Here is a 72,089-nt window from a genome sequence, read left to right as displayed (position 1 = left end):
GGACCCCCCAAATGTAACTCAGTATAAAGCAATAGTAATAATACATATGATGCTCAGAAAGATAGATAAACAGATAGATAGATAGATAGATAGATAGATGATAGATAGATGATAGATAGATAGATAGATAGATAGATAGATAGATAGATAGATGGACACCGGCTCATGTTTTTGTGTTGGTTAGCAGCTGCTTGCTAAAGTGTAAAGCATTTAAATTAGATCTCTCTGGTACTAGCAGGGTTAACTTGACAAAAACATGAATAGTCTCTTACGCTGCCTGTAGTCTCAGATGGTGTGGTATCTAGTGCCAAGTTCCTTCTTGCCTCAGGCCGCATCTTGCAACTGTAAGAAGCTTTGTACATAATCTGCAGAGAAAAAAATGCATGAACATTTCAAAAGAATATTGAAAACATTGAATATAAGAACTGATACACTAACGAGCCAATGGGCAGTCATGTGCTGTATGCTGGTTAGAATACAGAGCTTGTAAGGCTGTTAGTTTATAAATATACAGGGCTGGACACCAGGAGATATCCCAGGGGCTGCAACAGCTGGGCCAGCATCACAAAGTATTTGCTTGCAAGTTTGTTTTCTCAACCATTTTAGTAGCCTCCTTTTGATGATTTCTAACATCGTCAAGTCACCCTGTGAGACAGTGACCACTATTGAATGTCTTCTCCAGAAAACAGTTTGGAGAATCATTTTCACACTGTGAAAGGGAGTCATGGATAATATTGGGTTGTAGGGTGCGTATATAACAACAATCAATCTCGCATTTTATTTTATAACAAACTAATATGATTTAAATATGAAAAACTCTGGGGGATAGAGTATCCCAGTAATCCCCTTGAGAAAAACAGTGTGTGTGTATTCTACTGACTTAATGAGAAAAAGACTGGTCTTCAATTTTTTCCAGGGCTGCTTTTTATTCCCAGTAGGGTCCTTTACAAATATAAACCAAAGCTTATATATTGATATTTCCTCTTTCTCTCACTCTCCTTTCTCTCCTCTCTTCTCTCCTCTTTCTCTCTGTCTCTTTTCTTTCTTTCACCTTTTTATATGATATGACAAACATCTCTATGATTTAGTCATGCTGTGATAAATGTATCTTTTTTTTCTCTGATGTTTCAGATGTTTCAGTCTGAATAAGATGAATAACATAATCATATACAAGATTGTTTCCTTCTGCCGACATTAGCAATATCACATTACTCATGTCACATTATATCAATTTAACACACACACACACATATTGTGAGGTGATCAATCAAAAGGAAAAAAGTAAATGTCCCCAGTAAGCTTAGGGTGCAAAGAGGAAATTAAAGCATTGGTGTCTTCTCTCCAACATGGGGCACCTCCATTCCTCCTCATCCTAGTTTAACAGTTTTGTCTCATTAACAGTAATGATCTCAGCTCTTTCATAACCCTCAACTAATCTACACAGACATCATCAGACAAGATGTGGCACAACTTCACATCTTTTCTTTTATTTATATATATTCTTTTTAAAAACTTAAGTCTTATATATTTAATTATTATTTATTTATAAAATATTTTACCAGGAAGGATACATTGAGATTTCTCTCGTTTTCAACTATGTTTGGGTCCACAAAACATTGCATTGATACAATAGGGTACAATAAAATTCAAAAACAATAATAATACACAATATATGCAAAATTTAACATAGAACAGGTAGGAAATATATAATCAACCATGACAGGTGCATTCTGTTTTGAGATATGTAGAGAGGGATCTCTTAAAGGATATTAGGCTTTGGGAAGGTTTGAAAGTGTGCGGGAGGTCGTTCCATAATTGTGGTGCTCTGTAGGAAAAGGAGGATCGAGCTGCTTTCTTTTTGCATTGAGGCAAGTGTTAATTGTGCTAAAAGTATGGTCTTTGCCTGCGTCAGTCGCGCTCGTATTATAAGTTGAAAATAAACTGTTTTTGATTGCATGCTAACCCAACGAGCGCCAACTTACAATATCACATGCATATTCACGCATTCCCCCATAGAAGTGGAAAGAAACCTAACACCCTACTCTTGCGCAAACCTGATCGCATCTTCTCATGTGACCTAACCTGACATGGAAAAATGAATATTTCACATTCCAATCTACTTCACATACAAGAATATCTTCTATTTATTCTTATTTAAATGTTTCTACATATATCTGATGGTATTTTGGTACAACATATATCTATACATATATATATATATATATATATATATATATATATATATATATATATATATATGTTTTTTATATAGATATAGATTATCTATATAATAGATAATCTATATCTATATAATATAATAATAATAGATAATAATATATATAATAATAATAATAATAATAGATAATAATATATATAATAATAATAATAATAATAATAATAGATAATAATATATAATATATAGATTAGGTTATGCAAAACTGGGAAATGGATAATAAAGGGATTATCTATCTTTTAAAACAATAAAAATTCTGGTGTAGACTGTCCCTTTAACTGAAAAGGACTCCAATGCATGTGTCTGTATATGTATAATTATATGTGTGTATATGTCCGTAAATGCATATATACACATATAAATACATAAATACATATGAACACATACGGTATATAAGTATATATATATATATATATATATTTAACTAATAGCGAGAGAAATAATCCTACAATTTAATCCATATATTTATATAAATACTGTATTATCTTTTCAATTTCACCTTCTATGTCATCTTAGATTTACTGGTGCAGACCCTTATTATCTAATTTCATCTTAAAAAAAGAAAGAATTGGGAAAAATGAAAAATTACACCCTTTTCTAAAAGTAAGGGAATACAGCACTCTTTTAACGTTTAACAATGTATCCGTTTATTATCAATACTCATGTTCCTCTCAGGTATGGGTGAACCCCCACTTGAAGCAAACCAATGCCTCATTGTGCACAAGTTACAAAATTACTTTTAAAAAACATGAGTTTACACACATAATAAATCAATCTTAACACATATTATATCCCTTTAAAACCTTAAAACACTAATCTATAGGCATAAATCGGACAGTCCATCCTTTTTAATCATAAAATAACCTTTATGATTTGTAACCAAGGTTATCATACAGTTGGATTGTCCATCCTGAATATATTAGAACCAAAAGTAGACTGTTGATTTTTAAAGAGCCAATTTCTCATCTTCCTTATAGGCTCTTTTGAAAACCAGAGCCGTGTTTCAAACAAGCATTTTGCTCATACTGGGCCTTGCAAAGCCCAAAACTTTTCTCCTCTAACCGGATGGGTGTGTGACGTCACTGCTCACTGCTTACTTCAACCAGGTATAGTGTTTCCAAGCAGTTAATGCAATATAAACCATAGATGCTTACAGCAGTTCTTTTGCCCAGTGTAGTGACTCAAACAGAAGCTGTTGCCCTGATGAGGCCCCATTTGATCACTTCATAGGGGTGAAACATACATGGAGTTGGCGTTGTGGTAACATGATGACATACACTATCATGTAGCACAAAGGGTTCCAGCACATAGGATAAAATGCACGTCACCAAGGAACCACTGCTTCAGGTCCCAAACAATCAATGTAAAAGAAGGCAAGTAGGTAAAAGCATAAAACGATTTATTCCATACTCAGACAGAAATACAGGCAACATTTCGGGAGACAATCCCTTACTCATGCCATGCTACACACACTTATATACCGATTTACCACTAGGTGGCGCTGAAGAGTAATTAACTCCTTATTTACAAAACATCAATTATCTTTTTTATTTTACAATTTTAACATCAAAGGATATATCTGATGAATTACAACCAATTCAAAATATATACAAACTCATCCTAGGACAAAAAGGCAGAAATACAATAATCTTACAATATAATCCTGCATAATATTTAAAAAAAGAATGCGAATATTTTTATGAGCAAAGAGTAGGATTTGTTCGTTTTTCTTTAAAAGATATTCTCTTTAAACAAATATTCTTTTTTTAAATATTGTTCAGGATCAATTGTAAGATTATTGTTTTGCTGGCTTTTTGTCCTAGAATGAGTTTGTATATATTTTGAATTGGTTGTAATTCATCAGATATATCCTTTGATGTTGAAATTGTAAAACCAATAAGATGATTGATGTTTTGTAAATAAGGAGTTAATTACTCTTCAGTGCCACCTAGTGGTATATGGGTATATAAGTGTGTGTAACATGTTTGGCATGACATGAGTAAGGGATTCTCTCCCAAAACGTCGCCTGTATTTCTGTCTGAGTATGGAATAAACCGTTTTTTGCTGTCAACTCCTTGCCTTCTTACATACTATCATGGGCATGATTGGTGCACTTCATCCTCTTTCTTAGAGCCAAGTTGTACAGCTTCTGTTTGAGTCATTACACTGGGCAAAAGAACTGCTGTAAGCATCTATGGTTTATATCACATTAACTGCTTGGAAACACTACACCTGGTTGCAGTGAGCAGTGAGCGGTGACGTCACACACACAGTGAAATCCGTTAATGATCTGGAGTTACCGCTTTGAGAGAGAAGCAGGTTAAACCTCCATGGCGGTTGCGTAATGCATTTGAGGGTGATGGAACTGATGATCAAGGACTGCAAGCGATATATACAGATCCGGTTAGAGGAGAAAAGTTTACAAGTGTGGCTTGACCTGGACTGCGGTTCTGTACCACAGTCGTTTGTTCCATTTGTTTGCTCCCACAGGAGGCTTTGCAAGGCCCAGTATGAGCAAAATGCTTGATTGAAACACGGCTCTGGTTTTCAAAAGAGCCTATAAGGAAGCTGAGAAATTGGCTCTTTAAAGGGACAGTCAACACCAGAATTTTTGCTGTTTAAAAAGAAAGATAATCCCTTTATTACCCATTCCCCAGTTTTGCATAACCAACACAGTTATAATAATACATGTTTTACCTCTGTAATTATCTTGTATTTAAGCTTCTGCTGACTGCCCCCTTATTTCAGTTCTTTTGACAGACATGCATTTTAGCCAATCAGTGCTCAGTCCTAGGTCACTTTACGTGCATGAGCTCAATGTTATCTATATGAAACATGTGAACTAATGCCCTCTAGTTGTCAAAATGTATTCAGATTAGAGGCAGTCTTCAAGGTCTAAGAAATTAGCATATGAACCTCCTAGTTTTAGCTTTCAACTAAGAATACCAAGAGAGCAAAGCAAAATTGGTGATAAAAGTAAATTGGGAAGTTGTTTAAAATTGCATGCCCTATTTAAAACATGAAAGTTTTTTTTTGGACTTGACTGTCCCTTTAAAAATCAACAGAGTCTACTTTTGGTTCTAATATATTCAGGATGGACAATCCAATTGTATGATATTTCGGATGATGAACTAACCTTGTTTACAAATCATAAAGGTTATTTTGTGATTAAAAAGGATGGACTGTCCAATTTATGCCTATAGATTAGTGTTATAAGGTTTTAAAGGGATATAATATGTGTTAAGATTGATTTATTATGTGTGTAAATTCATGTTTTTCAAAAGGAATTTAGTAACTTGTGCACACTGAGGCATTGGTTTGTTTCACGTGGGGGTCCACCAATACCTAAGAGGTACATAAATATTGACAATAAAAGGATAAATAGTTAAACGTTAAAAGAGTGCTGTATTCCCTTACTTTTAGAAAAGGGTGTAATTTTTTCTTTTTCGCAATTCTTTCTATTTTTCAGATAAATATATATATATATCTATACTATAATTGCGTTTGTAACGCGTCCTTCGCCACTTACACACACATCCTCAAAGGAATGTTGGCTGCGTGAGGCAGCCAAAAGAATGTTGACTGCGCACAGAGCCAAAAGAATCCAGCTGGATGCAGCGTAGACAAACCTGAAAACATAAAAAAAAAAAACGCAACCGCCCGCACAAAATAACTAAAAAACACGTAACCACCTGCAAGAAATTAAAAAAAAATAACACGTAACTGCCTGCAGGAAGTATAACAAAAAAAAACCTAACCTCACGTACGAAGAATTAACAAACACCTAAACCGCTAACCCCCACATCGCAAAACAATGAAGGTATTAACCCCTAATCAGCAAACCGCCAAACCCCCACATTGCAATAAACCTAATTAATTTATTAACTCCTAAACCGCAAAACCCCCATATTGCAATAAACCTATTTTTTAACATATTAACCCCTAAACCGATAAAGCCCCACATCGCAATAAACCTAATTAACCTATTAACCCCTAAACAGACAAACCCCCCACATTGCAATAAACCTAATTAACCTATTAACCCCTAAACCGACAAATCCCCACATCGCAATAAACCTAATTAATATATTAGACCCTAAACCGACAAACCACCCACAACGCAAATAACTACTAAACTACAATTAAAATTAAAAAATTCTAACATTAAATTACAAAAAATAAAAAGTCTAACATTACATTAAAAAATAAACAAAATTATCAAAAATAAAAAAAAATATACTGTGAAAATATAAAGCCCCCCCCCAAAATAAAAAGACCCCCTAATCTAAACTAAACTACCAATAGCCCTTGAAAGGGCTTTTAGTAGGGCATTGCCCTAAGTTAAACAGCTCTTTTACATTTAAAAATACTGTCCCCCTAACAGTAAAAAACCCCCACCCACCAAAATAAAAAACCTAACACTAAAAAAACCTAAACTACCCATTTCCCCTAAAGGGGCATTTGTATGGGCATTGCCCTTAAAAGGGTATTCAGCTCTTTTACTGCCATTAAAAGGGCAATCAGCTCTTTTTAAACCCATTAAATCCATAATCTTAAAATACCCCCAAAAATAAAAAATAAAATGTAAAACTAAGCCCCAAATAGGTATTCATGGTTCCTGAAGTCCGGTGGAGAAGGTCTCCTTACAGGCGGCTCCATCATCTTCTATCTTCATCTGGAGCAAAGGCAGCACGGAGCGGAGGTGCAGAGCTGGCTTCCCCGATGCACGGATCCTCAGCGGCGGTCCTCAATGGCGGAGGTCCTCAATGGCGGCGGCAGTTCTCGGCGGCGTGGAGGCTCCTCTTCATGCGATCGTCCGTCGCACACTGAAGATTGAAATTTTGAAATCAGCCAATAGGATCTTAATGGCTTATTTGAACAGCCAATAGGATTTAAGTAGCTCTAATCCTATTGGCTGATTTAAAAAATTCAGCCAATAGGAATGCAAGATAACCCAAATTAAATGCGTACCTTGCATTTAATCTTCAGTGTACGATGGACATCGGATGGAGCGGAGCCTCCACGCCATCGAGGACTGCCGCTGTCGAGGACCGCCACCGCTGAGGACCTCCGCTGAGAATCCATGCATCGGGAAAGAGAGCTCCGCACCTCCCTTGCGCACCGCCTTTGTTCCGGATGAAGATAGAAGATGATGGAGCCGCATGGAAGAAGACCTTCTGCCAGACTTCAAGAATGGTGAGTACCTATTTGGGGCTTAGTCTTAGGCTTTTATTTTATTTTTTGGGGTGGCTTTTTTTTTTTTTAGATTAGTGTTTTTTGGGCTGGAAAAGAGCTGAATGCTTTTTTAAGGGTAATGTCCATACAAATGTCCCTTTAGGGGCAATGGGTAGTTTAGTTTTTTTTAGTGTTAGTTTTTTTTATTTTGGGGGGTTTGGTCGGTGGGGGGGTTTTACTGTTAGGGGGAATTTTGTAATTTTTAAATGCAATGCCCTACAAAAGGCTCTTTAAGGGATTAGAAGTTTAGTATTAGATTAGGGGGTGTTTTCATTTTGGGCGAGATTTTTTTTTTTATAGGGGTATATGTTTAGGTTTATTTTTTTTTTATTTTGGATAGCTTTGTTTATTTTTTTCTGTAATTTTACTTTTTTTATTTTTTGTAACTTTAGCTTGGAGGTTTGTATTTGTTAAACATAGACTCCCCTCTGGGCAGGCTTATTGTCTAGTATATACTGTATATATCTATATCTCTATATCTATCTATCTATCTATCTATCTATCTATATATATATATATATATATATATATATATATATAACATAATTTATGTAAGAACTTACCTGATAAATTCATTTCTTTCATATTAGCAAGAGTCCATGAGCTAGTGACGTATGGGATATACATTCCTACCAGGAGGGGCAAAGTTTCCCAAACCTCAAATGCCTACAAATACACCACTCACCACACCCACAAATCAGTTTAACGCATAGCCAAGAAGTGGGGTGATAAGACAAAAGTGCAAAAGCATAAAAAATAAGGAATTGGAATAATTGTGCTTTATACAAAAAAATCATAACCACCACAAAAAGGGTGGGCCTCATGGACTCTTGCTAATATGAAAGAAATGAATTTATCAGGTAAGTTCTTACATAAATTATGTTTTCTTTCATGTAATTAGCAAGAGTCCATGAGCTAGTGACATATGGGATAATGAATACCCAAGATGTGGATCTTCCACGCAAGAGTCACTAGAGAGGGAGGGATAAAATAAAGACAGCCAATTCCGCTGAAAATAATCCACACCCAAAATAAAGTTTAAATCTTATAATGAAAAAAACTGAAATTATAAGCAGAAGAATCAAACTGAAACAGCTGCCTGAAGAACTTTTCTACCAAAAACTGCTTCAGAAGAAGAAAACACATCAAAATGGTAGAATTTAGTAAAAGTATGCAAAGAAGACCAAGTTGCTGCTTTGCAAATCTGATCAACCGAAGCTTCATTCCTAAATGCCCAGGAAGTAGAAACTGACCTAGTAGAATGAGCTGTAATCCTTTGAGTCGGAGTTTTACCCGACTCAACATAAGCATGATGAATTAAAGATTTCAACCAAGACGCAAAAAAGAAATGGCAGAGGCCTTCTGACCTTTCCTAGAACCGGAAAAGATAACAAATAGACTAGAAGTCTTTCGGAAATTCTTGGTAACTTCAACATAATATTTCAAAGCTCTAACTATATCCAAAGAATGCAATGATCTCTCCTTAGAATTCTTAGGATTAGGACACAATGAAGGAACCACAATATCTCTACTAATGTTGTTAGAATTCACAACCTTAGGTAACCAACGAATGCATAGGTTCAAACGGAGGAGCTTGAAGAGCCCCTAGAACCAAATTCAAACTCCAAGGAGGAGAAATTGACTTAATAACAGGTTTTATACGAACCAAAGCTTGTACAAAACAATAAAAATCAGGAAGACTAGCAATCTTTCTGTGAAAAAGAACAGAAAGAGCAAAGATTTGTTATTTTAAGGAACTTGCAGACAAACCTTTATCCAAACCATCCTGAAGAAACTGTAAAATTCTAGGAATTCTAAAAGAATGCCAAGAAAAATGATGAGAAAAACACCAAAAAATGCAAGTCTTCCAGACTCGATAATATATCATCCTAGATACAGATTTACGAGCCTGCAACATAGTATTAATTACGGAGTCAGAGAAACCTCTATGACTGAGAATCAAGCGTTCAATCTCCATACCTTCAAATTTAAGGATTTGAGATCCTGATGGAAAAAAAGGACCTTGTGATAGAAAGTCTGGTCTTAACGGAAGAGTCCACGGATGGCAAGGAGCCATCCGGACAAGATCCGCATACCAAAACCTGTGAGGCCATGCTGGAGCCACCAGCAGAATAAACGAACGCTCCTTTAGAATTTTGGAAATCACTCTTGAAAGAAGAACTAGAGGCGGAAAGATATAGCAGGATGATATTTCCAAGGAAGTGACAATGCATCCACTGCTTCCGCCTGAGGATCCCTGGATCTGGACAGATACCTGGGAAGCTTCTTGTTTAGATGAGAAGCCATCAGATCTATTTCTGGAAGTCCCCATATTTGAACAATCTGAAGAAATACCTCTGGGTGAAGAGACCATTCGCCCGGATGTAGCATTTGGCGACTGAGATAATCCACTTCCCAATTGTCTATACCTGGGATATGAACCGCAGAAATTAGACAGGAGCTGGATTCCGCCCATACAAGTATTCGAGATACTTCTTTTAAAGCCAGAGGACTGTGAGTCCCTCCTTGATGATTGACATATGCCACAGTTGTGACATTGTCCGTCTGGAAACAAATGAACGACTCTATCTTTAGATAGATTGATTGAAAATCTCGCCTCCTGAGATTCCCAAACCCCTTGTGCTGTCAGAAACCCCCATACAGCTCCCCAACCTGTCAGACTTGCATCTGTTGAGATCACAGTCCAGGTTGGAAGAACAAAAGAAGCTCCCTGAACTAAACGATGGTGGTCTGTACCACGTCAGAGGGTGTCGAACAATCGGTTTTAAAGATATTAAATGAGATATCTTTGTATAATCCCTGCACCACTGGTTCAGCATACAGAGCTTAAGAGGTCGCATGAGAAAATGAGCAAAGGGGAACGCGTCCAATGCAGCAGTCATAAGAACCTAGAATTTCCATGCATAAGGCTTACCGAAGGGAATGATTGAGACTGAAGGTTTCGATAAGCTGAAACCATTTTCAGACGTCTCTTGTCTGACAGAGACAGAGTCATGGACACTGAATCTATCTGGAAACCTAAAAAGGTTACTCTTGTCTGAGGAATCAACAAACCTTTTGGTTAATTGATCCTCCAACCATGTTCTTGAAGAAACAACACTCATAAAAAGCTGGAAAGGATCCTTCCATTGAAAATGAGCAAAGGGAATTGAATCCAATGCTGTTAAAAACTTCTATGCATATATAGCAACTGATGGAAATAATAGAGACTAAAGGTACCGACAGACGGAACCCAATACAAATTGTCCCTTGTCTGATAGAGACAAAGACAGTGACATAAACCATCTGGAAACCTAAAAAAGGTGACCCTTGCGTGAGGAATCAAGAGCTTTTGAAAAAAAGATCCTCTAACTATGTCCTGAAGAGCAAAGTGAATCATATGAGATTCCACATCCTCAGGAAATAATCTGAATGAAAACAGAAAAATGAAAATATGCATTTATTGTATCTAATGAAAACAAATAATACTATCAATGACCATAAAAAGGCAGAATAGTTTGAATAAAACTCCAAAACCCAGTTCCTAAAAAAGGAACTGGAAGAAATACCCCAGAAGATTCCAGGTCTGATCAGCGCTTGAACCCCATGGGTGCCCAGCCATGCTTCAACAGTACCCAAAATATATAGGACAGAAACACACTTAAAGAAAGTGTTAGCCTTACTGGAATAAAATCAAAGAAATTTCAAAGAAATCTTAACCTGCCCCTTACCAGCCAAGCTGGAATACGGCATGTACATCGCAATATTAGGGAGCTGATTTCGAACTAAAAAAATTTCCAATTATAAACATGTTACTTGGGAAAGAACTCAGGAATTCGTTCCTTAATAAGAACAACCAAACTAGTATAAGCTTAAAGTTTTAGTCTTAGAACTCAATCTTGAAGCCCAGAGTAACAGTTAAGAATTGAATCCAATTATAAAACAAATAATTGATTATCTTAGAACAAAAGAAATATGGATTTTTTTTTTTTTAAATCACAAAATTCTTCTAGCTAAAATAGCTAAAGATATAGATTAACCCTCATTTGCGAAAATATTCAATAAAATGAAGACACAAATGTAATCATTAGCATGATAGTCCAGTTTAAAGGACCAGTCAATACAGAGGACTTGCAAAATGCAAAACAAGACAAATGCAACAGCACCTAGTCTAGTAAATGTTGTCCCTTTAAAAATGCTAAAATAAAACATAATCTGATACTTGATCTTAAAGTAAACAGAAAAAATGAAGCAATTGCAATATCACAGGACCAAGAAAAGTACCTGAAACTAAATAATTTTCCATAAATAAGATACAACTATATAAAGGAAAATAAATACTATTTTGCTATAGAAACAATAGCATAATTAGTAGGAGTAGAGATAGCCCCAATAAATTGGAGAACCCTCCAAATTGAATGTAACTGCTGGCAAAGAATATAGTTTAAAACCTTTGAAGAAGGAATAAAAGAAAATTCTCAGCCTATTCCATTCCCTAGTATGGGGAATTGGAAATAAAACCTCTGAAAACACAGAAGAATAAAAAGGCAGAAATAGTGTCAGCTAGTCTTAAAGAACTAGTTACCTTAATATCCAAAATAATCAACACCTCTTTAACAAAGAACAAATGTACTTTAATAATAAAAAAATTATAAAAAAGTAGATTTGTTAGTGTCAATATCTGATGAAGAGAATTTCTGAAAGAGAAAAAAACATCATCAGAGAAGGATAAATCAGTATGTTGTTGGTCATTTGAAGCTTCAATAATTAAAAAAGAAGTGAAAAAGACCTAAAACTTTTATTAGAAGGCACGAAGTCAGACAAAGCCTTAATCAGAAAAATATTTCTTATAAATCTTCTAAACATTTCTTGTACTTAAGAATGGAAATGTATAAAGCATAAATACTAATGGAATCTGCATGTAAAAGTATATCATAATACCTTATTACAAACCATAGCTAAAGATAAACATTTATAACATTTAAAATAAATGAACTTAGCTTTGGTAGAACTGAAACTCAGTTAAGAATTTTTCCAGAAGTGGCTTCTGACTCAGGGTCAATCGGAGACATCTTGCAATATGTAATAGAAAAAACAACATATAAAGCAAAATTGATCAAATTCCTTAAATGACAGTTTCAGAAATGGGAAAAAAATGCCAATGAACAAGCAACCAGAAGCAATAAACAATGAGACTGATATTGTGGAGACAACAATGACGCTCAAAATTTTTAGCGCCAAAAAAGCCGCCCACATTATTTGGCGCCTAAATGCTTTTGGCGCCAAAAATGACGCCACATCCGGTAACGCCGACATTTTTGGCACAAAAAAACGTAAAAAAAATGACGCAACTTCCGGCGACACGTATGACGCCGGAAATGACAAGAAAATTTTTGCGCCAAGAAAGTCCGCGCCAAGAATGACGCAATAAAATGAAGCATTTTCAGCCCCCGCGAGCCTAACAGCCCACAGGAAAAAAGTCCAATTTTAAGGTAAGAAAAAATTGATTGATTCATATGCATTATCCCAAATATGAAACTGACTGTCTGAAATAAGGAACGTTGAACATCCTGAATCAAGGCAAATAAATGTTTAAACACATATATTTAGAACTTTATATAAAAGTGCCCAACCATAGCTTAGAGTGTCACAGAAAATAAGACTTACTTACCCCAGGACACTCATCTACATATAGTAGAAAGCCAAACCAGTACTGAAACGAGAATCAGTAGAGGTAATGGTATATATAAGAGTATATCGTCGATCTGAAAAGGGAGGTAAGAGATGAATCTCTACGACTGATAACAGAGAACCTATGAAATAGACCCCGTAGAAGGAGATCATTGAATTCAAATAGGCAATACTCTCTTCACATCCCTCTGACATTCACTGCACGCTGAGAGGAAAACCGGGCTCCAACCTGCTGCGGAGCGCATATCAACGTAGAATCTAGCACAAACTTACTTCACCACCTCCACGGGAGGCAAAGTTTGTATTTGTAGGCATTTGAGGTTTGGGAAACTTTGCCCCTCCTGGTAGGAATGTATATCCCATACGTCACTAGCTCATGGACTCTTGCTAATTACATGAAAGAAATATATATATATATATACACACATACACACATATACAGTATATACATATTAAAATATATTTATACTGTATAACTATTTTAAAGCCCTTTGCCTGCCTTTTTTTCTAACACCTAAGACCTCATATCTTTAAGCCCTTATAACTTTTTTGTGCAATATTTTTGTAACTGTACTTTGTAATGTATTTTTGATGTGTTAGGTGACACTTTTTTGCTTCACAAAACAGTTAACCAGAGGTCTGACAACGCGCTAACCTGATGAGTATTAACTTAAATTGGGCTCAAGCGATCACATTTACTTTCAAGTTGTAATACGAGCAAAAAACCTGACGTGCACTAACACCTGCTAGACACACCTTTTCGCTTGCTCTCAACTGTAGCACTCCAACCATAATCTAGCAATAAGTGTTTAAAGGGGCAGTCTAGTCAAAATTAAACTTTCATGATTCAGATAGGGCATGCTATTTTAAACAACTTTCCTTTATTCTCTTGGTATTCTTTGTTGAAAGCTAAACCTACGTATATTCTAATTTGAAGGCCGCTTCTTATCTAAAGTGCATTTTGACAGTTTTTTAAAAGCTAGGCAGCGCTAGTTTATGTGTTCCATATAGATTATATTATGCTCACTCCCGTGGAGTTACTTAGCAGTCAGCATTGATTGGCTAAAATGCAAGTCTGTCAAAAGAATTGAAAAAAGGGGGCAGTCTGCAGAGGCTTAGATACAAGGTAATCACAGAGGTAAAAAGTATATTAATATAAACATAACATAAATGTTTTAGTTAAATAAAATTCAAAAAAGGTAACATGGGAATTTAAAAAAATGTGAAAAGAAACTGAGAGAAAAATAATGTATAAAATTATGTTGAATGCAGAACCCGAAAATAAAGAAAGGGGAAAATAAAGAAAAAATAACATTGTAACTGAAGAAGGTGAAAGGAGAATAAACACTGAACAGCAACAGAGTCCTTGGGGCCGATTTATGAAAGTGCGACCAGACAAGATACGATGTAGCATATTATGTCCACCGCACATCGATAAATGCAGACAGCATAAATGCACAAGCAGTTCTTGTCAACTGCCTGTGCAATGCCGTCCCCTGCAGATTCACGGCCAATCGGTTGGCCGCTAGCAGGGAGGTCAATCAGCGGACCAGTTATGGAGCAGCGGTCTTTAGACCGCTGCTTCATAATTTTTGTTTCCAGTGAGCCTGAAGGCTTCATAATTTTTGTTTCAAATGAGCCTGAAGGCTCGCTCCGAAACAGGGGCATCATTCGGAGCTTGATAATTCGGCCCCCTAGATTACAAGTGGAGCACAATTGCTACCACGAGAAGTGCAAATGCAATTGGTAACGTAGTTTTAGGTAACATGGGAATGTAGGAAAATGTGGAAAGAAACAAAGAGAAAACAAATTATATATATATATATATATATATATATATATATATATATATATATAAAAAATACAGGACAAATGGTTAATCTAAGTAAGTAAAAAAACTCAATATAATATTACTGGTACAAATACCAATAAGTGGCGCAGACCCTATTAAATATTATCAATCAAGAGACTGTAAGAAAAGAAATGGGATATATAAATTAATGAACCATGCAAAAGATTGGGAATCAAGCATTCTTTTATAAATAATCAAGCAAAATTTAGCGTACAAATGAAGAAGCTACATTTCTGATCTAAGATATCTCACAAGGTTACCATTTCAAGCCATAGATAACCAATAAATATCTATCACATTTGTAATATACCTCCAAGTCACGTGACTGAACACAGTACCCTTAAGGTGTGCACACCTTTATATCCTTATAAGGCTGTACTTATTATACAGATTGTACCCCACTCATACTACACCCATGCTGCACACAGTACCCAAGATCATACAAGGGATATTACTGGGCAGGATAACAACTGGGATCTAAGTATGGTAGAATACTAACGATGTACAGATGTACAATAAGTAATACAAATAGTTACAGCCTAGTCAGCAATACACTAGACCCTAGCATCAAGTGCTAAACATATATTGCAGCAATCCAACTGGTATGGTGACAGTTCCCAATATGCATTAAGTCTCTGTGCAAACAAAGTCAAACCAGGAGGACCCTCCACAAGAAGCGGACTTGCCAAAGTTTTTTTTTTTTTTTTTTTAATTTTTTATTGAGGTTCAAAATAGGGCATACAGACGAACTGTAACATTTAAACAATATACATAAAATTGGTTGTAAAGCATACATATAACAGGTTATGTGTAGATAAGTAGACATATAATTTGCCCATATGTAAACGTCTTTGAGACCTATATAATCACCACCTCAATTTAAAGGGTAAAAGGGGGTATATCAATCTCATACTATTAGTAAACACTTTTGGAACAAGGGTAGGAGTTTTCATATGGGGTCTGTGCCCCTAGGCTTAACCAGTAAGCTATATAGGGGGGGGGGACATATCTAGGGCTGGCCATATTAAAAATAACTATTATATAGGAAAATCTGGGCTGTAAATTCTAGTATCCTCTATCTTATACTAGGTGACAGTAAGCATTTGAATCGATGTATATATAAAATGTAACGGTGTAGCTGAAGGCCACTATAGTGATGGGCAGTAAAACTAAGTCTGGCTCTCAGAGTCCCTAGGAAGAGCGCACAAACATATAAGCCTCAAGAAAGGGCATTTATAGCTTTTAAACAAAAAGTTGTGCCAAGTTGGGCGTATAAGAACCATGTTATTAAGGGGGGTAAATACAGCTAAACTAAACGATGAAAACATAAACAACATAACTTGAACAGGGTAGAGAGACACATATACAAATAATAGGTATCTTAAATCCAACTAGCTAGTGATCCCTTGCTGTGTAAGTTGTGGGCCATTTTATGATGATGCTAAGGACCTCAAATAAAGGCAAACAAAGACCAAACAATATCAGCAATAAGATTGTATCCATACATATTTAGTTCACACTGAGGAGTAAGATATACTATATGAAGATTATGTGATGATCAATGGAACTGCCTTATTAAAACCCAGTGGTCACACTTGGTTAGTAGTAATAGAATTCTAGGTAGTTCTCATTAAACTAGAGTATAACCTCGTATTAGTTAAGGATAAGGTAGTTAAATTAAGCACTGAGGCTTTATAGTATTCTGTGCATAACTATGGATTCATATTCCCTACACAACATAGGAATACCCTGGTATGGCAAACTTGAATTATAGTTGCTAGCCTGTATAATTAGAAGATATAAGGAGAATAGATCTGCTGTGTGGGCATGGGCCCTATACCCCACAGCAGGGATATCAAAGTTACACTATTCATCAAATGTCTATCAGGTAGTAAAGTAAGGTATTATACTTTAGGGATCAACAAATATATTATATATAATCAGTCTGGCTTACAATAAGTATGAAGAAACCAGCATCATATCTACACCTATATATCACAATTTGCTCCTACTTTTTTCTAAGAGGCACATGTATGGAGATTCAGGATATTAATGCAAATAGCAACATATGGATCATAAACAGTTTAAAGCTTATAGTATTTCATGTACATAATAGAGGCAGTTTCCTCCATTAAAGATAGATATAAAACCCATTGAGCTCCCTTAAGGTATGGAACAAATCCAATCTGAGTATAACATTAAACATATTGCTAAAGCCAACGGTCCATTAACAGTAACAGATAGGTCCCTTTAAAGAGCAATAACACTATCAGAGTCTGTCCCACATCATTGCACTGTAGATAGATTTGGGAGACACTGTCAGTAAATACAGAGTGGAGGCGATTATTGCATATGGAACTAAATATAACAATGGAGTTGATAACTAAGATAATATGAACAGCGTAAAACACTTTGGTAAAAACAGTTCTAACTAGCAGGAGTTCATTCTATGTCATGCTACGTAGGAGATAGCTGAAACCTGACGTCTGGAAACAGGGAGTTTACCCTACCCCAGCTTTTTGTGCACAACTAATTAGAAGACAAAGAGGTCTCTAGCCCACTCCCATGCGTAGAACACTCAAAGTCATAAGTCTCTCTTTCTGTCTCTTGAAGGCAATATGTGTGTGTATATACTTGCCACCAGACAAACGTGACTTCCATAGACGTCTATCTAAGGGCTCAGCAGCTGTAATGGTGTTGCTCCAGGGCAAATAGAACTTGCGCCATTTAAATCTCAGTAGATTTCTTGAAAGTAAGGGCTCCCGTTGTTTTTGTGAGCAGCTGAGACTAGTTCCATCAGAGATAGGGATCACATCTCTTTCAGGTATTGCAACATGAGCCTCGTGCACACGTATCTCCCTAGGGACCCGGGAGCGAGAAACACCCGCCCTGTCAGCGGTTATAGACAATCTGACAGCACCATAAGGGATAGGTGCGTCTGTGATTTTCTGTTCTCCCGACCGAAGTCCATCTGCAGACCTTTGAGGTTCTCGCTGGTGCAGGTCTCCTTTTGGCCCCATATCCTGAAAAATTGAGCATAATAGTCTCTCTAGGCTTCGCTTCATCTCCTGGAAATGTATGTCTAGTAGAGACTGTAGGCGATTCTCCCACGCGGCCAGCGCCGCCATATTGGCACCAGTGTTAGGAAAACTCAGCAGCCCAGTAGGATCGCAGGGTAAAACTACTTAGGAGCAAAGTCACTGTTCTGACTCAAGCAATATAGAATTAAAGCTGTGTCAAACCGTAGTTTATATCCTTGAATTAAATAGCCTCATTTGCTTTAACCCAGAAGTCTGGGGGAGGTATGTGCGTCAGCCTCAGCCATGTGCTTCTCCATTCACTAGCCGCCAGGGTCCAGTCAAACAGATTTATACATGACTTGCTTGGATAACATAGGTCAGGCCTGTCTTTTTATCCGCTCCCACGTTCTAGCATAGTAGATAAAATATTTCTGACCCAGAAAGTAAGGTTATTTTAAAATAAAAGACTAGTTTAGTAGAAAATAAGCAGGAGCTTCATCCAGACACGTCCTGCCGCTCCAAGCATAGGCTCCGCCCCCCTTGCCAAAGTTTTTAAACATCGATAATGCAAAACGATTATTCAGTGTGTCAATACACTTATCTGTATCCAGAATTAGGAGCTGTAATCCAAGAATCCTGTTGTATTGCTCCTTAAGCTTCACCAACTGCTGCTAGATGCGCTGTGAACTGAAACGCCGAAAAACACATGGCGTGAATGAACAGCGTGCTTTCACTTCCGGGTACGTCACGTGCTTGAGCGATCCAATGCCAAACGCTACATGTATATACAAAATGATACAACATGAAACAAAATGTCAACATGCACAATCCTTATTATACAAATGTTATCTAGGAAAGTGTAAGAATTACTTACACAAATGTTAACTCATTAAGTAGGGCGTTCAATACTCTAATCATGAGCCAGGAAAATTGAAATATATAAACAAGGTTATATTGATTCAAAATTATTGTTATTATTTGAACAAAAACAAGAGAATAAAGAATGAGGGGAACGAACTCTCTGATCCTCTTAGGACCATAGTATATACAATCCACAAACAAAATTCTTTTTTCATTAGGGAGAATACAAATAGAAAATAATATTAGATATTTCAGATATTTTTATGATAATCTAAACACTAATTTTTAGATGAAACTGGCCATGTCTAATTTTTCCTTGAGACCCACTGAAGGTTTTTGAGATTTATTTTGAACAATAATGTATTCATGTTTGATAATAAAATCTTTAAACAATTAAGAGAATGGATGAATGCTCATAGAATGGATGAATGCTAGCTGTCTCAAAGTGAACCCGGACAAAACAGAGTTAATCTTGGTGAGGGGACCCCGGGCATCAAAAATATCCCACGATCACCCAACTGGCCTGGAGCTTGGAGGTTCTGAATTCGTTAGTTCAGCAAAGGTACGAAACCTCGGAGTGCTGATTGACGCTGGACTATCTTTTAAACAGCAGATTTCCTCCGTAATAAAATCTGCCTACTTTCATCTGAAAAACATAGCCAGGATACAACACTTAATTCCACCGGATGATATGCCAACATTAATCCATGCATTTGTATCCTCTAGACTAGATTACTGCAATGCACTTTACTTGGGCCTTCCAAAAAAAGAACTCCATCGCCTTCAGACAGTACAAAATGCAACAGCAAGACTATTGACCAATCAAACTCGCTCCTGCCCCATAACACCTGTTCTCCACTCCCTGCATTGGCTTCCAATTAAATGGCGAACATATTTTAAAATTGGCCTGCTGACCTTTAAAGCCTTAAACAACCAAGGCCCACAGTACCTTAAAGAGCTCCTGACACCCTACATCCCATCCCGTTCACTTAGGTCAGCCAACACATCCCTCCTCTCAGTGCCAAGAATAAGGACAAACTCAGGCTCCAGAGCATTCTGCCACGCTGCCCCTACTTTCTGGAACTCTTTACCGTGCGCAATCAGAGAGGCACCGTCCTTATAGACTTTTAAAAAAAAGCTAAAGACCCACCTCTTCCATCAGGCATTCAGTCCGCTTATCTGACCTTCAGAAACTCCTAATTTTTATGTCTTATGTTGGTACAGTATATTTGTAAAGTGCTTTGAGTCTCACAGGGAGAAAAGCCCTATATAAATCGCAAATTATTATTATTATTATTATTATTATTATTATTATTATAAGAGGGACTGCTATGGGGGCTACTTACGCACCCACATATGCATGCTTGCATCTAGGTAAATGGGAGATGGATATTGTGTACCAGAATGAATTATTTGTGAAACATGTTAATTTCTGGTTGAGATATGTGGATGACATATTTCTGATTTGGGAAATTTCTTGGATGAATTAAATCATAATATCTTTAATATACGTTTAACGATGCATTATAGTCAATCTGAAATTGATTTCATAGATATTAAGATAAGAAATGTGAACAACCTTTTGGTTTCTGAGAATTTTAGAAAAGTGACCGCAACTAATAGTTTGTTACTTGCGAGCAGTCACCATCCCCAGCACCTGATTGAACAAATACCTAAGGGGCAATTTTTATGATTGCGGCAAAACTGCTCTTCCAAAGAGAAATTTGATGTACACGCACAAATGATGCAGAATAGATTTCTAGAGCGTGGGTATTCAAAAAGGAAGATTGACCAAGCTAAGAATTTTGCAAAAAGAGCAAATAGAGAGAATTTCAGATTCTGTCATAAGCATGACTACAACTTACAATTGTCATTGGCAGTCCATTATGTCAATTTTACAGAAACACTGACCAATTTTGCTAAACAATGAAAGCATTGCAAATGAGGTGGGGAGTTATCCGAATCTGACTGCTAAAAGAGCCATGAATATAAGGGATAACATGGTAAAAAGCCAATTTAAATCGTCTACCCCCAAAGGGAATTGGTTACATAAACACATACCAAATGGAAATTTCCACTGTGGAAAGTGTGTAACCTGTGAATTTATGAAAAGGACGAAAGTTTTCTCTGGTAATTGCCAAAAAGAATTTTGCATTAACCACTTTTTTAATTGTAATATGGAAGGGGTGGTTTATTTACTCGAATAGTGGTTTAAGGTGGCGTAATACGGATTGCTATTCCCAATAGAGTTTAAAACAAGTGTAAAATTTAAAATTATATTTTTAAAAAGTGGTTTATTGCCCTCTAATTTATATTCCTTTTGGAAAGAATGAGCGCTAAACAGATTATATTGTAAGTAAACAAGCTCCTTTATTGGTACATTCGTAAAAATAAATTCCAACATTATTAAAAACTGACACCGGTGTCTATTAATACTATATCTGGATAAAATGTAAAGTATTTCATCTAAGCGTTTATACAGTTGTACTTTAAAATTGCTAAAAACGAGTTTACTATTTGTGTCCGGAGACTGTTTATATACACATCGACTTTCTTAGCAATGTTGTACAGAGTTGCTAAAAATAGCTGAAAAGTAGCTGAAAAGTTGCTAATATTTGTATTTTAAGACACAGTGACTTTCAAAGCATTATTATATACTTCATACTGTCTTAATGTTCCGTATATAAGATCGCTGTGTCTCGTCTTTTATAAATTTCTGGATAGCTGTAAAGGTACCTGTATAGTGTATCTGGATGATTACACTATATTTAATTAGTCCGCTTAAACACCAGGAGCATAAGTCAATTTCCTTGCATAAAGATCATCTTCCACTACTGACTCATTAAATATAGTGTAATCATCCAGATACACTATACAGGTACCTTTACAGCTATCCAGAAATTTATAAAAGACGAGACACATCGATTTTTTATTTGGGGGGGGGGCTATGTTATTTTATTAGGGGGCTTAGAGTAGGTGTAATTAGTTTAAAATTGTTGTAATATTTTTTCTAATGTTTGTAAATATTTTTTTATTTTTTGTAACAGTTCTTTTTTATTTTTTGTACTTTAGTTAGTTTATTTCATTGTATTTATTTGTAGGTATTGTATTTAATTAATTTATTGATAGTGTAGTGTTAGGTTTAATTGTAGATAATTGTAGGTATTGTATTTAATTAATTTATTGATAGTGTAGTGTTAGGTTTAATTGTAACTTAGGTTAGGATTTATTTTACAGGTAATTTTGTAATTATTTTAACTAGGTAACTATTAAATAGCTATTGTACCTGGTTAATATAATTACAAAGTTGCCTGTAAAATAAATATTAATCCTAAAATAGCTACAATATAATTATAATTTATATTGTAGCTATATTAGGGTTTATTTTACAGGTAAGTATTTAGCTTTAAATAGGAATAATTTATTTAATAATAGTTAATTTATTTTGTTAGATTTAAATTATATTAAAGTTACGGGGGTGTTAGGGTTAAAGTTAGACTTAGCTTTAGGGGTTTATACATTTATTATAGTAGCGGTGAGATCCGGTCGGCAGATTAGGGGTTAATTATTGTAGGTAGGTGGAGGCGACGTTGTGGGGGGCAGATTAGGGGTTAATAATAATAATAAAATTGGGGTCGACGGTGTTAGGGGCAGCAGATTAGGGGTACATAGGTATAATGTAGGTTGCGGCGGTGTACGGAGTGGCAGATTAGGGGTTAATAATAATATGCAGGTGTCAGCGATAGCGGGGGCGGCAGATTAGGGGTTAATAAATATAACATAGTGGTCGGCGATGTTAGGGGCAGCAGATTAGGGGTACATAAGGATAACGTAGCTGGAGGCGGTGTACAGAGGGGCAGATTAGGGGTTAAAAATTTTTAATAGAGTGGCGGCGATGTGGGGGGACCTCGGTTTAGGGGTACATAGGTAGTTTATGGGTGTTAGTGTACTTTAGAGCACAGTAGTTAAGAGCTTTATAAACCGGCGTTAGCCCAGAAAGCTCTTAACTACTGACTTTTTTCTGCGGCTGGAGTCTTGTCGTTAGATTTCTAACGCTCACTTCAGCCACAACTCTAAATACCGGCGTTAGAAAGATCCCATTGAAAAGATAGGATATGCAAATGGCGTAGGGGGATCTGCGGTATGGAAAAGTCGCGGCTGCAAAGTGAGCGTTAGACCCTTTCCTGACTGACTCCAAATACCAGCGGGTGGTAAAAACCAGCGTTAGGAGCCTCTAACGCTGGTTTTGACGGCTACCGCCCAACTCTAATTCTAGGCCCTAGTGTCTTAAAATACAAATATTAGCAACTTTTCAGCAACTCTGTACAACATTGCTAAGAAAGTCGATGTAAACAGAAAGTGTATATAAACAGTCTCCGGACACAAATAGTAAACTTGTTTTTAGCAACTGTATAAACGCTTAGATAAATTACTTTACATTTTATCCAGATATATTATTAATAGACACTGGTGTCAGTTTTTAATAATGTTGGAATTTATTTTTATTTGACTATTTTTACGAATGTACCAATAAAGGAGCTTGTTTAATTACAATATAATCTGTTTAGCGCTCATTCTTTCCAAAATGAATATAAATTAGAGGGCAATAAACCACTTTTTAAAAATATAATTTTAAATTTTACACTTGTTTTAAACTCTATTGGGAATAGCAATCCGTATTGCGCCACCTTAAACCACTATTTACTTGCAAATACTTTGGGATAACGTTTTCTTAAAGGTGAGCCAGATTCCCCACTGATCAGACAGTCTACTCCAAACCCATTTTTCTTTATTTACTCGAATGCTCATATCCCAGATTTTACGTGGGAAAAACGAAGAGGATCTTTAAAGATCGGATTAAAGAGCATCGAGACGATATTAAAGGCGAGGTGCAAACAAGCAGTGTAGCAAGACATTACCAAGAGAAACATAATAGTAATCCTAGTTGTTTAAGAGTGTCAGGTATTGATAAGGGTATTTTACATGGAAGAGGAGGGGACAATGACAAGTGTCTCCTCCAAAAGGAATGTAAATGGATATATACTCTAAATACACTTTCCCCAGTGGGTCTCACTGAAAAATTATACATGGCCAGTTTCATCTAAAAATTAGTGTTTAGATTATCATTAAAATATCTGAAATTTCTAATATTATTTTCTATTTGTATTCTCCCTGATGAAAAAATAATTTTGTTTGTGGATTGTATATACTATGGTCCTAAGAGGAACAGAGAGTTTGTTCCCTTCATTCTTTATTCTCTTGTTTTTGTTCAAATAATAACAATAATTTTTAATCAATATAACCTTGTTTATATATTTCAATTTTCCTGGCTCATGATTAGAGTATTGAACGCCCTACTTAATGAGTTAAAATTTGTGTAAGTAATTCTTACACTTTCCTAGATAACATTTGTATAATAAGGATTGTGCATGTTGACATTTTGTTTCATGTTGTATCACTTTGTATATACATGTAGCGTTTGGCATTGGATCGCTCAAGCACGTGGCGTACCCGGAAGTGAAAGCACGCTGTTCATTCACGCCATGTGTTTTTCGGCGTTTCAGTTCACAGCGCATCTAGCAGCAGTTGGTGAAGCTTAAGGAGCAATACAACAGGATTTCATAACGACCATTCTTGGATTACAGCTCCTAATTCTGGATACAGATAAGTGTATTGACACACTGAATAATCGTTTTGCATTATCGATGTTAAAAACTTTGGCAAGTCCGCTACTTGTGGAGGGTCCTCCTGGTTTGACTTTGCTTGCACAGAGACTTAATGCATATTGGGAACTGTCACCATACCAGTTGGATTGCTGCAATATATGTTTAGCACTTGATGCTAGGGTCTAGTGTATTGCTGACTAGGCTGTAACTATTTGTATTACTTATTGTACATCTGTACATCGTTAGTATTCTACCATACTTAGATCCCAGTTGTTATCCTGCCCAGTAATATCCCTTGTATGATCTTGGGTACTGTGTGCAGCATGGGTGTAGTATGAGTGGTGTACTATCTGGATAATAAGTACAGCCTTATAAGGATATAAAGGTGTGCACACCTTAAAGGGATATTCCAACCAAAAGTGGAAACCACATGGGTGCATTTCAGTATTGAACAGAAGAAATTTTGTAATATACATGCATTAGCAAAAATGCTTCTAATAAAAGCTATAGCTGTTTCAAAAGTGTATTTAAGTATGCACCGTGCACCAGCATTTTAAACACAGCACTTGCTCAGAGAGACTAAGGTGCTTGTACCATCTGGTAATGACTCACTTTGTTAAATGCTGACATAATTACAAGCCCCACTGATTATCTGAGCCACTGCATTATTTAAAATATAGGTGCAGTGACAATATCTAGCTATGTTAACACTAAAACAGTGATGACTTTTACTAGAAGCATTTTTGCCAATACAAGTATATTGCAAATATGTTTCTATTATAAAATGTAATTAATCTATGTGCATTTAAATTTTGACTGGAATGTCCCTTTAAGGGTACTGTGTTCAGTCACGTGACTTGGAGGTATATTACAAATGTGATAGATATTTATTGGTTATCTATGGCTTGAAATGGTAACCTTGTGAGATATCTTAGATCAGAAATGTAGCTGCTTCATTTGTACGCTAAATTGTGCTTGATTATTTATAAAAGAGTGCTTGATTCCCTATCTTTTGCATGGTTCATTAATTTATATGTCCCATTTCTTTTCTTACAGTCTCTTGATATATATATAATTGTGTTGAATGCAGCACCTGAAAATAAAGTAAAGGGAGACTCTCAGTGGAGAAAAAATAAAATTGCAACTGAAGAAGGAGAAAGGAAATGAAACATACAAAAGTTAGTGGCACCTATTTATGAAAGGCCTGACAGACATGATCTGACAGTGCGGATCAGGTCCGACAGAGCTCACTGAATGCGGAGAGCAATACGCTCTCCGCATTCAGCATTGCACCAGCAGCTCTTGTGAACTGCTGGTGCAACGCCGCCCCCTGCAGATTTGCGGCCAATCAGATTGGCCGCTAGCAGGGAGTGTCAATCAACCCGATCGTATTCGAATTGCAGCGATGTTTGTCCGCCTCCTCAGAGCAGGCGGACAGGTTATGGAGCAGCGGTCTTTAGACCGCTTCTTCATAACTGGTGTTTCTGGCGATCCTGAAGGCTCGCCAGAAACACAGGGCTTCAAGCTCCATTCGGCTTGATAGATAGGCCCCTATACCATTATTTTATGTATAGCATGACATGAGAACCCCACGACAAAATGTAAAAAAATGCATATTTATTAAGATTTTCATAAACAAGGTTGTAAAAAATAGCGTGGTTTTTTTCCTAAACTCTGTTGTAAAAATAAAATAGGTTATCCACATAAAAAGGCCCTTTATGTATATGTAAAAAGCTTTGATGTGCTTTGATTTATGTAGGAAAAGATATACAGGTATAGGTATGTATATATATATATATAAATATATATACAGTATATATATATATGTATATATTTATGTATGTATTTATTATAAAAAGTATATTGTTCTGTATATGGAGAATATTGGAATATGACTTCATAAATCCTGTTGGGTTAGCGCACGAGTCTAGGTGTTAGTTTTTTTTCCAGTTTTCGTGCTCCAATGAAGTCTATGGGAGAAGAAGTTAACACGGTTGCAATATTTTTTTTGTGCGCTACGAGTTTCCGCTCACGTGCAAACCATTTACTTTCAACTTGTACTACAAGCGCAACCCATTGCACGCAAAAAGTGTCCATCTAGCATAGTTTACACTTGAGCGGTAGTGCTAAATTGTGCTCCACTCGTGATCTAGCCCTGTATTGGGTGGGTGAAATGTAATATCAAATATGGCAGACTCATATACAAAGCTTCTCCCTTAAAGGAACATCAAACACTAAGGGCTAGATTACAAGTGGAGCGCTAATTTATTGCGTGCCCACAAACTGGCATATTCACCCGTTTGCGGGTGCGTGATAAATAATCAGCCATTACAAGTAAAAAAAATACTACACTAGGTAGTTTTATTGGGTTTAAAGTTGGTGGCTGTGGGGTGCTAGAAAAAAAAAATGGCAATGAAAAGTGCCCCTAAATTGCAGTCTATGGGAACTGTGTGTTCCCTGTAAATATATATATGTATATGCTTATATACATATATATTTAAAATTGTTGCCCATTGTTATGCTACTTACCTCGTTTGCTGCGCTTAGGTTCTGTGCTGTGTATGGAGCCAATGGAGCCATTAGAGCCTATGGAAGTATACTATCGTATGCACAATGCTTCCGTGCAATGCAAATGTGAGGTCTCTTCGCACTACACCTAACTCATAATACCAGCGCACATTAGCGTGTGCTGGTATTACTCAGATGAGCGCAAATATCGATTTGGCGTAAGCGATATTTTGAGCTCAACTCGTTATCTGACCCTAAATAAATGCTGGGTAGAATGATGCATTCAAAGAGAAGATTAGTCTGAGAATAACATGTAGATGTATTTTTTATATTTTGATTAGTTGTTTAAATATTGACAAAATAAATTTTATTGTCCATAAAACAATAGGAGCTGCCATGTTGTGACTTAGGCAACCATTGGCTTTTTGGAATATAACAATTTTCTGCTCTTCCATTTCTAACAGGAACTGAAAAGCTCACAATTTCAGAATGGAATTACATGATCAAAATAAATAATGACCTTTATTGCAGATATATATATAAATATATCATTTATAATTTTATATTACTATCTCAAAGTGTTTTAAGTCCCTTTAAACTTGTTACCCATGAGTACATATCCCCAATATCTTACTCATATTCTTGGATTTTATAATTTATGTTTCTTTTCATACGGCTAGATTACGAGTTTTGCGGTATGAGTGAAAAAGCAGCGTTAAGGTTCTTTTTACCACTACCGCTGATATTACGAGTCTTGCAGGTCTAGCTGCACCGCACAATTTTTTGGCCGTAACGCAGCCTAACCACCGCAGCTTTCCAAAAGTCCCTTTTCAATGGGATTTTCATAGCGTCGGTATTACGAGTTTGCCTGGGAGGCCAAAAAGTGAGCGGTACAGCCTATACCGTCAAGATCCGTACCGAAAACTGAAAGTCAGTAGTTATGGCTTTTATGTTACAAAGCCGTAACATAAAACTCATAACTAAAGTGCTAAAAAGTACACTAACACCCATAAACTACCTATTAACCCCTAAACCGAGGCCCTCCCGCATCGCAAACACTATAATAAAAATATTAACCCCTAATCTGCCGCTCTGGACATCACCACCACTATAATAAACATATTAACCCCTAAACCGCCGCAATCCTGCATCTTAAACACTAGTTAAATATTATTAACCCCTAATCTGCTGTCCCTAACATCGCTGCAACCAACATTACTGCTATTAACCCCTAATCTGCTGTCCCTAACATCGCCGCCACTATACTAAAGTTATTAACCCCTAAACCTAACCCTATGTCTAACCCTAACCCTAACACCCCTAACTTTTATATAATTAAAATAAATCTAAATAAAAATTACTATCATTATTCATTAACTACATTATTCCTATTTAAAACTAAATACTTACCTATAAAATAAACCCTAAGCTAGCTATAATATAACTAATAGTTACATTGTAGCTATCTTAGGTTTTATTTTTATTTCACAGCTAAGTTTGTATTTATTTTAACTAGGTAGAATAGTTACTAAATAGTTATTAACTATTTACTAGCTACCTAGCTAAAATAAATACAAATTTACCTGTAAAATAAAACCTAACCTGAGTTACACTAACACCGAACCTTACACTACAATTAAATAAATTACATTAATTAAATACAATTAACTAAATTACAAAAAAAAACAAAACACTAAAATAAAAAAGAAATGATCAAATATTTAAACTAATTACCCCTAATCTAATAGCCCTATCAAAATAAAAAAGCCCCCCCCTAAAATAAAAAAAAGCTGTGCATCTTCTATACAGTATAATGATTAAGTTCCCCCTATTTGTATTGGTTATGATCACTGTGATTCATCTGCCTTACATTGTATGCTGATATACAAACCCAAAGCTAAGTATCTTATTGTGTTCATTGTATTCATTGTTTATATTCCATATCATTGTCTGTGGTTCTCTGCATTATAGAGGCTGGTTTCTCCTAACATTTAGTAATTCGCTCTTCGTTCAGAAAAAACAAAATACTTTTTATACATTTAATTCAATAATAACATATAAACATATATTTTTTACATTTTTATGCATATATATATAAGTGAAATACTTTATTTTAATATGTTTTAAATGTGTTTTGTTATAATTTTATTCTAGCCCTAACACTACTTCAGGTCTCAAGTCGCACTAAAGTTTTTAGCGTTGTTATAAAGCTCACAGTTTGAGCGATATTTAGCACTAAAGATTTGTCATCCGTGCTTAACATTCTCTGGTAATTCTGTTTTACTATTCACTTGCTATTCTGCCCTGTGATATTGACAGTGCACCATTTGTAATCTGGCCTTTAATCATCAGCAGGGAAGGAATAAAATATATTTCTGGAGCAGTTTTAAATATTCCATAGTGGCTTTGGTCAGAGGGTTTATAAGGCTCTGGGAATGTAATGATTTAGGCAATAGTTAACACTGATCAACATATAATTGGGAAGAGAAGTGATATCTTCCTCCAACTGATGGGCATATCTCTCCTTGATGCCATTTAATGATTTGCATCATATGATAGGCTAAATAGCCATATATTTGGGATGACCCTAGTTATAAATAAAATGTGTTTATCATTGGGTTTCTGAGGGTCACAAAGTGGTGAAACACTGATTCTTGGTTAATAATCTCTAATATAATAGTCTGGAAAGGTAGAGAACATTGGGTAAAATAAACATCTTCAGATCAAGAATGCAGCAATACCAAGATAATATATGATGTGATTGCCAATTAGCTAATTTATGTTTCATCCACTGATAAAGGATAATTATGATGAAATAAACCATTCCTAAGTTTTCAGGGCTATAGTTTTAGCCTGAAGATGAAAATATAGTCCCCTTTGTAGAAACAAAACAGAATTTAAATTAAACCAACTATAAAATGTTTTTATTAAACAGATATAAGTTTTTATGAAGCATTGTATGCAGATCTTTAGCAGTGTAATACATTTTGTCCTTTTATGTTTGGTGCATAAATCAGAATGTTTTTTTTCTATTGCTTGTATTGAGGATCTTTCTTAATTTATATAATATTGTGCAGATATCCAATAATTTAATTGAAATCTCTAACTCCTACATAGTTATAGTGACTGAATGAGTGTCCAAAAGATTTAATGGGACCCCCGTTAACTTTTATACATTTAATCATTAAATTCCACTTACCTCACATACCGAGTAATGAGATAATGTCACAGGGGTCTTGTGGGGAAGTCACTTACCTGCTCCTTTACTCCAGCTTTGCCCTCAGCATCCTCAATGCCATGCTGCGGTTGTCCAGACTTCTGGAAATGAAGTTTCAGCCTCCATCTTTGTTGCACCAGAATTGCTGTAAGTATGTGCTAAGAGGCTTCATTTATGGAGTTAGGCGACACTCCACCTCCAGAAAGAGGCCTTGTGAATATTAAATCCCTAAAAAAAAGTCCTGAGTACACTCAGTTCAGTGCTCAGGTTATTCTTAAACTTTGGCTAAAGTTTCCTTGCATTCTAGTGCTCCTAGTCCTAACTCTGACCACGTTCCAGCACCTGTCCCGGACCTGCGTACCTGCTCCCTTGTCCTTTCCTGCTCCCTTGAATGCATTAATCTGTTTATGAACCTTTGTTGCCTGTCCTGACCTCAGACTGTCTGACCTCACTTTTGCCAGTGACTCTTGGACACATCGCTTGGCTTTGTTTATTTTCTATTATTTAATTGGCACCACAGATGTACTAGTGCCTCTAGAATTCGTGCTTGTAAGGGTGTGCTGTCTCGCTGCTTTTAGGTTCTAGTTCCTGATTAGCCTACCAGGTCAGTGAAATATAAAATGTAATTTAATGTTAGGAATTGAAGTTGGGAGGTTGCAATAATTTGTTTAAACTCCATTATTCACCTATACTTGTGGGCAATAGTGAGTGGTTTATTTTACTTTCCCATCAAAGGATCTTAGGTGAGGTAGTTTAATTTTAGTCATAATTCTCAAATGTAAGTTTTGAGACCTATTTGTCCTTGGAACCCTGAGATCTCTAGGTGGACTTTATTTTGGTCTTTTTTTGGTCAAATGCTGGATCTGAGGACTGGTGATTCAGTGAGACCATTGTCTGACTTTATTTGTTTATGTTTGATCTTTACAAGCTTGGTAAACTCAATAATGTCTTATATCCTGGTAAATATACATTATTCCAGCCTCACATCCACATAGCCGGGGTGTCACCTACTGTCATGCTTAGAAACCATTGGCTAAATGTATTTGTTTATGTTTGATCGTTACAAGCTTGGTAAAAACAATGATGTGTTGCATTATGTTAAATCTAAATTATTCCAGGCTCATATCCACATAGCAGGGGTGTCACCTACTGTCATGCTTAGAGCAGTGTGAAGATAAGGGAGGGCGGAGTCAGATGAAACACTAATTCACGACTGGATTGGGAAGTTCTCTCATGGCTGAGCTGGACAGAGCCCACACTGGAGTACAGTACTATGCAGAACCCAGTGTAGCCAGAATTCACAATGATACAGTTGGGAAACGCAGTGGATCTGTAACTGTTTGTAGGCTGGCGTGAGCCTATGCTGGTGCACAAAAGTATGCAGGACCTTGTGCCCAATAAAACAAAGCAAGGTATCAGTATGCTTAAAGGGACAGGATGGGTAAGAAGGAGGTCTGGGCAGGCAGCAAGGTCAAGAAAAAACAACGGTCAAAGTGGATAATCCACTTTTTTTAGTATCCTTTGTTGAAGGGTAAAGCTATTTAGATTCATAGTACCTTAAGAATGTGCACATGTGCATTATGGCAGCAGTGTTTACAACTATGTGTAACATTGCTATAAACATTGTTGCAAACACTGCTGCCAGATAGCTAAAGACATGTGCACGCTCCTGTGCTCACCTAGGATTACACTTTAACAAGGAAGTCCCCCTCCACAGACCCTTCCTTCACCACCCTTCTCTTACCTTGCTTAGCATATATCCTTCTCTCAATTTTAAAGATTTTTCTATGCCCATAACCATTATGTTTATCGTCCTCAGAATCCCATTCCGTAGAACTATCTGATGAATCAGATTCACTACTACCGCTAGAATACATTTGCTTACCTTGATTCCTCTGCTGCTTTTGAAAACCTTTCTTTCCTTCCTCGTCCGCTGTCAAGATCCCTTGCGATGTCGCGCTGTCTCCGTCTTCCTCCTAGTCCCTTGCTCCTTTAGGTGCTTTATTCCCTTTATTTCCTTTCTGCAACATATTCAATTTTACGTTAGTATAATCGCCCCCGTTTTTACTGCTCTGCCTCCCAGGTCTCTGGCCTGGCCTTCTGCTGCTGGGCACCTTCTTGACCTTATTTCTAAACCCCTCCTCCTCCTCCACCATTATATAAGTGTTACCCTCAATGTCCCTAATTACCCTAGGTCGCTCTGCACTACTCCCTTCATGTCTCACTCTTTTTATGTGCCTACTATTACTTGCCTCTCTATTATGCACCTCAAAATACCCCAGAGGCCCCCTGTACCCCTCCCCCTTTTCCCTTGACCCTTCCCTCACTGCATCTATTTGCAAACTACGGCCTGGACTGCCGGGTTCCGGGCCTGCAAATTCCCCTTGTGAATGCACCCTGGCCGTATGCCCCGTTGTCCCCGCTGTCAGGGTTTTTTCCTGCTTTGTTTGCCATGTGCTGCTGGCAGCCATTTTACTCACCTCTCTTGCTGACTTTGGTGCATTCTGTGTGATGCTGCTCATTTCCTGCACTTCCTTTTATGGCCAGACTGGTGTACATCATCCGTGTGAGACAGGATGCAGTCTCAGAATTGTGATGTCATCACTTATTATTTAAAGGGCCTTTGTTCAGTATGCTTTGCCCTTGTGTTGTCTCAGACCTGTTTATGAGAGCTCCTGTGTATAACCTGGCTGTCTGACGTCTCTCCTGGTTCCTGATCCCTGGCTTGTTCCAGACTCTGCTGTTCTCCTTGTTCCTGATTCCGGCTTGTCTGACTACTTGCTTTGGCTCCTGACTCGGCTCGTCTGACTACCAGCTCTGGTTTTGATTCCTGGCTTGTTATTTGACTTGTGGACTTTTTATTATTTTTTGCTATTAATAAAGGTGTGATTATTTTTGCACTTCTCGTCTCAGTCTGATTCCTGGCACCCTGACAACCGCTTTGACAGCTAATGCCCCCCCCCCGCTGATTGGACCCCTTCCGCCCACTCCCTGTGTGGTCCCCAAATGCTGCAGCCTTGTTGCGCCAGTACGTCCCCGCCCCCGCACGCATGTGCTGTGCATGAGATAAGCCCAGGGAGGGGGGAGAAAAACTACTGCAGCACCCAAAAACATGGAGGGCCACATCTTCTGAGGAAATTGACCCCCTGGATACTGCCCGGACCTGCCCCCTGCTTGACACCCGGCCCCCGCTCCGCGGATAAATATCAGCCACTGGATTGCTATGCTGCCCCGCCCAGGGCTCAGATTGCTGCCACGTGCCCTGCCCTCTATGCCTGTGGGGTGTCCCCGCATTGCCCACCGCCAGACTTAAAAAGGCCCCCTTGGGGGATTACTGGGCTCGCTGAGCACTCGGAATCGCTGAACAGCAACAGCTCCCCCATACTCACATCTGACATGGCCCCTTCTCCTGCCCTGACCCCCTTTTCTATACTCACTGCTCCGTCTGCCATGCTCACTCTCCCTGGGGGGATTACCGCCGCCACCCGATCCTGAACTGCCACTTGTTGCTTCTGATTCGCTTCTTGTCTTCTCTCCAGCAGCTTCAGCCTCTTCTGTGCCCGCATCGCTCTTGTCTTCCAGAGGGTCTCGTCGTTGGTGAGGAAACGCCTTGGAATCTTCCTGCTTCTAGACGACATCTTCAGCAACTTCTTCTGTAACAACATCTACAAAAAAGGTTAGTAATGATCCACTTCCTGTTGTCCTAACTATATATACCCTTTCCCCACCCCTCTTATCTGCTATCCTTGTAACCCTCCTCCAACTCTTATCTATCTCTTTCCCTATTCTTTTTCTAAATCCTAACCCCCTTTTCTTCCCCCCCCCATTCCAGTTAGAGAGGCCAGCCCTTATGCGCTCCAGTCATAGGCATTCCTTTTGCTCATTTTAGTTTAATTTTTTTTTAATAATTTTTATTGAGGAGCTAGACAAACAGGTCACTGTACAAAGCCATAACCCGGACTGGATATCTTACAATACACATGCCTTTCAAAGCAATCTTAGATATTTGCTATACAACAAATGTCATATAATCAATATATAACTATATTATAGTGTAACAGTCTGTACATATAAAACAGCAACTTAAATTATTTCACCTCTTTTTTACTTTATTTTTTGTCTCTCCAGGTAAAGAAAATATTCCCTCCCTATAGTTAAGGGCCACTTTTGGACCCATCTGCCGTGATACAACTTAAAATGGAGGAGGGACTAACACATAATATAGCACTTTTCATAGTGTAATAGTCTGCACACGCAGGACAGAAACAGATAATATTTCACCTCTTTATTATTTTTTGTCTGTTCAGATAAAGTAACTATTTCCTCATTATAATTAACGGTCACTTTTTAACCCAGCTACAGTGACATCATAACTCTAAATAGTGGAGGAATTAAAAGTATAGGACTCATAAAAACACTGTAGAACTTAGTATTCATTCTTAAGCATCATAGCTATAGAAGTCTAGGAAATCTAGAGCACTTACTAAACTAAATAAACTAAGAATCCTCTGTAATCCATAAAGAATATTATCTGCCACATTGTTCTTCTACAAAAAAATAACTTTTATATTCTCACATCCAGCTATACTTCACTTAGGGATCAGTACATGGATCTTTGCTACCACCTAGTGGAGAATTCACTAATCTGCAGTTCAATCTACTAATGGACATCAATACAAAATAACCTGAGATTTGGTTACACTTTCAGAGTAATAGCAAAGAGATAAAGGTTAACCTTCAACTATATCTCGTACAGGTCACTTAAATATAATATAAATTAGCTATGGATACAGAATTATTTTTGTGCTTATAGAAGATAATAGAATCTTCAATACTAGCTACAGTTCTAGCTTACAAAGTATGTCCTGAATAGAACAAGAACATAAGAATTGGATTAATGTATACTGACATTTGGATAAATTAAAAATCGGCTAAAAAAAATTAAATGATAGGCAGTAACTAACACCCCCCTGGGGCAATAGGTCCCAATGTTATTAGAATGTATAAGGCTTCAGATCGCAGAGTCTTCACAGAAAGTTCCATCCATTTAACAGCCATCACATATAATCCTAATATGTTGCCCTAAGAATAAGTAGGCACTACCACCTATGAAAAACAGAAACAGTACTACCCCACACTGGCTCTCCAAAACTCATCTCCCATTAAAGCATCACACAGCTCTGGCTAGTCACGTAAACCAATCCAATAGCCCCCCATAGGGCTCCAACTGTAATATCGGTATGTCAAATCTGAGTAGACGGGGGAAAACGTACTGTTCTCTTCCAAAGTGATGTTTCTAATGTGTGGCTGCCCATTTATGGTCGTGCGGAAAGGGCCCTTCACGACCGAATTTACCAAAGCAGGTTGATTAGCTGAATCTTGCGGTCTGGCACACAGGTTCACTGGATCATCCATCGGATTCCGCAAATATCCTATGCTTTGCTCCTGAGGGTCGGCCACATCTCTCAAGGCACAGGTCAGTAGATGACATATCTTTACTCTGACTTAAATTTAAAGGGACATGAAACCTACTTTTTTTCTTTTATGATTTAGAAAGAGCATGTCATTTTCAACAACTTTCAAATTTACTTCTATTATCTAATTTGCTTTCTTATCTTGATATCCTTTGTTGAAAAACATATCTAAATAGGCTCAGTAGCTGCTGATTGGTTGCTGCACATAGAAGCCTCATGTGATTGGCTCACCCATGTACATTGCTATTTTTCAACAAAGGATATATGAGGAATGAAGCAAATTAGATAATATAAGTAAATTACAATGTTATTTAAAATTGTATTCTCTATTTGTTTGAATCATGAAAGAAACATTTTGGGTTTCATGTCCCTTTAATGAGGGGTCATCCCATGTTAGAGCCATATCATAATTAGTAGGCCTCTGCCGTTCCAGATGTTCACTTTCCTGAATGCCCGCAGGTTGAATTTTCCATATCCAAGCATCAATACTGCGAATGAAGCATCGCCTCTTCAAAATCCGTAAGCAGGATTTGTAGCTTTAAAGAAACGTCTTCCATAATGTGTGACATAGAGTAGCATTTTGTAAATCATGTTATTCTGCGATCTATCAAAGATTTAAGACAAATGAAATGTGTTCAGCATATACTGCTGTTTATCCCATATCACCAGGAAAATGGGGAGAGTTAGATGAATGCCTAAACTGTTAAATGGTCTCAGCTACACACCTCATCTGTTCAGGTTTTCCAGACTGAAATCTTACATAATAATTGTAGTAATCTTTACAAAATGATTTAAAGGAGACTCAGATTGAAAGTTTATTGAGCGATAAATAGGGAGCTCACCGCTCACCTACAGACAGCGCTGGCATTACGGGTTTTTAGAAACCCGGCGTTAGCCGCAGAAAAGTGAGCGGAGAGCAAAATTTAGCTCCACATCTCACCTCAATACCAGCGCTGCTTACGGTAGCGGTGAGCTGGCAAAACATTCTCGTGCACGATTTCCCCATAGGAATCAATGGGGGAGAGCCAGCTGAAAAAAAAAACCTAACACCTGCAAAAAAGCAGCGTTCAGCTCTTAACGCAGCCCCATTGATTCCTATGGGGAAATACATTTTATGGCTACACCTAACACCCTAACATGAACCCCGAGTCTAAACACACCTAATTTTACACTTATTAACCCCTAATCTGCTGCCCCCGACATCTAAATCTAAATAAAATAACTACAATTAACTAAATTATTCCTATTTAAAACTAAATACTTACCCATAAAATAAACCCTAAGATAACTACAATATAACTAAACTAAATACAATTAAATACAATTAAATACAATTATCTAAAGTACGGAAAAAAAACCCACTATATTACAGAAAATAATAAAATAATTACAAGTTTTTAAAACTAATTACACCTAATCTAATCCCCCTAATAAAATAATAATAATAAAAAAATAATAAAAAGCCCTACCCTATACTAAATTACAAATAGCCCTTAATGTTGGGGGGGCATTGCCTCAACGTAATCAGCTCTTTTACCTGTAAAAAAAGTACAATACCCCCCCAACATTAAAACCCACCACCCACACACCCAACCCTACTCTAAAACCCACCAATACCCCATTAATAAAACCTAACACTAACCCCTTGAAGATCACCCTACCTTGAGAAGTCTTCACCCAACCGGGTCGAAGTCCTCAACGAAGCCGGGCGAAGTGGTCCTCCAGATGGGCAGAAGTCTTCATCCAAGCCGGGAAGAAGAGGTCCTCCAGACGGGCAGAAGTCTTCATCCAGGCGGCATCTTCTATCTTCATCCAACCGGCGCGGAGCGGCTCCATCTTCCAGACATCCGACGCGGAGCATCCTCTTCAATCGACGTCCAACTGAAGAATGAAGGCTCCTTTAAATTACGTCATCCAAGATGGCGTCCCTTCAATTCCGATTGGCTGATAGAATTCTATCAGCCAATCGGAATTAAGGTAGAAAAAATCATATTGGCTGATGCGATCAGCCAATAGGATTGAGCTTGCATTCTATTGGCTGATCCAATCAGCCAATAGAATGCCAGCTCAATCCTATTGGCTGATTGGATCAGCCAATAGGATTGAACTTCAATCCTATTGGCTGATTGCATCAGCCAATAGGATTTTTTCTACCTTAATTCCGATTGACTGATAGAATTCTATCAGCCAATCGGAATTGAAGGGACGCCATCTTGGATGACGTCATTTAAAGTAACCTTCATTCTTCAGTTGGACATCGATGGAAGAGGATGCTCTGCGCCGGATGGATGAAGATAGAAGATGCTGCCTGGATGAAGACCTCTTCTTCCCGGCTTGGATGAAGACTTCTGCCCGTCTGGAGGACCACTTCGCCCGGCTTTGTTGAGGACTTCGGCCCGGTTGGGTGAAGACTTCTCAAGGTAGGGTGATCTTCAAGGGGTTATTGTTAGGTTTTATTAAGGGGGTATTGGGTGGGTTTTAGAGTAGGGTTGGGTGTGTGGGTGATGGGTTTTAATGTTGGGGGGGTATTGTACTTTTTTTACAGGTAAAAGAGCTATTTACTTTGGGGCAATGCCCCGCAAAAGGCCATTTTAAGGGCTATTTGTAATTTAGTATAGGGTAGGGCTTTTTATTATTTTGGGGGGGGTAATTAGTTTAAAAAACTTGTAATTATTTTATTATTTTCTGTAATTTAGTGTTTTTTTTTCCGTACTTTAGATAATTGAATTTAATTGTATTTAGTTTAGGGAATTAATTTAATTATAGTGTAGTGTTAGGTGTAATTGTAACAGGTTAGGTTTTATTTTACAGGTAAATTTGTCTTTATTTTAACTAGGTAGCTATTAAATAGTTAATAACTATTTAATAACTATTCTACCTAGTTAAAATAAATAAAAAGTTGCCTGTAAAATAAAAATAAACCTTAAGCTAGATACAATGTAACTATTAGTTATATTGTAGCTATCTTAGGGTTTATTTTATAGGTATTTAGTTTTAAATAGGAATAATTTAGTTAATTGTAGTTATTTTATTTAGATTTATTTAAATTATATTTAAGTTAGGGGGTGTTAGGGTTAGGGTAGACTTAGATTTAGGGGTTAATACATTTAATATAGTTGCGGTGACGTTGGGGGCGGCAGATTAGGGGTTAATAAATGTAGGTAGGTGTCGGCAATGTTAGGGACGGCAGATTAGGGGTTAATAAAATTTAACTAGTGTTTGCGATGTGAGAGTGCGGCGGTTTAGGGGTTAAAATATTTTTATAGTGGCGGCGATGTCCGGTTCGGCAGATTAGGGGTTACAAATTTTATTTTAGTGTTTGCAATGTGGGGGGGGGGCTCGGTTTAGGGGTTAATAGGTAGTTTATGGGTGTTAGTGTACTTTTTAGCACTTTAGTTAAGAGTTTTATGCTACAGCGTTAGCCCATAAAACTCTTAACTACTGACTTTTAAATGCGGTACCAGGCTTGACAGGAGAGGGTGTACCACTCACTTTTTGTCAGACTCATAATACCGGCGCTATGCAAGTCCCATTGAAAATATAGGATACGCAATTGACGTAAGTTGATTTGCGGTATTTTCGAGTCTGGCCAAAAAAGTGAGCGGTACACCTGTACCTGCAAGACTCGTAATACCAGCGGGCGTTAAAAAGCAGCGTTGGGACCTCTCAACGCTGCTTTTTAACCCTAACGCACAACTCGTAATCTAGCCGATTATTATTATTTATGATTAATAACATGTCTCACAATTCTGAAAATGACCCTGGGTGAAGATAGAGAGCTAGTTTTGGATGAATGAAATAAGTAAATGAGATAATTATCTAGATTCTGCACAGCCCTTCTTAAATAAACAAATTGCATGTAGTTTGTATGTTTCAGTAAATGTTTTCCATGTGCTAAATAAGAACTCCAATTGAATTTCTTGATTATATTAAGGTGATGTAAATAATGAAAACATATAGCTATCATGGTATCTTAAACTGCATAATTTAATACAATTACAATTTAAAGGGAAATGAAGCCCAAAATGTTTCTTTGATGATTCAGATAGAGAATACAATTTAAAACAACATCCCAATTTACTTCTATGATCTAATTTGCTTCATTATTTAGTTATCCTTTGTTGAAGAAATAACAATGCACTTTAGTGAGCCAATCTTTCTGTCTATCGTCTGTATTATCTGTCTATATGTATCAGAGGTGTTTATACACATAGGGGAAGTCTGTAAAAAACCATTAGATGCCATTAAAAGTAAAATCTGTTAAATCCAAATGTTGGTGGTCATGCAAACAAACAAACTTACATACTCCAGTGTATATTATGCCCTCCACACAATGCCCATCATACCTAAAATCATCCTGTAGAATACACCACCCCATTGTAACTAGCCCTCCAGGCAACTTGCAATATACGCTAACATTGTCTTACCCCAGTTCTTCTCCTCCTTTTTTTCATCCTTGTAGATCACCTTCATATGAGCTGGTTTACAAGAGTGTAACTATTGGCCTCTACCCATTTGTCTCTAATAAATGCTGCCTTGTATGTTAGACCTTGTTTATAGTGCTGGGAAATCTGTTGGCGCTCTACAAATAATTGATATACAGTTTCATTACGGAAGATTAATTCCTTAATAAATATGGTCGCAGTCTTTCCAAGATGCTACCAGGAAACTGTAACACTGTTCCTTTGTGGCATTATTGTTAATGAATAATTGTTTGAAAAGGGAATGACTGGTATTTATAAAGTAAGGGTTTAAGACAGTGTGTGTATGGAATACAAGAAAAAGGCATGACAAAGAACAGATGTGCACCAGTACCTACAGAATGCCGCACTTAGTACAATCCTTGACCTGATATTGGATGGACAGGGCCAAAATTGGACAGCAAGAAGTAGCCCAAGTACGACAGGAAACAGAACCTTAGGAATGGAAAATTACATACTTATAAGAAAAACTATGTTAAACCTTGCGCAAATGTAACAGTGAAAATATGTGCACAGTAAACAAAGACAAACATAACACAACAGCACAAGACAAACACAAAATGATGATACAGCATGACACATAAATTAAGATCATTGCGATAGTTTTGCTTGCACACTTGAAGGGACAGTCTACTCCAGAATGTTTATTGTTTAAAAAGATAGATAGTCCCTTTATTACCCAGTCCCCAGTTTTACATAACCAACACTGTTATATTAATATACTTTTTACCTCTGTAGTTACCTTGTATCTAAGCCTCTGCAAACTGCCCCCTTATTTCAGTTCTTTTGACAGACTTGCATATTAGCCACTCAGTGCCCTCTCATAAGTAAGTACACAGGAGTGAGCACAATGTTATCTATATGGCCCACATGAACTAGCGCTACCTAGCTGTGAAAAACTGTCAAACTGTCAACTAAGTTCCCCAGGACAGAGAACAGAAAGGCTTCAGTAAACATTGCTGCTGCTGCTGCTGGGAGGAGCTGGAGCACAGTCTGGTTAGGGGGATAGTGAGATCCTCTAGTAAAAGGCAGTAACACTTCCTACAATACATTAATGCAAGTCTGTCAGCAATCCTGCTATGTGATCACCCCGCACTGTATTGAGCACATGGTGCTTACATTTCTATGTGGCTTGCTTTGGGGTTATTTAGCTCCCCTCAGCAGAAATAGGACTATTGCACCTTTAAGTGACATTATACACCAACATTTTTGAGTGTCTTAAGTGTTTAATAGTTAATGTTATGCGTGACAGTAATACAGTAAAATAATTATAAGTGTTTGTATATATTATTTTATAATAATATATATTATTTTTAATAATAAAGATGCCTTTTTTACATACCTTTCCAAACCCATGCTGCGATCGTCTACCCTGGCTTCCCCCTCTCTTCTCCCCCCTCCTCTAAAGCGCTTGCTCCTGTGTCTCTGTACAATCTTCTTGAGCTGCACTGCGCATGTGGGCATTCAGCAGTGTGAATTCACAAGCATAATAAAAGCTCGTTCACAGTGGAGCATCACATTTTTTGGAATTGGTCCAAAGAGCTTTACACCTGCCTTTTTTAAATAGAAATTTGCCTACAGTTAATTTGTGAAACGGTAAAAAAATAAATCATAATACAGCACACAAGATGTGCACAGCTGGGAAAGTAATACATGCCATTCCCAGGTTTGTTGGTTATTGCCACATGAAGAAAGATCCATAACCCTAGGGGGTGTTAGGTTAGAGGGCTTAGTCATTAAATTAGTTTTTTTGCATTGTGGGGGTTGGCGGTGTAGTAGTTAATCAGTAAATTAGGTTTAATGCGTTGTGGGGGGTTGGCGGTTTAGGGGTTAATAGATATATTAGTAGACAAAAAAGACACAAGAAAAGAGTTGCACACTAATAAGTTAATTCACTAGAGAACAGGTGCTTCCTAGAAAAATACATATGAAACAACATAGAAAAGGAAGTTGGGATTTCACAATAAGAAATTCCCAAAAGTCTAGGTAAATCCAGCACAACTGTAAAATTAAATAAATACACAACAAAAGCTTGTATGTCAAAAACGATATAAATATTTATTAACTAAATGCACAATACACACGTTCACATTCATACAGTGGATCCCACACAAAACAGTGTTATAAAGTACTGGCCAAAAAGTTATTATCTGGTGCACCAGGGGAAATAGACCAAAACACAGTCCGTTTAAGACTTGCAGATATTTGTAATCCAATAGGTGCAGCGTTAATGCAAAAAATGGATGCAGTTATACAATCCCCGGTGTATAGAGACCAGTTACTTCAGACTTAAATCCCAATTGTTACTGAGTCAAATAGTGCTTTAAAGGCATAGCATAGGAGGAGCAATAGAAACACGCGTCTTTATTCACAGGTGCTGTTTTCTTTTAAGACAATAGTATTCGGTGTACAGATGCGTATAACATATTCTACCTGTATTTGTTCACGCGGTCGTCCCTCCTAGCTGCCTCGTTCTTAGAGCGTCCAAACATAAGGGGTAAGTCAGGATGAGCAGGGGATCTGCTGTAAGGGCTGCCAAGCACGACGAGTCCAAACGCTCGTTTCGCTCCTTCAGTCAGTGCAGCATGGAGCTTCTTCCAGGTGCTAACGACACCTTGATTACCAGCCTTTTTATTGGATGCCGGTTTCCAGAATCTTTTTCATTTGATGAAGTTCATGTCAATCACAATTAGCCGCTGTTACAATGTCTTTGCAATTGTTACTTTTAAGTACAGCTAAATGCAGGGCTTCTCAAGTGACCAAGGTGAAGTATTCCATAGCAGAAATTGATTAGATACACTTCAATGTTTCAGATACTCACTCACACACACATCCGCAACAGTTCATATATACAAAATATACTAAAAAACAATTTTATTTAATACACCATTGTGCAATATTTAAAAAGACAATACTTGATTATAATGTTATGTGTGTCAAATTACTCTAACAACAAATATGTGCAATTTAGCTCATCATAATAATATGTATTTACAATTTTGATTTATTTTGATCTTATTACTTTTGAGATCCCATATTCTATACATATATGGAAATAAATGGAGATGTGCAGACAAAGTAAGGTATAAGGAATTAGCCTAAAAAGGAAGCAAATTCCAATTTTTCATTTAAGCCATTGGGAGATAGGGTGTTCAGTTTGTACATCCATCTTGTTTCTTTTTGTAAAAGAATTCTATCAATGTCCCCCCCACGCATGCTCAGTTTAACTGATTCTATTCCAATAAAAAGAAGTTAATCAATTTTTGATTTGTGAAATTGAGCAAAATGTCTCGCCACTGGGCTATCAATATTGAAGTCCTTTATATCATCTCTATGTTCTGTAATGCGGGAGCGTAATTCTCTAAAAGTTTTACCCACATAAAAACATTTACACGAGCAATAGAGAAGATATATGACTCCTTTTGTGGAACAATTAATGAATGAATTGATTTTATATGTGACTCCTGTATTCGTGCTAAAGGTCTTAGTTTTTTGCACGAATTGACAGCAGACACAGTGATTGCAGGGGGAACTACCGACTATTTTTTGGGCATTACGTTCTAACCAGTTACATGTAGGCACTTTGTTAAATTCGCTCTTGACAAGGAGTTCTTTCAAATTGTTAGGTCTCCTTGCTGTCATTAGGGGATAATCCCCCACATGTTGGTGTAATGTAGAATCATTAGTCAGCAAATGCCAGTTGTTGTTTAAAATACTTTTAACTTTACTCCAATGGGCATTATATTTAGTAATAAATCTGATTTTAGTGTCTTCCACATTCTCACTTTTGGTTTTCTTTTTATACAGCAGATCTTTTCTTTGATGCTGAGATGCTCTATAGAGTGCTCTTTTTACGCATCTTTTTGAATAGCCTCTCTCCAAAAAACGAGTCGCCATATCTTTTGCCTGTTGTTTAAAAGTTTGGTCTCTAGAGCAAATTCTGCGTAACCGCAGAAATTGCCCATAGGGGATACCCCTCTTAAGATTTTCAGGATGGTGACTCGTTCCCAAGAGAAGGCTATTAGTTGCAGTCGGCTTTCGGAACACTTCTGTTTCAATTTTACCTTCGTTCTTACTAATTTTTAAGTCCAAAAAATTAATAGTACTAGAATCATAACTACACGTTAAGAAGATATTTAGATTATTCTTATTCAGGAGGGAAACAAATTTAAGTAGATCCTCCTCACTGCCGTCCCATAGCAGAAGGATATCATCCACATATCTGATCCAGAGGGCTACATGCGCCTCAACTATGTCAGAATGTTCACCAAAGACAAATTGATCTTCCCATCCACCAAGATGTAAACAAGCATAAGTTGGGGCGCATGTAGCCCCCATTGCTGTCCCTTGTTTCTGTTAATAATATTTGCCATCAAATATGAAAATATTGTTTTCCAGAACAAATTTCAAAAGTTCACTTACAAATTTAGAATGTTTACTATAGCCCACTCCTCTTGTGTTGAGAAATTTTTCACAAGTTGCAATTCCAATAGAGTGGGGAATTGAAGAATATAAGGATTCAACATCCAACGAGACCAAAATGGTCTTGTCAGAGACATTGATCCCATCGAGTTTTTTAATCACATCTGTTGAATCTTGGACGAAGGTACGTAAGTCATTTACAAATGGCTGTAAAAACCTATCAATATAGTTACTTATTCCTTCAGTGGGGCCCCCCATCCCAGAAATGATGGGGCATCCTGGTGGATTTTTAATGGATTTATGTAACTTTGGTATCCAGTAGAAGACAGGTGTTTTTGGTTTATGATTATACAAGAAACCAAACTCTTGGCTTGTAATCAAATTATTTCTACGTGCTTCATTTAATAGAAAAAGAAGTTCATTGTGAGATCTATGAAATTCCTCAAAAGAAGATTTGGCATATTGAGTTTCATCAAGTAATTGCCGCATTGCTTCTTTAATGTAGTATTCTTGAGTAAGAATGACAACATTACCCCCCTTGTCGGCCGGTTTTATGACCAATTCCTGATGATTAATCAGTTCTTTAAGGGCTCTTCGTTCAGATTTAGTAAGATTATCATTGACAATCTTTGTAGTTTGGACTTGTGTCAGCTCCTGAGAGACATTTTGAACAAAAACCGAAATATTTGGAATGGAGGAAAAAGAGGGCATGTAAGTGGATTTTTTCTTTAAATCTGTTTTTGGAAGGATATCTGTAATTTCATTACTCTGTTCATAAAGAAGAGTCTCTAGACAATCCAAGGTATCCCTCTCTTTTCTACAGGCCAGATCTACTTGTATTTTTGGCGTCATTATCTTTTTTAAAGCGAGTTTTCTCGCAAAAAGATGTAAATCCTGATGGGGGGCGGAGCCTGGCCACGCAGGGTGATGACAGCATAAAAATTGGCTCTGATGCTCCACACCCGGTTAATACCTATAAATTAATATCAACACCCTAAATTTTGATAATTTCCCTCACCGATCTTCCTACAACAATAGCCTGTACCTTCCTTAGGGCTGAAATCATTCCGGAGCTGTACTTCTTATGCCTTTATATCGAGGCTGACAAATTGAGGCCTGGCCTACATCGGCTCCCTGACGCGACACAGAGGAGGCGTACTGACTGCTGAGACAAACCTGCTCCCCTGATCACACTCGGAGGACATCGTGACCGCAAATACTCGCAAAGTGACTCAGCGGGGAATAGAGCAAGCTGCTTTTCACTGAACTCTGCCTTTAACGGTTGTGCCTGCTGGCGGCAACACCGCACCACGGAGGAAGACGACACATGGCGGTTATCTCAGAGGCTAAGAGATCACTACCGGAGATCGCATGAACACCCTCAGAAGCCGGTAAGAGACCTCCCTTACAAAACAGCTCCACACCTTACGCTCCATACGCATATAACACGGAGCTTTTTTACACAAACCAACCTCCATGTCAAATTCTCATTCAGGGACAAAGCCTTACATCGAAAGAGACAGCTAGCATAATAGAGACTTTTTTTTTCTCTTACACTCTGCCCTAAGCCATCGCTCACAGACCGCTAAAATTACTCAGAGCCACGTGGGGCCCATATAGACTTAACTGCCTTAACCACTTAACAGGCCTGCTGCAGAGTCTCACTGTGCTCTCCCTGTCACTCTCATCTGTTGTCTAATGGTCTGATGCTCACTGTGAAATATGGCCAGCAGGAAGAATAGTAATAAACCTGAAAAAGGAGTCAGGTCCTCAAGCCTCTCTAATTTTCTTAGAGTTTCACCACCTAACTTAGAACCCTCAGAATCCAGACCCCCCTCTCCCACTCACATGGCTGCTGAAATACCCATTACAGAGACCTCACAACAGCAAGTATACCTCACAAGACATGACCTCAACACCATCTCTTCTAAAGAGGACATTAATAAAGTGCTCTCAGAAATGAGGTCTCTGTTTGGTGACATAAAAAAGGACATAACCCAGGTTACCCAGCAAGTACAGGCCTTAGAGGCCAAACATGAAACCCTTCAAACAACAGTCACTACCAACTCTCAACTGCTTAATGACCATGAGGAGCATATTCAGTTTTTACTTTCAAAAGTTGAGGATTTAGATAACAGGGGGCGTCGCAACAACATTAGGATTAGGGGGACCCCTGAATCCGTTTCCCCAAAGGCTTTAGAGGGTTATCTGCAGGACTTGTTTCGCACGCTGAAAGGCACACCTGAATCGCCAAACATACCTATCGAGAGAGCTCACAGGGCCCTCAGACCTAGGCCCCCACCCAAGGCCCCACCTAGAGACATAATTGTTAAGTTCCTTAGCTACAAGGACAAGGAATCAATCACACTAAAGGCAAGAAATACCAAAAATTTCACTCACGCAGGAATCCCTATACAAATCTTTTCTGACCTTAGTCTAATCACTCTACAGAAAAGAAGGGATCTCAAATTTATCACCTCTGAGCTCCAGGCTAATGGGATACAATACAAGTGGGGCTTTCCGGTGTGTTTGATGGCTTCCAAAAATGGCGTTCAAGCCATTTACAGGTCCCCAAATGACCTACCTGAGTTTTGCAAGACACTTGATATAGATATCCAGCAACCGGAGTCTTCCGGGACTTTTCCCCAGGACTTCCCACCTCAAAGCTCTAAGGGCTCCTCTCACACAAGGGACACTTGAAAAACCCAGCCTTATGAGACTCTAACGTTACACTCATTTATCCCAGGGGCACAGAATGCCATAACTCTCCCATAGCATTGACTATGCGTCTGGAGACGCTGTAACCTGAAAAGGCCGGGTTTAACTGTTATTGTCTGATTACTAATTGTTCTTTTTCCCCTTACAGTTATCTAAGTTGGGATTTAATATGTTTTGTTGCCTAATGAAGTATGTTATGTGCGGAGACTACCATGTTTTTGCGACTACCAGGGGCCCACCGTGAAGTCCCACACAACCACTCAATTAGGTTGGTAGCTCTTAGTTTAATTCTAGTTAGACATAGATATCCGAGGGCACAGCCTTCCCAGTTTCCTGTCCCTACAATAAGACATCTCATATATGCCCAATAACATCGCCCAGGATAAATACTACCCCATAACACCCTCAATTCCTGAGCAATTTGACCTGTATGATTTAATGTCTGGTGTTCATAAAACGCTATAGTTCACTTTATATACTATAACTTGCCCACTGCTCTAGGCAACTGAACCGATGGGTCCCTACTTATTCCCATCCCCCATTTGCTCAAGATGGGGCCATATCTAGTTTACCCTTTACCCCTATGGGCATTTATTCTAGAAGTGAAGGGACCAATGAAAGGGGGACTTACCCCTGACCCTTCCAAGGAGGCCCTACACACTCAAGACTTTGGCCTGGGCAATAAAATCCCCCTTAAAGGGAACCAGCTCACTAGTTTTATTTTTATCTTGTAGGGTTCTGTAAAGGAAGAATGTTGTATTTATTACTGTAAATGTTATTGTTTTTCAGGCCTTCCATTTACAAATAATGTTGTACCTGTTTTTATATTTGCACTTGTTTTTTCGATTTTCTAAGTTGATTCTCAAATTACATGTTACATCTACTCATTGACCGGGTGTGGAGATACTGACCCCACACCTACTTTACTTCAACCTTCTACCCTTTTCTCTAATAGGTTGGAGGAATTGTACAAGTCTTTCTTTTTCTTGTTTCTCTGCTACTACTAAAACCTGTCCCTACACTAACCCATCCTCTCACTTCATACTTATCTTCATCCCTCTTCTTTTTTCTACCCTCCTTCTTCATCTTCCTCCCCTCTTCCCTCTTACCCTCCTCCCTTTTTTTTTTTTTTTTTTTTTCCCTCTCACCTTTCCCTCGCTCATTGAACCCTCGTCACCTACAAACACTTAAAGCATAAAATGGTTTCCCAAACAGCTCATAATCTTTCCATCATGTCCCTAAACGTCAAGGGAATTAATATACCAGAGAAGAGGTCCCATCTCCTAAGAGATGCGACTAGGCTAAATTGCGATATATTATTCCTACAGGAGACGCATTTCAAAAGAGGTAGAGAGCCGAATTGGTTACATTCCAAATTTCCCCAGACCTTTTTTGCATCTGGCACCACTAAGAGAAATGGAGTGGGGATACTTATCCGCCACTCGACGCCTTTTATTGTACAGCAGATAGAGAAAGATCCAGAAGGCCGCTATTTAATAGTGGTAGGCACCTTGCATGGCCGCCCAGTCACTCTGGCTAACGCCTACTTCCCCAACCAAAACCAACACAAATTTATGACAATACTTACCAACAAAATACTGGACCTACTGAAAGGAGCTCTGCTCATCGCAGGAGACTTCAACCTACCACTAGACCCTCAACTGGATACCTCCAGGGGAGTGGCCTCCGCTTCACAGCGAATTATTAAACAGTGCAACAGTAGACTGGAGGAACTTGCAGTTCACGACACATGGCGCACCCTACACCCTACAAGACGTGACTATACATTCTTTTCACATCCCCACGATGTATATACCAGAATAGATTACATATTCACTGACCAGTCTACACTGGCATCAGTGTTGAACACTCAAATTCTGCCCATGACCTGGTCAGACCATGCCCCGGTTCTTTGCAGACTGAAATGGCCCTCAGTACCGGACCGGCCCTTTATTTGGAAATTTGACGATTTCATGCTTAATAATCAGCTAATTAGAAATAAGATTGAAAACACTTTGACTGACTATTTCACTTTGAATGATACACCTGAAATCCCTAAACATACAATATGGGAAGCACACAAATGCGTTCTTAGAGGGGAACTGATCAAACAAAAAGCCATTTTGGCGAAACAGACAAGCGTCAGATATTCTTCCCTTCTATCTAACATAAGAGAATTAGAAATCAAACACAAAAAAGACCCAAAAGACAATACTACCCTTACTGCACTGACGCAAGCTAGAAAAGACATTCAAGACATCCACACAATAGAACACCAAAAAATGGCATTGAAGACCCAACAAAAATACTATGAGTTTGGCGACAAACCGGGGAAATTGCTGGCACGAGCCATTAAGAGGAAGACCCTGAAATCACACATTCATTCCCTAGTGGACAAGTCAAACAATACCCATACTAGCAGTCCTGGTATAGCTGAAACTCTAAGGACATATTACTCAGGCCTCTATAACTTGGAGGGCTCTCCTGGCCTCTCTATAGGGGACGACAATGTACAACCTTCCCCCGATATGAGCCTATATCTGAACTCGGTCACTTTACCTACTTTGTCACAGACAGAGGCAGAGGTTTTGGATGCCCCCATTTCTCCTGAGGAAGTCTTACATACCATTGAGGGCTTGCCTTCTGGCAAAAGCCCAGGCCCAGACGGCTTTAGTGCCAAGTATTATAAAACCTACAAAATAATACTCGCTCCCCACTTGGCCCGTTTATTCAATTCTATAGACACCTCTCAGGGCTTCCCCCCCTCCATGCTTTTAGCTCACATAGCGACTATCCCCAAGCCGGGCAAACCAGCTAATAAACCAGAAAATTTCCGCCCCATTTCCCTCCTTAACGTAGATGTAAAGATATTCGCGAAAATCCTCTCAACTAGGTTAAATAAATTCCTACCCAACTTAGTGTCACCTGACCAAGTGGGTTTTGTCCCGGGCCGCGAGGCAAGGGACAACACCATCAAAGCCACTTTACTTGGAAATTATGCCCAACATAATGAGATTCCGGCGATCTTTGTATCAACTGACGCCGAGAAAGCCTTCGACAGGATCAGCTGGAAGTTTCTGAAGGCGGTCCTGTCGAAGATGGGGTTTGGCCAAGCCTTTATTCATAGAGTTTTTTCACTTTATACAGCCCCCTCAGCACAGGTCAGGGTCAACAATATCCTCTCTGACCCATTTAGTATAACAAATGGCACCAGGCAGGGGTGTCCTCTTTCGCCACTGCTGTTTGTGCTGGTGATGGAGGTTTTGGCCCAAAGAATTAGAACCAATGCTAAGATCGGGGGAATTAAAATTGGGGACCAAGAACACAAACTGTCCATGTACGCGGACGATGTCCTGCTATCATTATCGGACCCTTGCAGATCATTACCCGAAGCATTACGAGAATTTGAGGAATATGGTAAACACTCAAACTTCCATTTAAACAAAACTAAATCCGAAATCCTAAATATTAACCTCCCCCCTGATGAACTTAGCCAACTATCCTCCTCATGCCCCTTACGCATCCAGACTCGCAAACTAAAGTATCTAGGGATTAACCTTACCCCATCTGCAGAAGGTCTCTTTGAGGCAAATTATACAAACTTGCTCACCGTGATTACGGGTGATCTCTCCTCATGGAGAAACAAACCCATCTCCTGGCTTGGGAGAATAGGCATTATCAAAATGAATATTCTGCCCAGAATATTGTACTATCTCCAGACCCTTCCAATCCCCTTACCGTCCCACTTTTTACACAAACTACAAAATGTACTGGAGGAATTTATATGGAGGGGGGGAAGACCGAGAATTGCACGAAAGACCCTGTACTTGTCGAAAGAAAGGGGGGGGCTGGGGGTGCCTCACCTGGCCTTATACAAAAGCGCCATCCTCTTGCAACACCAAGCGGAGTGGTGTCATAATCTTCAGGATAAAACTTGGGTCCAGGTTTGCAAAGTAATCTTAGGTAAGCAGAACATTGGTCTGCTGGGGTGGATTTCACCCAAGTCCAGACCGAAACTTATCACCAATTACCCCTTCATCAGGGAGTTTTTTACATGCTGGGACAGATTGCTAATAGAACACCCACACATCTCCACAAGCCCTTCGCCTCTCACACCCTTCTTAAACAACCCAGATATACCCTTCACCTGTTCGCAGAGAGTAATGGCGGATAAAACACAGGTGTCACAAGTCTCTTTCCATCGGCTCACCACAGATCAAAAACTTAGAACTAGGGCTGAGCTGGAAAATTCCGGCATTGCCCTTTCCTGGTACTTTCACACTCAACTTCAACATTATCTGACGACACATAAAAAACCGCACTACATTACTAGGAACCCAACCACCTTCGAGTCCCTGTGTCTACTCCCGCACACACCTAAACACATGATCTCCATTGCCTACCGCTTGCTTTCTTCACACACTGACACCCCACTGCCTACTTATACACGACAATGGAATAGAGAACTTAACCTACCCCTGACAGATAAAGACTGGGGGAAAATATTCAGAGCGCACGTAAAGACATCAGTCTCAGCAAAAGTACTGGAGTCTAACTTCAAATACTTGTCAGGATGGTATCTCACCCCTGCCAGATTACAAAAAATTTATAAACAGACAGATGGAAGATGTTGGCGGGGATGTGGGGAATCAGGTACCCTTCTACATATTTGGTGGGGTTGTGACGTTGTAAGACCGTATTGGTACTTAGTGATGGCTACCATGGAGAAAGTGGTCGGGACCTCACTGCCTAGGGCGCCCGGCCTCCTTTTGTATCATGACCTTCCCAAATTTAAAGACAAGGCCACGAAATACCTTTTCTTCCTAATGCTCAACAGCGCGAAATCCCTTATCCCCAAAAATTGGAAGAGTACGAACGTGCCTACATTGAGTGACTGGGCCGACCAAGTAGACAGATACCTCCTACTAGAGAGATTTAGATTCATGAGAGACGACAGGATAGAAATATATGAATATATGCTGGAGAGGTGGAAACAGGGTGGGCCGGACCGCAATTGGATGGCCTAAACCCTTATGGACAAAAGAGGCACAACAGACCTGCTGTCTACAATATGGTCTGACATAGAACCTCCCCCTCCTTCTAAGAGACGTGTTTGATTTAACTTCCTTACCTCCTACCCCTCCTCTCTCCCCCTTCCCAATTACCCCTCTCCCCCTCTCTCCTTCCCTCCCACCCCTCTCCCCTTCCCCCCCTCCCTCCTGGGGTTGGGGTTTTTTTTTTGTTTTTTTTTTCTCCTCCTTCTTTTTCCACATTTCTCTCTTCCCTTTCTTTCTTCTTGGGCATGGGCCTGCCAGTTGCCCCATGACCGACGTTCAATTATCTTTTCTGATTAAAAATTGTTACATAATTATAATATTGCTATAGTACATCGAGAAGAACATGAACGGGCTTTCAGATTCTTATATGGACTCTTTGTTATACCAAGCCCACTCATTGTTACTTTATCTTTATGCAACCAATGTACTCCATGGAGTCACCTGTACAAGTATTTCTGTATTTCATGACTTTTGATGCACGTATTTTGTGTATTTTCTGTTTCTCCTTCAATAAAGCTTTGAAAACCAAAAAAAAAAAAAAAAAAAAAAAAAAAGATGTAAATCCTTGGTGACTTCGAATAAATCTAGACTATTAGACGGGCAAAAACTAAGTCCCTTTTCAAGTACTTTTATATGTTCGCGATTTAGGGGGGATGAGGAAAGGTTGACAATACCCATTTTATGAGAGGGGGGCTGAGGGCCCAAAAGTGAATCACTTTCCTCTTCTAGTTGTATCTCATGCGATTTCTGGTCATCATATATTGGCCCTGATGTGATTAAAAAACTCGATGGGATCAATGTCTCTGACAAGACCATTTTGGTCTCGTTGGATGTTGAATCCTTATATTCTTCAATTCCCCACTCTATTGGAATTGCAACTTGTGAAAAATTTCTCAACACAAGAGGAGTGGGCTATAGTAAACATTCTAAATTTGTAAGTGAACTTTTGAAATTTGTTCTGGAAAACAATATTTTCATAATTGATGGCAAATATTATAAACAGAAACAAGGGACAGCAATGGGGGCTACATGCGCCCCAACTTATGCTTTTTTACATCTTGGTGGATGGGAAGATCAATTTGTCTTTGGTGAACATTCTGACATAGTTGAGGAGCATGTAGCCCTCTGGATAAGATATGTGGATGATATCCTCCTGCTATGGGACGGCAGTGAGGAGGATCTACTTAAATTTGTTTCCCTCCTGAATAAGAATAATCTAAATATCTTCTTAACGTGTAGTTATGATTCTAGTACTATTAATTTTTTGGACTTAAAAATTAGTAAGAACGAAGGTAAAATTGAAACAGAAGTGTTCCGAAAGCCGACTGCAACTAATAGCCTTCTCTTGGGAACGAGTCACCATCCTGAAAATCTTAAGAGGGGTATCCCCTATGGGCAATTTCTGCGGTTATGCAGAATTTGCTCTAGAGACCAAACTTTTAAACAACAGGCAAAAGATATGGCGACTCATTTTTTGGAGAGAGGCTATTCAAAAAGATGCGTAAAAAGAGCACTCTATAGAGCATCTCAGCATCAAAGAAAAGATCTACTGTATAAAAAGAAAACCAAAAGTGAGAATGTGGAAGACACTAAAATCAGATTTATTACTAAATATAATGCCCATTGGAGTAAAGTTAAAAGTATTTTAAACAACAACTGGCATTTGCTGACTAATGATTCTACATTACACCAACATGTGGGGGATTATCCCCTAATGACAGCAAGGAGACCTAACAATTTGAAAGATCTCCTTGTCAAGAGCGAATTTAACAAAGTGCCTACATGTAACTGGTTAGAACGTAATGCCCAAAAAATAGTCGGTAGTTCCCCCTGCAATCACTGTGTCTGCTGTCAATTCGTGCAAAAAACTAAGACCTTTAGCACGAATACAGGAGTCACATATAAAATCAATTCATTCATTAATTGTTCCACAAAAGGAGTCATATATCTTCTCTATTGCTCGTGTAAATGTTTTTATGTGGGTAAAACTTTTAGAGAATTACGCTCCCGCATTACAGAACATAGAGATGATATAAAGGACTTCAATATTGATAGCCCAGTGGCGAGACATTTTGCTCAATTTCACAAATCAAAAATTGATAAACTTCGTTTTATTGGAATAGAATCAGTTAAACTGAGCATGCGTGGGGGGGACATTGATAGAATTCTTTTACAAAAAGAAACAAGATGGATGTACAAACTGAACACCCTATCTCCCAATGGCTTAAATGAAAAATTGGAATTTGCTTCCTTTTTAGGCTAATTCCTTATACCTTACTTTGTCTGCACATCTCCATTTATTTCCATATATGTATAGAATATGGGATCTCAAAAGTAATAAGATCAAAATAAATCAAAATTGTAAATACATATTATTATGATGAGCTAAATTGCACATATTTGTTGTTAGAGTAATTTGACACACATAACATTATAATCAAGTATTGTCTTTTTAAGTATTGCACAATGGTGTATTAAATAAAATTGTTTTTTTGTATATTTTGTATATATGAACTGTTGCGGATGTGTGTGTGAGTGAGTATCTGAAACATTGAAGTGTATCTAATCAATTTCTGCTATGGAATACTTCACCTTGGTCACTTGAGAAGCCCTGCATTTAGCTGTACTTAAAAGTAACAATTGCAAAGACATTGTAACAGCGGCTAATTGTGATTGACATGAACTTCATCAAATGAAAAAGATTCTGGAAACCGGCATCCAATAAAAAGGCTGGTAATCAAGGTGTCGTTAGCACCTGGAAGAAGCTCCATGCTGCAATGACTGAAGGAGCGAAACGAGCGTTTGGACTCGTCGTGCTTGGCAGCCCTTACAGCAGATCCCCTGCTCATCCTGACTTACCCCTTATGTTTGGACGCTCTAAGAACGAGGCAGCTAGGAGGGGCGACCGCGTGAACAAATACAGGTAGAATATGTTATACGCATCTGTACACCGAATACTATTGTCTTAAAAGAAAACAGCACCTGTGAATAAAGACACGTGTTTCTATTGCTCCTCCTATGCTATGCCTTTAAAGCACTATTTGACTCAGTAACAATTGGGATTTAAGTCTGAAGTAACTTGTCTCTATACACCGGGGATTGTATAACTGCATCCATTTTTTGCATTAACGCTGCACCTATTGGATTACAAATATCTGCAAGTCTTAAACGGACTGTGTTTTGGTCTATTTCCCCTGGTGCACTAGATAATAACTTTTTGGCCAGTACTTTATAACACTGTTTTGTGTGGGATCCACTGTATGAATGTGAATGTGTGTATTGTGCATTTAGTTAATAAATATTTATATCGTTTTTGACATACAAGCTTCTGTTGTGTATTTATTTAATTTTACAGTTGTGCTGGATTTACCTAGATTTTTGGGAATTTCTTATTGTGAAATCCCCACTTCCTTTTCTATGTTGTTTCATTAATAGATATATTAGGTAGTTTGCGATGTTGGGGTTTGCGGATTTAGGGGTTAATAATTTTATTAGGTAGTTGGGGGGGTTTTCTTAATACTTTGTGCGGGCGGTTAGTTTATTTTTTTCTTAATACTTCGTACGGGCGGTTAGTTTTTTTTTTTTTAAAAAATACTTATTGCGTGCGGTTAGGTGTTTTGTTCATACTTATTGCGGGCAGTTTTTTTGGTTTTTTTGTAATGCTCCGTTTGCCTTCGCTGCATCCTGGTGGATTCCAAAAATGGCAGGATGGTGAAAGAATCCACCTGCAGTGAATTCTTTCACCATCCTGCCATTTTTGGAATCCACCTGGATGCAGCAAACTCTTTTGGCTGTGCATGCAGCCAAAATTCTGTTGGTTGCCTCGCGCTGCCAACATTCCCTTGAGGATGCGTGGGCAACTGCTGACGGTGACGGACATTACAAGGGCAATTATTATTTTTAAAGAAAACAACCCAAGATATTGATCGAGGCACATTTTGGTATATTTTATGCCACCTTTTAGCCGTCAAATAAGATCATATAAACAAATGTTGTTAACTTTTTCACAAACATATTCTATTAGTGCTAGATATAGAGGAGCAATAGGTGTTTCCTCATCCTGGCCTTGTTTTGAGATTTCCGCATCTGTTTTATGGCTGGTGCAGAATATGCAATTAATCCCTCCCCCTGAAGAATCCTCTACAAATAAACCTTTTCCACATATGATTTTAATAGGCCCCGCTTCTCTATATTAGAGTAGCTCACCTCCATTGCTATATTACTTTCCAGCAGAAGGACCAGCAACTTCTTGCCATTTAACCTGTGATCTGAACATCTATAGCTGCTCTTTATCTGTGGTCCAAGACCTATTGACAATTCTACATTGTGTGTGGTGCCAGCCAGTCCTTTTTTTATTTGCATGTTTAGTGCACATAGAGCAAAGAGAGAGAGAGAGAGAGAGAGAGAGATAAAAAAGGAAAAGTAAATTCAGGAAAATAAATTAAAGGTTGTAATAGGAGAAGATAATATTCCTTATCAGTCCCCCCAGCATCCAAGATATTTAGTTTCTGGTCAAGTTTTTGCACCCCCCAAATGTTTTGGACTACCCCAACCAATCTTTGTCACAATTAGGCTGTTGCCTAATTAACTGCTGACCTATTTAATTACTCACCGGACTATTACTTTAAGAAAGTTGTCAACCCTGTCACTATCGTAAGGGATTACACTATACATTAGAATCTGCTGTTGCACAACTAACTTAACATAATAATAGATGCGTGAGAGCTATTGAGTCCCTAGGCACACAACCTAGGTTGTTTCCACCAAAGTGCAGCACCACTATATGTGGCCTCTGGAAGTGGGAAGTTCCATTTGCTGTCCAACAGTAGATCTGCAAGCCTGCATGACTGTGCACTAAACAATTGAATGGCCCACAATCCAGACACTAGCCGGATTCTGGGCCTTACCTGGAAAATACACAACTACATTAGCCATAAAAACATAAAACTAACAAACCATGGAACCCAATAAGTGAATGGGAATGGAAGAGAAAAAAAATAATGCAAATAAGCATGCAGATAAGCTTGCTGTAATCAGCAGAACCAAGAGGTCTGATACACAGCCTGTAGGGACTAGACTTGCAACAATTCAAGTGCTGGCTATTCCAGCTATTTCACATGCGCTGAAGAGGAGCTTACTGCTGAGCACCTTCAGGGAAAACATAGGCAGTGTCCCCAGCAGCAAGGATGCCACCATATTAACTACAGGCACTTAAAACAGGTCCATACCTGGGCAGGCGGTGAACTTCAACTAGGCCTCAAACAAAGGTCTCAGATGTTAATTGTGAAAGTGAGAGAAGGAACAATGGCCTGCCCAGGTATGGACCTGTTTTAAGTGCCTGTAGTTAATATGGTGGCATCCTTGCTGCTGGGGACACTGCCTATGTTTTCCCCGAAGGTGCTCAGCAGTAAGGATGCCACCATATTAACTACAGGCACTTAAAACAGGTCCATACCTGGGCAGGCCGTGAACTTCAACTAGGCCTCAAACAAAGGTCTCAGATGTTAATTGTGAAAGTGAGAGAAGGAACAATGGCCTGAAAGTAACCCACTGTTGTGAAAACAGACAAAGGGGAAGATTAAAAAGATGGAGCTCGAGACTTCCGGTGGGCGGGGCGACTGGAAGGAAGCAGCACAGCGGAACTCTGTGACTTCTGCAACTTAAAGTTTCCAAGTCTGCCAAGAGAGCAGCTGGCATTGCCGCAGCTACACTTTGGCCGAATTTTGGCAGGTGAAGGACTCTAAAATCGGTCTTAGTCCACGGAACATACAAGGGAGTGCTGTGGTTTGAAACTGCGCCATTTTGGGCAGAGGCTCCAGAGATCTCCTCCTGCTCATACCGTCGCTGCTGAGATTTAGAGCCTGCACTGAAGCCTGGGTGAGTAAGGGGATCGCTTGCACTGGAACGAGCAGCAAGACGAGCACCAGTCACCAGTTACATATACGGAAGGATGAATAGGATAAGCTGACAGAACATTGGGGCCCAGCTTAAGTAACCATCAGTCTCATCTGGAATACTGTTCCGTTACCCAGCCCACACATAGTGCATCTGGTTCAGGCATTCATTTGATATTGCTGTGTGGGGAAGAGGGGAGACAGCAGTGGGATACTGTTACAAAGGGCTCTGCAGTACTGGACTTTACTACCTCCTTACCACCTTGGGAGGCATTGTGTCTGGGGCCCCATCTATACATAACAAACAAGGGTTTCATAACCTCCATATAGAGGAATCAACAAAGGATTATTGTTCATCCCTGACTCTTTCGCAGCACACGCTATCTCATGCTGTGTGTGTGGTTGCGTGGCTCCTTTCCAAGGTCACCAGACAACATATAAGGAGAGTATATCACTGAGGAGTGTATAGTATGCTAATTAGATATACAGCCAGTTTGATAGAATCTTGTTTAAACACTGTCCTTGCTATTCAAACACCTCCTCATATATTTATCTCATTTACTGCAGCCTGTAATGTTATAGTCCCTGCATTCACAGTTCTAAATATCTGTTCTGGTTCTCCTTGTGTGAGTGCTGGGATCAGCCTCAGTGTTCTGAACTAACTAAATAGTGCCATCTGCTGACCCAATCTGGATATCTCATCAGAGGGAACGGATTAATAACAACTACCTTTTTGTCTTTGTTCTATGAAAGTCAACGAATACTTTCAAAGGCTGTCTCCTCCTGTAACAGACGCTATGAGCCAAAGACTTAAAACACAGGAAAGAAAAACTTGACATGCTGCGGATATACATGCAGCGCACTCTCCTCAGATCGAAAATGGAAACAGTTCTCCAGGAGACCATGGCTCTCTACTGCAAGATCTCAATGCTTTTTTTTTTTACCAAAAAAGGACTCCCTACAGGCGGGCATGGACACGCTAACCAGCGAAATTAGAGTATTTTCTACACGCCTCATGGCTGCCGAACAAAGGATCTCAGGAGTCAAAGACAGACAACAGGAATCAGATGGCTCTCTTAAAAATTTATTAAAGCAGAATCAATACTTACAGGATAAGGTGGAGGACTTAGAAAATCGCAGTAGGCAAAATAACTTACGTATAGTTGGAGTGTCTGAAATGGTTAAAGACATAGACCTACTAAACTTCACTTCATCCACGCTTCCTAAACTTCTAGGAATGTCTCCAGATTACTTGCCAATTGACATTGAAAGAGTGCATCGGATAGGCCCTGACAGACACCTGGGTAACCTAAAGGAAAGACCCTGCCAAGTCATTTTCAAAATCCTGAACTATCAGGACAAGATGGCTATCCTGAGAGCTTACAGAGCAGCTAAAGAGGTTAAATTTGAGGAGCATCGTCTCCTACTTTTTCATGACTTTTCAGCGGACGTTACCAGAAGACGTAAAGATTTTGCACCACTATGTTCCCAACTGCATTAACAGGGTCATCAGGTGGCCCTTCTGTTTCCTGCTAAATTGAAACTCCAGACTACCTCTGGGCCTAAGATCTTTCATTCGCCTGCAGCAGTGCAGGCATACTTAGCTTCCGAAAAAAGACAGGACAATGGTTGAGGCCATATTACTGAGTATTTGTGATGATATCTTTTTCATAAACCTTGTCCTATTAGAAAATGCATAGTATATTATACATGTATATTATAGTTTTCTTTACACTTTCTATTTCAGAGGGTATATATTGTTTGCAATATAAGTTGTTGTCAAGAGGTTGCAGGGATGACCTGCGTTGGTTTTCTAACCCATACAGAGAATGTATATCACACTATCACCGAGATTACGAGTTTTGCGGTAACAGGGGTGCGTTGCTAACGAGCATTTTTTTGACCGCTCACTTAAGACAACGCTGGTATTACAGGCTTTTTTAAACCCCACAAAAAGGTGAGCGTAGAGCAAAATTTAGCTCCACATCTCACCTCAATACCAGCGTTGCTTACGGTAGCGGTGAGCTGGAAAAATGTGCTTGTGCACAATTTCCCCATAGGAATCAATGGGGCAGAATTGGCTGATAAAAAACCTAACACCTGCAAAAAAGCAGCGTTCAGCTCCTAACGCAGCCCCATTTATTCCTATGGGGAAAAAAAAGTTATGTCTACACCTAACACCCTAACATGAACCCTGAGTCTAAACACCCCTAATCTTACACTTATTAACCCCTAATCTGCCGCCCCCGACATCGCCGACACCTGCATAATATTATTAACCCCTAATCTGCCGCTCCGGACACCGCCGCCACCTACATTATCCCTATGAACCCCTACTCTACTGCTCCCAATGTCGCCGCCACCTAACTACACTTATTAACCCCTAATCTGCTGCCGCCAACGTCGCCACCACTATAATAAAGTTATTAACCCCTAAATCTAAGTGTAACCCTAACCCCACCTAATTTAAATATAATTTAAAATAATCTAAATAAAATTACTATCATTAACTAAATTATTCCTATTTAAAACTAAATACTTGCCTATAAAATAAACCCTAAACTAGCTACAATATAACTAATAGTTACATTGTAGCCATCTTAGGGTTTATTTTTATTTTACAGGCAACTTTGTATTTATTTTAACTAGGTAGAATAGTCATTAAATAGTTATTAACTATTTAATAACTACCTAGTTAAAATAAGTACACATTTACCTGTAAAATAAACCCTAACCTAAGTTACAATTACACCTAACACTACACTTTCATTAAATAAAATAACTAAATTACCTACAATTAAATTAAATAAACTAAAGTACGAGAAAAAAAACACTAAATTACAGAAAAAAATAAAATAATTACAAGAATTTTAAACTAATTACACCTAATCTAAACCCCCTAATAAAATAAAAAAGCCTCCCAAAATAATAAAAATCCCTACCCTATACTAAATTACAAATAGCCCTTAAAAGGGCTTTTTGCAGGGCATTGCCCCAAAGTAATCAGCTCTTTTACCTGTAAAAAAAAATACAATACCCCCCCAACATTAAAACCCACCACCCACACTCCCAACCCCCCTTAATAAAACCTAACACTAACCCCTTGAAGATCACCCTACCGTGAGACGTCTTCACCCAGCCGGGCACAAGTGGTCCTCCAGAGGGGCTGAAGTCTTCATCCGATCCGGGCAGAAGAGGACCTCCAGAGGGGCAGAAGTCTTCATCCAGGCGGCATCTGCTATCTTCATCCATCCGGAGCAGAGCGGGTCCATCTTGAAGCCAGCCGACGCAGAGCATCCATCCAGACTGATGACTACACGACGAATGATGGTTCCTTTAAATGACGTCATCCAAAATGGTGTCCCTTAAATTCCGATTCTATCAGCCAATCAGAATTAAGGTAGGAAAAATCCTATTGGCTGATCCAATAGGATTGAGCTCGCATTCTATTGGCTGATTGGAACAGCCAATAGAATGCAAGCTCAATCCTATTGGCTGATTGGATCAGCCAATAGGATTGAACTTCAATACTATTGGGTGATTGCATCAGCCAATAGGATTTTTCCCACCTTAATTCCTATCAGCCAATCTGAATTCAAGGGACACCATCTTGGATGACGTCATTTAATGGAACCGTCATTCTTCGTGTAGTCGTCGGTCTGGATGGATGCTCCGCGTCAGCTGGCTTCAAGATGGACCTGCCCCGGACGGATGAAGATAGAAGATGCTGCCTGGATGAAGACTTCTGCCCGTCTGGAGGACCACTTGTGCCCGGCTGGGTGAAGACGTCTCACGGTAGGGTGATCTTCAAGGGGGTAGTGTTAGGTTTTATTAAGGGGGAATTGGGTGGGTTTTAGAGTAGGGTTGGAAGTGTGGGTGGTAGGTTTTAATGTTGGGGGGTTTTATATTTTTTTTTACAGGTAAAAGAGCTGATTACTTTGGGGCAATGCCCCCAAAAGGCCCTTTTAAGGGCTATTTGTAATTTAGTATAGGGTAGGGATTTTTTATTATTGGGGGGGGGCTTTTTTATTTTATTAGGGGGTTTAAATTAGGTGTAATTAGTTTAAAATTCTTGTAATTATTTTATTTTTTCTGTAATTTAGTGGGTTTTTTCTTTCGTACTTTAGTTTATTTAATTTAATTGTAATTAATTGTAGGTAATTTAGTAAATTTATTTAATGATAGTGTAGTGTTAGGTGTAATTGTAACTTAGGTTAGGGTTTATTTTACAGGTAAATTTGTACTTACTAGGTAGTTATTAAATAGCTACTATTTAAAATAAATACAAAGTTGCCTGTAAAATAAAAATAAATCCTAAGATAGCTACGAATGTAACTATTAGTTATATTGTAGCTAGCTTAGGGTTTATTTTATAGGTAAGTATTTAGTTTTAAATAGGAATAATTTAGTTAGTGATAGTAATTTTATTTCATTTTTTAAAATTATATTTAAGTTAGGGGGGGTTAGACTTAGGGTTAGACTTAGGTTTAGGGGTTAATAAATTTAATATAGTAGCGGCGACGTTGTGGGCGGCAGATTAGGGGTTAATAAATGTAGGTAGGTGTCAGCGATGTTAGGGACGGCAGATTAGGGGTTAATAAAATTTAACTAGTGTTTGCGAGGCGGGAGTGCGGCGGTTTAGGGGTTAATATATTTATTAAAGTGGCGGCAATGTCTGGTCGGCAGATTAGGGGTTAAAAAATGTATTTAAGTGTTTCCGATGTGGGGGGGCCTCGGTTTAGGGGTTAATAGGTAGTTTATGGGTGTTAGTGTACTTTTTAGCACTTTAGTTAAGAGTTTTATGTTACGGCGTTAGCCCATAAAACTCTTAACTACTGACTTTTAAATGCTGTAGGAGTCTTGACAGGAGAGGGTCTACCGCTCACGTCTTGCAAGACTCGTAATACCGGCGTTAGGCAAGTCCCATTGAAAAGATAGGATACGCAATTTATGTAAGGGGATTTGCGGTAAGCTTGAGTCGCGGAAAAAAAGTGAGCGGTACACTTGTACCTGCCAGACTCGTAATACCAGCGGGGGCATTAAAAAGCAGCGTTGGGACCTCTCAACACTGCTTTTTAAGGCTAACGCAAGACTCGTAATCTCGCCGTATGTTAGCCCACTTAGTTGCAGTTCTTTACTTTTTTTAAGTTACTACTGTTCCTCACTATATATTGCCTTATGGATATCACTTTGTTGCATAGGGAATGTAATCCATGATCTATTATTGTTAACACAGAAATTAAACAGCCTACTAGCCCTGTACCTTATCCACAAGTGTTATGGAAAAAAAAAATCATTAAACTTTCAATTTTCATATGCCCCTTCTCCAATTCTCAGTCCTCATTTACCATAGCCTTCTTGGCTTAAGCTGGGTGTTACAGTACTTTCCTATCATGGACACGGGCCCCCTTTCCTTTATATTTTGCAACTGGGTCACACCTGAAAAGCTTCTGTGACGTCACTGTATCACAAAGGGGTGAGATCTTCAAAATCAAGGCCTTATCTGTTTAGACAGATAATACAATTACACTACATTCCTCTACATTACTACAAATACACTATCAGGCTTGGCGTCCTTTGTGCCACAGAGAATTATATTGGAATTTGTCAACTAGGGTGGCCTAACTATGTCTGTGATGTGTTTTTGTTTGTATCCTTTTTATCATCATTTCTAATTATTGCTTCATTTTATATTTATTATCAGGGTGTCTCTGGAGTGCTTGAAGTTTCGCCCCCCGCAGGCCATACATATCAAGGATACATTCCCCTACATCTCCTAACAGTAAGTAACACCATTTGCTTCCTGCTGCCCCTGGGAGGACTGGTGGTGAGAATCCCATGCAAGCCCAAGTAAAGGTGTTGCTGAGGCTGCTTGGCATTAGAGACAAATTGTACATAGATGCAGAGAAAATCCATAGCACAACTCAGGTTTCCCTCTTAGAACATTTAAATTTATCCCCTTTTGGCTATGCCTTATGGCTTTACGACTTAAAGTAATTTAGTGGAATGTTGGGGGCATTACGTCCCCAGCTAAGAGAAGGATGATTCTACAACACTTAAATGCACTACACAAAGCTTCAGGAAACCAAATTGTCTACTGAGGAACATGCAAAGTTAAAATCCCGATGGGTAGGTCAGTTATTATTCTCTCCTACTGAGGGAAGAAAAAGGGGAGTAGCCATTTTGGTTAGGAAGGGCCTTATTGTCTCCTTCTCACGAGTGGAGGTAGACCAGAAGGGTAGATACATTTTAGCACTCTTACAATTTAACAATCAAACTTATACCCTATGTAATGTCTACGGTCCTAATGACCATTGTCCAGCTTTTTGGGCAACTCTTTTAGCTAGCCACTTACGACGCCCCTATAATTATGGGGGGGGGACTTTAATCTAGCTCAAGCAGTTCCTCTAGATAGGTTTAAAGACCCTGCATTACCTAATACTTCTCAAAAATGACACTTGGCAGGATATGGAAGAGAAACGGCCTTGATTAACTCCTTTAAAGACACCTTAAACCTAGTAGATGCATGGGGGGCACAGACTCCAGTGGTGCAGGACTATACATGCCTATCTAAATTGCACAATACCTTGTCAAGAATTGACTACTTCCTTACCTCCTCGTTGATAACACCTCAGATCTGTAGTGCAACTATAGGACAAATTACGATCTCAGATCATGCCCCAATTTCTTTTACGCTCCAACCAATGTCTATTAAACCATTAAAGAAGGCGTGGAGATTCCCATCCTACTTATACCATAATATTAACTTTCACCAACATCTATGAACCTCTTGGACACACTATGCATCTGACAATGACCAACACACAGACAACCCCAACTTTTATTGGCCTACCTCCAAGGCAGTGATGAGAGGTCACATCACGTCCTTTACAGCACATTACAATAAAAACGTTAGGAAAGTGGATGATACACTTCTCTCAAACCTCACAGAGGCATATAATACATATTTATCGGAACCCACACCTGTATCCAAACAATGATACTATGATCTTAAACAAACTAGAGACACATTCCTACCCCAACAAGATAATGTATTTAACATTCATAAACAGGGTTGGTACTACAGACATGGTAACAAATCAGGCAAACTTTTAGCGAATCTAGTAAAACTTCATAGTCCAAAATCTTATATATTAGCTATTAACTCTCAATCGCAAGTAACCTCAGATGATAAGGAGATCATGGCAGAGTTCGTAAGATACTACACCTCCCTATACACTATCCAAATTATTAATTTGGAAGCAATACAAAACTTTTGGGACAATGTACGTCTCCCCACTATGACAGAGGAGCAAAAATCCCTTCTTAATGAACGCATACTCGCACAAGAGGTACTCAAGGCTAAACGGAAGGCCAAGTTAGGGAAAGCAGCAGACCCTGAAGGCTTGCCTTCAGAATTTTATAAACTCCTAGGGGAAGAGATAGCTCCCACCCTGTCCTCCTTATACACAGCTTACTTGGAGGGATCTACCCAGATAGACAGCAGATTTGCAGAAGCCAATATTTGTCTTCTGCTTAAACCAGACAGAGACCCTATTCACATATCTTCCTATCAGCCAATCTTGCTTCTAAATGGAGATTATAAACTACTCACCAAAATACTAGCAGACAGATTGGCACAGGTTCTGCCATCTATTGTACATACCGACAAAACTGAATTTATAATAGGCAGATCCTCTGTAATAAATATTCAGAAAACTCTAGCTATCTCATCTTATTATTGGTACAACAAATATTCCTCGAATCCTACTAAATTACCAGATGCATGCCTTTTAGCACTCAATGTGGAAAAGGCATTTGACAGGATAGAATGGGACCACTTACAGACATCTTTAGCAAAATTTGGCCTTTCGGGTTATTTTACAGATTTCCTCCAAAGATTATATAGCGCTCCTAGGGCGTCCCTGTTAGTCAATGGCAGGCTTTCCCCTTCATTGCGGCTGCAGAGGGGTACAAGACAGGGTTGCCCTCTCTCCCCTCTGTTGTTCGACTTAGCTATAAAGCCTTTGGCGTGTTTCATTAGACAGAATTGCAAAGGTCTGGATTTATTTGACAATCCTCAGCACCTGTCACTATATGCAGATGATTTACTACTCTTCATCGGTAACCCTAATACTAACTTGAATAGCCTTCTCAACATAATCAATAATTTCGGTACCTTTTCAGGCTATAAAATTAACATTGACAAATCTGAGGTCACATGGTTACAAAACACACAAAACACTACACTCGCAGATACGGGGCTTAAAATTACGGACGGATCATTTAAATATCTAGGTATTCACATACATGTAAACCCTATCAAATTATACCACCTCAATTTCCGTGACAATATTCAAAATATAAACTGTTATTATCGGGCTGGGCTAACTTACCCCTTTCCCTCTCAGGCAGAATTCACCTTTTTAAGATGGTCGCATTACCCAAACTTCTTTACCCTCTGCAGATGTTACCACTTCTCCTCACTCAACAAGATACTAATTCTCTACAATCTGCTCTAGGGCAGATCATATGGAGAGGGAAGAAACATAGGATAGGGAAAACCTATCTAGTGAATCCATTATGTAAGGGGGGGCAGCGCCTTCCTAGCATCTTGTAGTATAATTGGGCCACATTAACAAAATTAATATTAGATTGGTTGGTTGGAAATGGTCGTTTTACGTTCTTGGAGTTTGAGGCTAGTCTCATTAAACCAATACATATAGCTTTCTTTCCCCACACAGACATTACATCTTTACCACCACATATACAAAACCATATTTTATATAAAGACCCTCTGAGAGCTTAGGCCAAATTATGTAGGCTATGGGGTGTGGAATAATCGGCTAGCAAGTACTTGCCAATTCAAGGCAGCTTACAATTCCTACCGGGATACACTATGAAGGCATTCAAATTATGGCATTCACAGCATCTCACGACACTCAAACAACTCATCAATCCACTAACTTTAGAGATCACAACTTTTCAGGAACTCAAACAATCATATAGCCTCCCTGACACCCATAGATTTGCATATTTTCAGTGTCGACATTATATCAATAAGTTGAAAGCAGATGGGCTTCTGTCCTGTGAACCTACCAATATAGACAGACTTTGTACAATGGCAAAACTAGGCTCCTATAAAATCGCAAACACATATAACCTTATTCTTCAATAGTATGACGACGCTGCTGTGCAGAGGATCTTATCAAAATGGTCTGATTATGGAAACCTGACTGTTGATGAGGATCTCGTTAATGCTAGTTTTAACAAAGTGCAATCTGTGACCCTGTCGGCGAACCTACGAGAATCTTATATGAAAACATTACAACAGGCCAATATAACATAACCCCGGGGGCCTTCGTTCTAAATTGGTACCTGGTGCTCAAAATATTTGTAATAAATGCAGTTATCCATCTCCAGACTGGATTCACCTGTTATGGGATTGTCCCAAGTTGAAAAGTTATTGGCTAAAAATTTCTTACTGCTTGACAAAAGTGACAAAGGTACAGGTTCGTCTCTCGGCCCAACATATAATATTTTTAATACTGAATGACAAGAATCTTGCTTATGATATCTTTATATCCACAGTTATTATCGGCTAGATTTGGAGTTTTGTCGGTAACGACCCGAAAAACTAACACCGGCTTTTTTCTGGCCGCACAATAAAAATAACTCTGGTATTGAGAGTCCACAGAATGGCTGCGTTAGGCTCCAAAAAAGGAGCGTAGAGCATTTTTAACGCAGCTTCAACTCTCGATACCAGAGTTGCTTACGCAAGCGGCCAGCCTCAAAAACGTGCTCGTGCACGATTCCCCCATAGGAAACAATGGAGCTGTTTGAGCTGAAAAAACCCCAAACACCTGCAAAAAAGCCGCGTTCAGCTCCTAACGCAGCCCCATTGTTTGCTATGCGGTAACCCTTCCTACGTCTGCACTTAACACTCTAACATGTACCCCGAGTCTAAACACCCCTAACCTTACACTTATTAACCCCTAATCTGCCGCCCCCGCTATCGCTGACCCCTGCATATTATTATTAACCCCTAATCTGCCGCTTCGGAAACCGCCGCTACTTACATTATCCCTATGTACCCCTAATCTGCTTCCCTAACATCGCCGACCCCTATATTATATTTATTAACCCCTAATCTGCCCCCCACAACGTCGCCTCCACCTGCCTACACTTATTAACCCCTAATCTGCCGAGCGGACCTGAGCGCTACTATAATAAAGTTATTAACCCCTAATCCGCCTCACTAACCCTATAATAAATAGTATTAACCCCTAATCTGCCCTCCCTAACATCGCCAACACCGAACTTCAAACATTAAACCCTAATCTGCTGACTTGAGCTCACCGCTATTCTAATAAATGTATTAACCCCTAAAGCTAAGTCTAACCCTAACACTTAACCTAACCCTAACAATTAAACCTAACACTACACTATCAATAAATTTATTAAATAAACTACCTACAATTAACCTAACACTACACTATCAATAAATTAATTAAATACAATTCCTACAAATAAATACAATTAAATAAACTAGCTAAAGTACAAAAAATAAAAAAGAACTAAGTTACAAAAAATAAAAAAATATTTACAAACATAAGAAAAATATTACAACAATTTTAAACTAATTACACCTACTCTAAGCCCCCTAATAAAATAACAAAGACCCCCAAAATAACAAAATGCCCTACCCTATTCTAAATTACTAAAGTTCAAAGCTCTTTTACCTTACCAGCCCTGAACAGGGCCCTTTGCGGGGCATGCCCCAAGAAGTTCAGCTCTTTTGCCTGTAAAAAAAACATACAATACCCCCCCCAACATTACAACCCACCACCCACATACCCCTAATCTAACCCAAACCCCCCTTAAATAAACCTAACACTAAGCCCGTGAAGATCATCCTACCTTGTCTTCACCTCACCAGGTATCACCGATCCGTCCTGGCTCCAAAATCTTCATCCAACCCAAGCGGGGGCTGGCGATCCATCATCCGGTGGCTGAAGAGGTCCAGAAGAGGCTCCAAAGTCTTCATCCTATCCGGGAAGAAGAGTAGATCCGGACCGGCAACCATCATCTTCCAAGCGGCATCTTCTATCTTCATCCGATGAGGACCGGCTCCATCCTGAAGACCTCCGACGCGGACCCATCTTCATCCGGCGACGTCCAACTGAAGAATGAAGGTTCCTTTAAGGGACGTCATCCAAGATGGCGTCCCTCGAATTCCGATTGGCTGATAGGATTCTATCAGCCAATCGGAATTAAGGTAGGAATATTCTGATTGGCTGATGGAATCAGCCAATCAGAATCAAGTTCAATCCGATTGGCTGATCCAATCAGCCAATCAGATTGAGCTCGCATTCTATTGGCTGTTCCGATCAATAAGTGTAGGCAGGTGGAGACGACGTTGTGGGGGGCAGATTAGGGGTTAATAAATATAATACAGGGGTCGGCGGTGTTAGGGGCAGCAGATTAGGGGTACATAAGGATAACGTAGGTGGCGGCGCTGTGCGGTCGGCAGATTAGGGGTTAATTATTGTAGGTAGCTGGCTGCGACGTTGTGGGGGGCAGATTAGGGTTTAATAAATATAATATAGGGGTCGGCGGTGTTAGGGGCAGCAGATTAGGGGTACATAAGGATAACGTAGGTGGCGGTCGGCAGATTAGGGGTTAAAAAAATGTATTCGAGTGTCGGCGATGTGGGGGGACCTCGGTTTAGGGGTACATAGGTAGTTTATGGGTGTTAGTGTACTTTAGAGTACAGTAGTTAAGAGCTTTATAAACCGGCGTTAGCCCAGAAAGCTCTTAACTACTGACTTTTTTCCTGCGGCTGGAGTTTTGTCGTTAGATGTCTAACGCTCACTTCAGAAACGACTCTAAATACCGGAGTTAGAAAGATCCCATTGAAAAGATAGGATACGCAATTTACGTAAGGAGCCTCTAACGCTGGTTTTCACGGCTAACGCCAAACTCCAAATCTAGGTCTATGTTAGCAAAACAATTAATCTTAGCGGAATGGGCAAATAATAAAACACCCCCTTTTCAACAGCTAGTTAATAACATACATACCCAAATGCTGGTTGAGCAGGCGGACACGAAAGGAGACCCAGAAAAATGAATTAAACGCTTTCTTCATAAACGGGAGGCTTACCTTAAGTACTTGCCAGCTGTTGTCAGATACAGTGTCATTTACCCATTTAAAAATAGTCTCTATGTTTTAAACCTAAAGGATAACTGGTACACTTCAGTTGCATAGGCATATTCTGTTGGGCGAGTTCCCTCCCTCCTCTACCTCTTCCCTTGTTGTCTTTTTCTCCCCTCATTTAGGAATTGGTCTGTGGGGGGGTGATCTGGAGGCACTCTGGGTAAGTGAGTTTGTATTTTTATTTTATTTTTTACTTTTTATTTTTGTTTTCGTTCTGTTGTTTCATTGTTTGTTTATATAAAAAAACAGAAAAGTTGATCCTAGCCTCTACATGGCAAATATAAGTATCCGTATTCTTAGGTATCTGAATTACGTTTCTTGTTATGTACACTGCTCTCAACTTTATGTATATAACACGGCATTGATGTTTCTTGTCTCCAGTTTGTCATGTATGTAATGGGTCTTATTTCTATAAATAAAGTTATAAAAAAAAAAGATGGAGCTAAAAATACAGACCGCCAGCAGTAGATAAAGTCTCCAGAGGGGGATAGTCCCAGATTAATGAATTTGGAAATTGGAAAAAGAAGGGGGGGGCCTGGTCAGATTAGGGGAAGAAAGCCCACTAGTGGGGTGGATAGATTCCTTTCACAGGATTTTGATGCATTGTTAGGCTGGGTGACTCATGACTGTATCTCCTGGGTGGGATGTTGTGAGTTCCATGCTGAAGAAATCATCAATAAACAAGAAGCAAGAATGGGAACTGTGAATTAAACCAGTACCTAAAAAAACAAATAAAGGTAAAGAAACCCACCATCAACTTGCTACAAACTTGCCACTCATGCTTACACTAAACCCTAGGGTATTAACCCATAGTGACATTTGAGACCCACAACGGATCCCTCACTTGTGTTTGCAGCTAGCATAGTATCTAGCCCACAGTATTTAAACAAAAAAATCAAGCAGCTATTACATTAACATATTTCAGTCTTAACAGAATGACTTGCAGTCAAGCAGAGCTCACATGACTTTGTATGCTTTAGGCAACACTACAAGTTTCATTCCTGAATCCAGGAAACTCAGTACATCTATACAATTTTAGATTGGTAGGAAGAATAAACCTCTTATCACAATAATTAAAGGATATAGACTGTCTGTGTTGTAAAATAAAAGCAGGTTTTACACACTTTCTATCAATTCTTTGTCATGTGAAAAACATGACCTATGTCCCAAAATATTTATTTAATATGTACCCTGCTGCTGAATTGTGCTCAAGGGAAAGGCATGAATACAGGAAACATTAAAGAAATGGGTTTGTTTCATTTAATACATTTAATTACAGTATGTCACTGTCTATCAAGTTCACACCTGCAGTGTACTCAGTTTTGCACATTAACATACATTTCCCATGCAAAGTAACACCCTACTAGTAAATGAGCATTCAAATAATTTTCAAAACATCAAGATAACATGTTACATTCATATTCACAAACATAATTTATGTTATACAGAAACATAATGTAATATATGTTTACAATTTACAATGTACATGAATGTCAATGCTTCTTTTACAATAAAACAATCTATATTTAATTTATTCTGTTTA

At 38.6% G+C, this 72,089-nt stretch overlaps 1 long non-coding RNA gene across 1 annotated transcript; it reads left to right on the top strand.

The window, feature by feature from the left end:
* Window positions 1-35,700: 35,700 nt before the first annotated feature.
* Window positions 35,701-64,095, top strand: LOC128637887 (uncharacterized). The gene is made up of 3 exons (XR_008399014.1): window positions 35,701-35,759; window positions 36,191-36,276; window positions 64,034-64,095. It is a non-coding gene; the product is annotated as an uncharacterized LOC128637887 (long non-coding RNA).
* The last annotated feature ends 7,994 nt before the right edge of the window (window positions 64,096-72,089 follow it).

Source organism: Bombina bombina, chromosome 1 (genome assembly GCF_027579735.1).
Source record: "Bombina bombina isolate aBomBom1 chromosome 1, aBomBom1.pri, whole genome shotgun sequence".
NCBI classification, from domain to species: domain Eukaryota; kingdom Metazoa; phylum Chordata; class Amphibia; order Anura; family Bombinatoridae; genus Bombina; species Bombina bombina.
This window is presented reverse-complemented; position numbering and strand designations above follow the sequence as displayed.